The sequence below is a fragment of the Artemia sp. Qi Xiang Cuo genome, chromosome 20, assembly GCF_049724085.1.
Source record: "Artemia sp. Qi Xiang Cuo chromosome 20, ASM4972408v1, whole genome shotgun sequence".
NCBI classification, from domain to species: Eukaryota; Metazoa; Arthropoda; class Branchiopoda; order Anostraca; family Artemiidae; genus Artemia; species Artemia sp. Qi Xiang Cuo.
Genome location: NC_142813.1, coordinates 45,380,361 through 45,452,449, shown reverse-complemented (window position 1 = coordinate 45,452,449; position 72,089 = coordinate 45,380,361).

Here is a 72,089-nt window from a genome sequence, read left to right as displayed (position 1 = left end):
TCTCACAGCCCTTAGGTTAAGGGTTGTAATTTATGCCTTGGGGCATATAAGGTGTTTATAGAAAGCGTTGTCGTAGTAACTCAAAAAGAGCTCATATGATTCGAAATTGAAAGGCCTAGTGCCCTTTTTAATAGTCGAAAGCGATTGGAAGTCTTGACATTTTCAAACAGTTCGTGGTAACGAACTGTAAGTAAGGAGCGACCTAAAAGTTATACCTAAACTTTTAAACGACCTAAAAGACCCCCTAAAAGTTATAGAACCTTAATGAAAATCACACCATCATATTCAGCGTATCAGAGAACCCTACTGTAGAGTTTTCAAGCGCCTATCTACAAAAATGTGGAATTTTATATTTTTTGCCAGAAGAAAGATCACGGATACGTGTTTATTTGTTTTTTTTCCCTCAGGGGTGATCGCATCGACCAAGTAATCCTAAAATATCTTGGGAGGGATCATTGGAATGGAAATTAAAAGTTCTAGTTCCATTTTTAAGTAACCAAAAAAATGGAGGGCAACTAGGCCCCCTCTCACGCTTATTTTTTTCCCAAAGTCACCCGATCAAAATTTTGATATAGCCATTTTGTTCAGCATGGTCGAAAATATGATAAATATGTCTTTTAGGGTGACTCAATCCCCCGAAGTTCCCAGAGGGAGGGATAAAAGTTATGAACTTTACCCAATGTCAACATATAGTATTGGTTATTGGGAAGTATACAGAAGTTTTCAGGAGTTTTTTTTTCTGGTAGTGGGAGGGATGGGTGGGTCGGTGGTTATGTTGGAGGATCTGTTCATGATGGAAGTTTTCATGTGGGAAGGGAAATTGCCATGAAGGGGGCGCCGGACTTGCCAGCATTATTTATTGGTTATTGGGAAGTATACAACCATTTTCAGGAAGGATTTTTTCAGGGGGGGGGGGGGGCTAGAGGAGGGGGTTACTCTGGAGAATATTTCCGTGGAGGATATTTCTTTGGGGTAAGAGACATTTCTATGAAGGGAGCGCCGGATTTCCAAGCATTAGAAATTAAATCGATCATTAGACGATCAGAAATAAAATAAAAAAAACAAGTTTTTTCAACTGAAATGTAAGAAGGAATGTTAGAACTTAAAACGAACATAAATTGGAACGTATGTGAGGGGGTTCTCCCCCAAGTTAATACCTCGCTTTTTACGCTACAGTTTTTTTTAGTGCTTTCAAAAATGCCATCTATTCTAATTAAACGGCCTTTGTGATTCAGGGGTTTGTGAATCAATTTTTTTTTTAACTTTTAACGTAAAGAGCGTGGTATTGACTAAGAGGAGAACCCCTTCATATACGTAATAACATATACGTAATAAAAAAACAATAAAAAAACAAGCGATACGGCTCAATAGTAATCGAAACTTTTAAAAACGGAATTTTGATGTCAATAAATGTATCAAAAGAATGTGTTTATAATGCTGATCCTAAATATATAAATTTTATTAAGTTTAGTATTACTCATCAAAGGCTACAGGCCTGAGAAAATTTCCTCGATTTTTTAAAGAGGGGGGAAACATCCCCTACAAGTGAAAGAATTTTAATGAAAATTAAACCGTCAGAATTCAGCGTATCAGAAAACCCTATTGCAAAGGTTTCAAGCTCATATCTGCAAAAATCTGCAACTTTGTATTTTTTGCCAGAAGAAAAATATACGAATATAGAAGTTAGTTACGTAAGTTAATTTGTAAAGACATCCATTTAGCAAAAGAAAAGTAAAATTTTTATGCAAATAAAAGCTGCATTAACTAAAAAACGATCAGAAATTAAATAAGAAAACAAGTTTTTTAAACTGAAAGTAAGGAGCGACATTAAAACTTAAAACAAACAGAAATTATTCCGTATATGAACGGGGCTGTCCCCTCCTCAACGCCTCTCTCTTTACTATAAAGTTTTACTCTTTATAAAAACTTTATTTTTTAAAACAAAAAAAAAATTTTGCGTAAAGAGCGCGGCGTTGCGGCGGGGACAGCCCCTTTCATATACGGAATAATTTCTGTTCGTTTTAAGTTTTAATGTCCCTCCTTACTTTCAGTTTAAAAAACTTGTTTTTTTTATTTAATTATAGTAAAGACTGATATTGGTACAATGTTTTATTGTATTTTTTTTTAGACCAGGGCACTTTGTATCGAAGGAATTGTCGTAGGAACTTCGAAAAAGGCTCATTCGATTGAAAACAGAAAAAGCTGATGCCGTTTTTAATAGTCGAAAATGATTGAAGGACAACTAATCCCCCTCCCACACCCACCCACCCATTTGCCCATTATATTTAAAAACTACATGTTGCCTTAAGACTAAATCAAAAGGCACTGTGTTAATGGAAATTCTCAAAAAGGCATCTCAGCAGTATCCCAAGAATGACTGAAGGTATTATTTTCAAACTTTCGGGGCTATTTCTGCTCTTAAAACTTAACCAAATCAAAATAGCGTAAGTGTATCCAAGCTATCAAAGAAAGTAAACAGATCTTTTTTTTTGCGAATGGTATCAAGTTTTCCATTTCAGGTCAACTAGAGGAGGTATGAAACTAAATTAAACACTACTATTTGTGTCCAGATTTTTAAAGGGTGTATGTTGTTAAACATTTCTGAAAAATTTTCTCCAGCATTCAAATAGCAGGCCAAACTGTAAAGTCTTAAAAAAACAAAAAGATTTAAAGTACTATTTTATTTTTCCCTGAAAAGACTTTGTCAATATAAAACGAACATAAATTAATAAAAACAACTTTTTCCACAAAATAAGTTTTTCAAAGAAAAGAAAAGAACTCCATTAAACCAAAAATGAGCAAAAATCACATCAAATAATTGACCTAGCGTGAAACTACCAAAAATTATCGATAAATAAATGAAACCAAAACGAACAGAAATCACAATAAATAACCGAGTCAAATTCAAAACGAGCAGAAATTGATATAGGGCTCAAAATCCCTATTCCTTCCCAAGGTCAGAACATAATCTGCACTTTACTGAAAAAAATACAAATGAATGTGCATTGTCAGTTTATCATACATATACTGATATTTAGTAGTCAAAATGTTAATATTATTTAATTTACTAAAGTTATAAAAGTAAAAAACTGTATATTTTTTCAGTAAAGTTCAAATTTTGTTCTGGCCTTGGGAAGGCATAGATTTTGCGCCCAACTTATTTTAATTTCTGCTCGTTTTAAGTTTGACTCGGCTATTTATTGTAATTTCTGTTCGTTTTGGGTTATAAGTGCCATTTATATATAAAGGGCAAACCTGCTTAATTTTATATGAAAAGGAATGGGGGTTGAAGTTAGCTGTATTTGTACGAACTGTTTGGCACCAGAAAAATACGTTTCGAAACAGCACTGAGTAACGTCTTTATCCACACGACGAGTAATTTTGCGGCTTGGCTGATTATCTGTCGATACGGCGGGAATTCGAAATGTCAAGGTTTATATTTTAACTGGCCCCCTTCCAAGTGGGGGCTAGGTGGATCTGATTTTGACATTCAGTCAAGGAAAATGGCAAAAATTTTGATAACAGACAAATCAATACAAAAAAAAAAAAAAAAATCAGCTAAGATACTTGACCTAAAAAGGGATGATAATTATAATCTTCTTCAAGCTTCTTCCCTTTCTAGCCCTTTTTGTGGCAGTTGTGGCAATCCACAGCGTTTCCTTCACTGCCGTTTCCTTCTCGAGTTTTTCTCACCTCATAGCATAGCAACAGTTTACCCGATAAATTTTAGCTAGTTCTCACCAGTCGTCTTCCTGTTCAACAGGCAAAGTAACCGGAGCTGAATGTTCCAAAATGTCAATACAAACATTTCGATCCAGTGTATAGTGAAAAAATAGTTACGAAGACCACACTGCCTTTCCATAACAAACAACAAAAGTACGAAGAACAATAGGGAAATCTTTTTGCAAGACATTGGACATAACTTGAATGAATATTTTGGCCCTATGTCCAAGGGCCGTCCTCAGCGAGACAAAAATATATAAAAGAAAAAAGACTCACAACAACATGCTACCAATAAAACTAAACACCAAAGTTTTTTTCAAAGCAGCATCCTTACTACAGCGAAGTTAAAACAGGTCTGATAAAAATTCAGGTAAAACTAGGTGATTCAATAAGATGATTAAATAAAAAAAAAAAAGTTTTTTAAACTGAAAGTAAGGAGTGACATTAAAACTTAAAACGAACAGAAATTATTCCGTATATGAAAGGGGCTGTCCCCTCCTCAACGCCTCACTCTTTACGCTACAGTTTTTTATTGTTTTAAAAAATAAAGTTGTGAGACAGAGTCAAATACGGAATTTCGAGGGATTCTTTCAGCCCTCCCCCTGGGGGTTTCGAGGGATTAAGTCATCCTAAGAGACATAGTTATAATATTTTCGACCATCCTGAACAAAATAGCTATCTCAAAATTTTGATCGGGTGACTTTGGGAAAAAAATGAGCGTGGGAAGGGGCCTAGTTGCCCTCCATTTTTTTTGGTCACTTAAAAAGGGCACTAGAACTTTTAATTTCCGTTCCAAAGAGCCCTCCTACGATATTCTAGGACTGCTGGGTCAATACGATCACCCCTGGGGAAAAGAAGAAAAAAAAAAAAACAAAACAAAAAAACAAATAAACACGCATCCGTGATCTATCTTCTGGCAAAAAATGGAAAAGTTTACATTTTTGTAGATAGAAGCTTGAAACCTCTACAGTAGAGTTCTCTGAAACGCTGAATATGATGGTGTGATTTTCATTCAGGTTCTATAACTTTTAGGGGGTATTTCCCTCTTTTTCGAAAATCAGCCAAATTTTCTCAGGTGCGTAGCTTTTGATAGGTAAAATTAAACTTGATGAAACTTATATATTTGAAATCAAAATTAAAGTCTGATTCTTTTGATGTACTTATTGGTATCAAAATTCCGTTTTTTAGAGTTTTGGTTACCATTGAGCTGGGTCGCTCCTTACTTACAGTTTATTACCACAAACTGTTTGATAAAAAAAAATTTAAAAACACGTTCTTGCTGCTAATCCAGCTTTTTTGGCAGCTAACCTCAAAGGTGTTTTTGTAACCGGTTCTGTGTTAATGTCTATTGTTTTTTTTAAATATTTTGTAAGATCATTTTTAATAAATTTGTGTATAGAGCATTTGGTGTATATTCCCCCAAGTGCCTATTTAAGGAAATATTATTATTAATCTTAAATCTGATTTCAATTGATTCTCGGACTACCTGTTTTATGCCTAGGTTATCAAACAGTTCGTGTTAACATTTGGGGGGGGGGGGGGGTAAGCAGAGCGGGTCTGCATGCAAATTGTGTTCGGTACAATTATTCTGCATATTAGATAGATACACAAATAAGTGTATTTTAAAGCCAAATATACGGCCATGAACACAGTAAAATAACATAAATGAAAGGCATAAATAACTTAAACTTTGATCAGCCATCAAACAGTTCGAGTTAACGAACTGTAAGTAAGGAGCAACCCAGCTCAATAGTAACCGAAACTCTAAAAAACGGAATTTTGATACCAATAGATACCTCAGAAGAATCAAATTTTTATGCTGATTTCAAATATATAAGTTTCATAAAGTTTAGTCCTACCCATTAAAAGTTTCGTGCCTCAGAAAATTTGCCTTATTTTTCGAAAAAAGGGGGAAACAAACCCTAAAAGCTATAGAACTTTAATGAAAATCGAACCATCAGATTCGGCAGAGAACCCTACTATAGAAGTTTCAAGCTCCTATCTGCAAAAATGTGGAATTTTGTATTTTTTACCAGAAGAAAGATCACGGATGCGTGTTTATTTGTTTTTTGTTTCTTTTTTTACCAGGGGTGATAATATTGATCCAGTAGTCCTAGAATATCGTTAGAGGGTCCATTCGAACGGAAATTAAAAGTTCGACTGCCCTTTTTAAGTGACCTAAAAAGTTGGAGGGCCACTTGGCCCCCTCCCACGCTCATTTTTTCCCGAAGTCACCCAATCAAAATATTGAGATAGCCATTTTGTTCAACATAGTCGAAAATTTAATGAATATTTCTCTTAGGATGACTTAATCCCCCACAGTACCCGGGGAAGGGTTGCAAGTTATAAACTTTGCCCATTATTTACATATAGTAGTAGAAAGACCCCTAGTACTCGTGACGGGCACCACTTCTGCCATCTACAATTTAGTCTAACGCTGACAGGACAAAATTTATTCAAGGATTATCGATCCACGAAGGGGAGAGAATTTCCGAGAACTTGATTTGCATAATCAAGGGGGATTATTGATCTATGAAAGGGGAATTAATTTGTTGTTTCTAAGGGGAGTTATTGATTCACGAAAGATGAATGAGAAATGAAATCACTTGTTTCCTAGGAATTATACGGGACTCTAAAGAGATAAATTAATATTCTATTTTTTTTAATACGGCTTCTTCGATCTTTAGGTCATAGAGATAAATTAATATTCTATCGAAACCATAATAGTGTAGCTAAGAACCTCTATGAGATGAAGAGATTAACGCGGGAAAGGGTTTCCTAGGAATTTCAAATGTGACAGTGCAGGGATGCCAAAACAAAAGGACAACGCAGAAATTACGTTTAGGGATTATTTGGGCGAAACCGTTTTGAGACATTTTAGAAGATGATTTTGGCGAAACAGTTTGAGACTTTTTAGAAGATGATTTAGAAGATGATTTGAGGGTGAAACTCTCTGATCGTTATTATGCATAAGTTCCGTTTGAACAGTGTTGTGAGGTCCCCTACCCGAACAACCCCCCAACCCCAAACCCAAAGGACCCCCTACCCCAACCCTAAAGAGCCCCTCTACCCCAACCCCAAAGGGCCCCCGGCCCCAGAGGACCCCCCGGCCTCCCAAGTGCCCCTGGGGCCCCACATTTTTTTAAAATACTTTTTTTTATCAATTTGTTTGCATGTCTGGGTTGGTTTTTCCAAGTCCAAGAATTTGTCTTTGTTGGTTTGTATATCTAAAGTGTCTGTCTTTCTCTGTTTGTGTGTCTGATTCTATTTGCTTGTTTGTCTGGGATGGTTTTTGCAATTCCAGGTATTTGTCTTTGATGGTTTGAATTTCTAAAGTGTCTGTCTTTCTCTGTTTGTGTGTCTGATTCTATTTGTTTGCATGTCTGGGTTGGTGTTTTCAAGTCCAAGTATCTGTCTTTGTTGGTTTGAATGTCTAAAGTGTCTGTCTTTCTCTGTTTGTGGGTCTGATTCTATTTGTTTGAATGTCTGGGTTGGTGTTTGAAAGTACAACTATTTGACTTTGTTTGTTTGAATGTCTAAAGTGTCTGTCTCTCTGTTTCTGTGTCTGATTCTATTTGTTTACATGTCTGGGTAGGTGTTTGCAAGTCCAAGTATATTTCTTGGTTGGCTTGAATGTCTAAAGTGTCTGTCCTTCTATGTTTATGTGTCTGATTCTATTATTTTGCATGTCTGGGTTAGTGTTTGCAAGTCCAAGTATTTGTCTTTGTTGGTTTGAATGTCTAAAGTGTCTGTCATTCTCTGTTTATGTGTCTGATTCAATTTGTTTGCATATCTGAGTTGATGTTTGCAATTCCAAGAATTTGTCTTTGTTGATTTGAATGTCTAAAGTGTCTGTCTTTCTCTGTTTTTGTGTCTGATTCTATTTGTTTGCATGTCTGAGTTGGTGTTTACAAGTTCAAGTATTTGTCATTTATGGTTTGAATGTCTAAAGTGTCTGTCTTTTTCTGTTTGTGTGTCTGATTCTATTTGTTTGAATGTCTGGGTTGGTGTTTGCAAGTCCAAGTATTTGTCTTTGTTATGTTTAATGTCTAAAGTGTCTGTCTTTCTCTCTTTGTGTGTTTGATTCTATTTGTTTGCATGTCTGGGTTGATGTTTGCAAGTCCAAGTATTTGTCTTTGTTGGTTTAAATGTCTAAAGTGTCCGTCTTTCTCTGTTTGTGTGTCTGATTCTATTTGTTTGCATGTGTGGGTTGGTTTTTGCAAGCCCAAGAATTTGTCTTTGTTGGTTTGAATGTCTAAAGTGTCTGTCTTTCTCTGTTTGTTTGTCTGATTCTGTTTGTTTGCATGTCTGGCTTGGTGTTTGCAAGCCCAAGAATTTGTCTTTGTTGGTTTGAATGTCTAAAGTGTCTGTCTTTCTCTGTTTGTGTGTCTGATTCTATTTGTTTGCATGGGTGGGTTGGTGTTTGCAAGCCCAAGAATTTGTCTTTGTTGGTTTGAATGTCTAAAGTGTCTGTCTTTCTCTGTTTGTGTGTCTGATTCTATTTGTTTGCATGTCTGGGTTGGTGTTTGCAAGTCCAACTATTTGTCTTTGTTGGTTTGAATGTCTAAAGTGTCTTTCTTTATATGTTTGTGTGTCTGAATCTTTTTGTTTGCATTTCTGGGTTGGTGTTTGCAAGTCCAAGTATTTTTCTTTGTTGGTTTGAATGTCAGAAGTGTCTGTCTTTCTCTGTATTTGTGTCTGATTCTATTTGTTTGCATGTCTGGGTTGGTCTTTGCAAGTCCAGGTATTTGTTTTTGTTGGTTTGAAGGTCTAAAGTGTCTGTCTTTTTCTGTTTTTGTGTCTGATTCTATTTCTTTGTATGTCTGGGTTGGTTTTTACAACTCCAAGTATTTATCTTAGTTGTTTTGAATGTCTAAAGTGTCTGTCTTTCTCTGTTTCTTTTTCTGATTCTATTTGTTTGCATGTATGGGTTGGTGTTTGCAAAGTCCAAGTATCTGTCTTTTTTGGTTTGAATTTCTAAAGTGTCTGTTCTTCTCTGTTTGTGTGTCTAATTCTATTTGTTTGCATATCTGAGGTGGTGTTTGCAATTCCAAGAATTTGTCTTTGTTGATTTGAATGTCTAAAGTGTCTGTCTTTGTCTGTTTGTGTGTCTAACTCTATTTGTTTGCATGTCTGAGTTGATGTTTGCAAGTCCAAGTATTTGTCTTTGTTGGTTTGAATGTCTAAAGTGTTTGTCTTTCTCTGTTTGTGTGTCTGATTCTATTTGTTTGCATGTCTGGGTTTGTGTTTGCAAGTACAAGTTTTTGTCTTTGTTTGTTTGAATGTCTAGAGTGTCTGTCTTTCTCTGTTTTTGTGTCTGATTCTATTTGTTTGCACGTCTGGGTTGGTGTTTGCAAGTCCAAGGTTTTGTCTTTGTTGGTTTGAACGTCTAAAGTGGCTGGATTTCTCTGTTTGTGTGTCTGATTCTATTTGTTTTCATGTCTGGGTTGGTGTTTGCAAGTCCATATATTTGTCTTTGTTGATTTAATGTCTAAAGTGTCTGTTTTTTTCTGCTTGTATGTCTGAATGTATTTGTTTGCATGTCTGGGTTGATGTTTGCAAGTCCAAATACTTGTCTTTGTTGTTTTGAATGTCTAAAGTGTCTGTCTATCTCTGTTTGTGTGTCTGATTCTATTTGTTTGCATGTCTGGTTTGGTGTTTGCAAGTCCAAGTATTTGTCTTTGTCGGTTTGAATGTCCAAAGTGTCTTACGTGCACGCACACACGGATACATCAAAGCCATGGGGTTCTCCTACATGCTGAATCTGAAATTGTAATTTTCTTTAACCTTTTAGGGTTAACTTACCCTTTTAGGTTAGGTTAGGTTAGGCTAAATTAGGTTAGGTTAAATTAGGTTATGTGTGCGTACCTAACATTTCTTGGTTAACTTACACTAGGTTAAGTGGCGCGCCAGGAGAACCCCATGGTTTTGATGTTCCCGTGTTTGCGCGCACGTAAGACACTTTATATATTCAAACTGACAAAGAAAAATAATTGGACTTTCAAACACCAATCCAGACATGCAGACAAATAGAATAAGATACACAAACAGAGAGAGACAGATACTTTTGAAATTCAAATCAAAAAAAAAAAATATTTTGACTTGCAAACACCAACCCAGACACGCAAACAAATAGAATCAGACACAAACACAAAGAAATACAGACACTTTAGACATACAAACCAACAGAGACAAATGCTTGGAATTGCAAACTTCGACAAAGACTTTCAAAAAATTTAAATCAGACACAAAAAGAGATAAAGACAGACACACTAAATCAACATTCAAACTAACAGAGACAAAAGCTTGAACTTGCAAACATCATCCCAGACATGCAAGCAAATAGAATCAGACTCGAAAATAGAGAAAGACAGACACTTTAGATATTCAAACCAACAAAGACAAATGCTTAGACTTGCAAACACCAACCCAGACACGAAAACAAATAGAATCAGACGCAAACACAAAGAAAGACAGACACTTTAGACATTCAAATCAACAAAGACAAATGCTTGGACTTTTAAACACCAACCCAGACATGCAAACAAATAGAATCAGACACACAAACAGAGAAAGAAAGACACTTTAGACATTCAAACCAACAGAGACAAATAGTCGGACTTGCAAACACCAACCCAGACATGCAAACAAATATAATCAGACACCCAAACAGAGAAAGACGGACACTTTAGACATTCAAACCAAAAAATACAAATTCTTGAACTTGCAAACACCAACCCAGACATGCAAATAAATAGAATCAGACCCAAAAACAGAGAAAGACAGACACTTTAGACATTCAAACCAACAAAGACAAATAGTTGAACTTGCAAACACCAACTCAGACATTAAAACAAATAGAATCAGACACACAAACAGAGAAAGACAGACACTTTAGATATTCAAACCAACAAAGACAAATACTTGGACTTGTAAACAATGACCCTTACATGTAACCAAATATAATCATACACATAAAAAGAGAAAGACAGACACTTTAAACATTCCAACCAACAAAGACAAATTTTGAGACGTGCAAACACCAAACCCGACATACGAACAAACAGAACCAGACTCACAAACAGTGAAAGACAGACACTTTAGATATTCAAACCAACAAAGAGAATTACTTGGACTTGCAAACACAAACCCAGACATGCAAACAAATAGAATCAGACATGCAAACAGAGAAAGACAGGCACTTTAGATATACAAACAAATAAAGACAAATACTTGGACTTGCAAACACCAACCCAGACATGCAAACAAATAGGATCATGACACACAAACAGAGAAAGACAGACACTTTAGATATAAAAACCAACAAAGAGAATTACTTTGACTTAAAAACACCAGCCCAGACACGCAAAAAAAATAGAATAAGACATGCAAACAGAGAAAGACAGTCAATTTAGATATACAAACAAACAAAGACAATTACTTTGACATGAAAAAACTAAACCCGACATGCAAACAAATAGAATCAGGCACACAAACAGAGAAAGACAGACACTTTAGATATACAAAACCAACAAAGACAAATAGTTGGACTTGCAAACACCAACCCAGACATGCAAACAAATAGAATCAGACATGCAAACAGAGAAAGACAGGCACTTTAGATATACAAACTAATAAAGACAAATACTTGGACTTGCCAATACTAACCCAGACATGCAAACAAATAGAATAAGACATGCAAACAGAGAAAGACATGCACTTTAGATATACAAACAGCCAAAGTAAAATACATGTACTTGCAAACACCAACCGAGACATGCAAACAAATGGAACCAGACATACAAGCAGAGAAAAACAGGCACTTTAGATATTAAACCCAACGAACACAAATACTTGGACTTACGAACACCAGCCCAGACATGCAAACAAATAGAATCAGACATGCGAACAGAGAAAGACATGTACTTTAGATATACAAACCAAAAAAGACAATATTTGGACTTGCAAACACCAACCCAGACATGCAAACAAATAGAATCAGACATGCAAACAGAGAAAGATAGGTACTCTAGATATACACACCATCAAAGACAAATACTTGGACTTGCAAACACCAACCCAAACATGCAAACAAAAATAATCAGACATACAAACAGAGAAAGACAGGCACTTAAGATATACAAACCAACAAAGACAAATACTTGGACTTTCAAACACAATCCCGGACCTGAAATCAAATAGATTTGGACACCCAAACATATAAAGGAATGCACTTTAGACATACAAACCAACATAGACAAGCACTTGGACTAGCAAACAATGACCTAAACAAGCAAACAAATAGACTCAGAAATGCAAACAGAGAAAGACAGGTACTTTAGATATACAAACCACAACAGACAAATTCTTGGAATTGTAAACACCAGCCCTGACGTACAAAAAAATAGAATCAGAGATGCGAACAGAGAAAGACAGGTACTTTAGACATACAATCCAGCAAAGACAAATACTTGGACTTGAAAACACCAACCCAGACATGCAAAGCAATAAAATCAGACATGCGAACATAGAAAGACAGGCACTTTAGTTATACACACCAAAAAAGACAAATACCTGAAATTGTCAACACCAACCCAGAACTGCAAACAAGTATACTAATACTCTTAGAATTCGAAACATATGAACATTATATATACAAAAAAACGACTACAGATAATTTTAAATTATAAAAACCAATCTAAAATAGAACACAATTAGCTTCAGAAATGCCAATAGAGGAAGATAGGTACTCTAGCTATAAAAACCATCAAAGAAAAATACTTGGACTTGCAAACACCAACCCAAACATGCAAAAAAATAGATTCAAAAATGCCAACAGAGAAAAACATGCACTTTAGATATACAAACCAAGAGAGGAAAATACTTGGACTTGCAAACACCAGCCCAGACATGCAAACATATAGATTCAGACATGCATAAAGAGAAGGACTGGCACTTTAGATATACAAACCAACAAAGACAAGTACTTGGACTTGCAAACACCGACCCAGACATGCAAACAAATAGAATCAGACTTGCAAATAGAGAAAGACAGGTGCTTTAGACATACAAACCCACAAAGACAAATACTTGGACTTGCAAACACCAACCCAGACATGCAAACAAATAGAATCAGGCATGCAAAAAGAGAAAGACAGGCACTTTAGATATACAAACCAACAAAGACAAATTCTTTGACTTTTTAAACACCAACCCGGACATGCAAACAAATAGAATAAGACATGCAAACAGAGAAAGGCAGGCACTTTAGATATAAAAACCAACAAAGAAAAATACTTGGACTTGCAAACACCAACCCAGACATACAAAAAAATAGAATCAGATATGCAAACAGAGAAAGACAGGCACTTTAGATATTCAAACCAACAAAGACAAATAATTTGACTTGCTGAACACCAATTTAGACATGCAAACAAATAGAATCAGACATGAAAACATAGAAAGACATCCACTCTAGATATGCAAACCAACATAGACAGATACTTGGACTTTCAAACACCAACCCAGACATGTAAAAAAATAGAATAAGACATGCAAACAGAGAAAGACAGGAACTTTAGATATACAAACTAACAAAGACAAATACTTGGACTTGTCAACACTAACCCAGACATGAAAGTAAGTAGAATCAGACATGCAAACAGAGAAAGACATGCACTTTAGATATACAAACCAACAAAGACAAATACTTGGACTTGCAAACACCTACCCAGACATGCAAACAAATAGAATAAGACATACAAACATAGAAAGATATGCACTTTAGATATACAAATCAACAAAGACATATACTTGTACTTGAAAACATCAACCCAGACATGCAAACAAATAAAATTAGACATACAAACCTAGAAGGAGATTCCATTTAGACATATAAACAATTAAATAAAAATTCTTTGACTTGCAAACACCAGCCCAGAAACGCCACAATATATATTCAACAATGCGCACACAAAAACACTGGCAATTTAGATAAACAAACAAACGCAGGAAATTCCTTGTAATTGCAAACATCAACCCAGACATTCAAACAAATAGAATCAGACATGCATTGGCAGAAAGACTTGCACTTTAGATATACAAACCAACAAAGACAAATACTTGGTTTTGCAAACACTGACCCAGACATGCAAACAAATAGAATCAGACTTGCAAACAGAGAAAGACAGGTGCTTTAGATATACAAACCCTCAAAGACAAATACTTGGACTTGTAAACACCAACCCAGACATGCAAACAAATAGAATCAGAAATGGAAACAGATAAAGACAGACACTTTAGACATACAAACCAGCAAAGACATATACTTGTACTTGCAAACACCAACCAAGACATGCAAACAAAGAGAATCATAAAGGAAAACAGAGAAACACAGGCGCTTTAGATATACAAACAAATACTTTGACTTGCATACACCAACACAGACATTCGAACAAATAGAATCAGACAGGCAAACAGAGAAAGACAGGCACTTTAGACATACAAGCCAGCAAAGACAAATTCTTGGATTTGAAAACACCAACCCAGACATGCAAAAAAAAAAGATAAAACATGCGAACAGAGAAAGACATGCAATTTAGATATACAAACCAACAAGGACAAATACATGGACTTGCAAACACCAACCCAGACATGCAAACAAAGTGAATAAGACATGAAAACATAGAAAGACAGGCACTTTAGATATACAAACCAACAAAGACAAATACTTGGACTTGCAAATACCAACCCAGACATGCAAACAAATAGAATCAGACATGCAAACAGAGAAAGATAGGCCATTTTTATATACAAACCAACAAATACAAGTACTTGGACTTGCAAACACCAGCCCAGACATGCAAACAATTAGAATCAGACATGCAAACAGAGAAAGACAGGCACTTTAGATATACAAACCAACAAAGACAAATACTTGGACTTGTCAACACTAACCCAGACATGAAAATAAGTAGAATCAGACATGCAAACAGAGAAAGACATGCACTTTAGATATACAAACCAACAAAGACAAATACTTGGACTTGAAAAAACCAACCCAGACATTCAAAAAAATAGAATAAGACATGCAAACAGAGAAACACATGCATTTTACATATGAAGACACACACCGAAAAATTATTGGACTTACAAACACCAGCCAGGACACGCAATCAAATAGAATCAGAGCTCTAAACATAGAAATATATGCACTTCGCTGATACAAACCAACAACGCAAGGTATTTGGACTTGCGATCAACAGCCCAGTCTTGCCAACAAATAGAATCAGACATGCAAACAGAGAAAGATAGGCACTCTAGATATACAAACCATCAAAGACAAATACTTGGACTTACAAACACCAACCCAGACATGCAAACAAATAGAATCAGACATACAAACAGAGAAAGACAGGCACTTTAGATATACAAACCAACAAAGACAAATAATTTGACTTGCAAACAACAACCAAGAAATGCAAACAAATAGAATCAGACATGCAAACAGAGAAAGACATTCACTTTAGATATACAAATCAATAAAAAAAATACTTGGACTTTCAAACATCAACCCAGACAAGCAAACAAATATAATCAGACATGCAAACAAATAGAATCAGACCTGCAAACAGAGAAAGACATGCACTTTAGATATACAAACCAAAAAAGACAAATACTTGGACTTGCAAACACCATCCCAGACATGCAAACAAAAAGAATCAGACATGCAAAGAGAGGAAGACAGGCACTTTAGATATGCAACCCAACAAAGACAAACACTTGGACTTGCAAACACCAACTCAGACATGCAAAAAAATAGATTCAGACATGCATTAAGAGAAGGACTTTCACTTTAGATATACAAACCAACAAAGACAAACACTTGGACTTGCAAACACTGACCTGGACATGCAAACAAATAGAATCAGAAATTAAAACAGAGAAAGACAGGTACTTTAGAGATACAAACAATAAGAGACAAATACTTGTACTTGTAAACACCAACCCTGACATGCAAACAAATAGAATCAGACATGAAAACAGAGAAAGACAGGCACTTTAGATATACAAACCAACAAAGACAAATACTTGGACTTGCAAACACCAACCCAGACAGGCAAACAAATAGAATCAGACACGTAAACAGAAAAAGACAGGCACTTTAGATATACAAACCAACAAAGACAAATATTTGTAATTTAAAACACAATCACCTAAAGTAAAAACATTAGAATCATAAATTCTAATAGATAAAGACAGGTAATTTTGATATACAAAACAAAAAAAAAATATTTTTGGACTTGCAAAAACCAACCCAAACATACAAAAAAATAGAATCAGACAAGCAAACAGAGAAAGACAGGCACTTTAGATGTACAAACCAACAAAGACAAATACCTGGACTTGAAAACACCAACCCAGACATACAAACAAATAGAATCAGACATGCAAACATAGAAAGACAGGCACTTTAGATATACAAACCAACAAAGACAAATACTTGGACTTGCAAAACACCAACTCAGACATGCAAACAAATAGAATCAGACATGCAAACAGAGAAAGACAGGCACTTTAGATATACAAACGAACAAAGAAAGATACTTGGACTTGCAAACACCAACCCAGACATGCAAACAAATAGAATCAGACATGCAAACAGAGAAAGGCAGGCACTTAAGATATATAAACCAACAAAGAAATATACTTGGACTTGAAAACACCAACCCAGACATGCAAACAAATAGAATCAGACATGCAAACAGAGAAAGATAGGCACTTTATATATACAAACCAAAAAAGACAAATACATTGACTTGCAAACACCAACCAAGACATGCAAACAAATAGAATCAGACATTCAAACAGAGAAAGACAGGCACTTTAGATATACAAACCAACAAAGACAAATACTTGGACTTATAAAACATCAACCCAGACATGCAAACAAATAGAATCAGACATGCAAACAGAGAAAGACAGGCCCTTTAGATATACAAACCAACAAGGACAAATACTTGGACTTGCAAACACCAACACAGAAATACAAACACATAGAATCAGACATGCAAACAGAGAAAGACATGTACTTTAGATGTACAAACCAACACAGACAAATACTTGGACTTGCAAACAACAACACAGACAAGCAAACAAATAGAATCAGATATGCAAACAGAGAAAGATAGGCCTTTTAGATATACAAACCAACAAAGACAGATACTTGGACTTGCAAACACCAGCCCAGACATGCACACAAATAGAATCATACATCCAAACAGAGAAAGATAGGCACTTTAGATATACAATCCAACAAAGACAAATACTTGTACTTTAAAACACCAGCCCAAAAATGTAAACAAATGGAATCAGACATGCAAACAGAGAAAGACAGGCACTTTAGATATACAAACGAACAATGACAAATTCTTAGACTTGAAAACACCAACCCGGACATGCAAACAGATAGAATCAGACATGCAAACAGAGAAAGACAGGCACTTTAGATATACAAACCAACAAAGACAAATTCTTGGACTTGGAAACACCAACCCAGACATGCAAAGAAATTGATTCAAAAAAGTGTTTTAAAAAATTTGGGGCCCCGGGGGCACTTGAGGGGCCGGGGGGTCTTTGGGGCCTGGGGCCCTTTGGGGTTGGGGTAGAGGGGCCCTTTGGGGTTGGGGTAGGGGGATTCTTTGGAGTTGGGGTAGGGGTGCCCTTTGGGGTTGGGGTAGGGGGATTGTTGGGGTAGGGGACCTCACAACATTGTTCAAACGGAACTTGTGTATTATAACGACCAGAGAGTTTCACCCTCAAATCATCTTCTAAATCCTCTTCTAAAATCATCTTCTAAAAAGTCTCAAACTGTTTCGCCCAAATCATCTTCTAAAATGTCTCAAAACGGTTTCGTCCAAATAATCCCTAAACGAAATTTCTGCGTGTTCCTTTTGTTTTGGCATCCCTGCGCTGTCACATTTAAAATTCCTTAGAAACCCTTTCCTTCGTTAATCTCTTCATCTCATAGATGTTCCTAGCTACACTACTATGGTTTCGATAGAATATTAATTTATCTCTGTGACCTAAAGATCGAAGAAGCCGCATTTAAAAAATAGAATATTAATTTATCTCTTCAGAGTCCCGTATAATTCCTAGGAAACAAGTGATGTCATTTCTATTTCCCCTTTCGTGAATCAATAATTCCCCTTAGAAACAACAAATTAATTCCCCTTTCGTAGATCAACAATTCCCCTTGATTATGCAAATCAAGTTCTCGGAAATTCTCTCCCCTTCGTGGATCGATAATCCTTGAATAAATTTTGTCCCGTCAGCGTTAGACTAAATTGTAGATGGCAGAAGTGGTGCCCGTCACGAGTACAAGGGGCCTTTCTACTTATACTATTGGTTATTGGGAAGTATACAGGTGTTTTCAGGAGGAATTTTTTTCTAGTGGGGGGTCGGAGTAGGGTTACGGGGGAGGATCTTTCCTGGAGGATATTTCCTTGGGGGAAGGAGCATTTCCATGAAGGGTGCGCCAGATTTCCCAGCATTTTTTAAAAACGATCAGAAATTAAATAAAAAACAAGTTTTTTTCAACTGAAAATAAGGAGCAACATTAAAACTTAAAACAAACAGAAATTATTACGCATACGAGAGGGTTCGCCCCCTAGTCAACACCTTGCTCTTTACGCCAAAGTTTTTAGTACTTTCAAAAGAGCTATCTATTCTAATTAACCGGCCTTTGTGATTCAGGGGTTTGTGATTCGAACAAAATTTGAACTTTAGCGCAAAGAGCGAGGTATTGACTAGGGAGTGAAATTCTTAATATACGTAATAAAAACATACGAATATAGAAATTCGTTACGTAAGTTAATTCGTAAGTTACGTCAGAACAAAATTTCGAGAAAGCCAATTAGCCAAAAAAAGGAAAATTAATATGCGAATTTCGTTTTAATTATTCATGTACGGTGAGCCAAAGTCAAAGCTGCATTAATTCAAAAACGTTTAGATATTAACTAAAAAAAACCAGTTTTTTCAACTGAAAGTAAGGAGCGATATTAAAACTTAAAACGAACAGAAATTATTCCGAATATGAAAGGAGCTGTCCCATCCTCGACGCCTCCCTCTTTACGTTGAAGTTTGACTCTGTCTCACAACTATTAAAACAATAAAAAAACTTTAGCGTATAAAGCGAGGCGATGAGGAGGGGACAGCCCCTTTCATATACGGAATAATTTCTGTTCGTTTTAAGTTTTAATGTCGCTCCTTACTTTCAGTTAAAATACTAGTTTTTTTTTTTAGTTAATTACTAATAAGGGCAGATTCATCAAAAAGTATATTGTGGCTAGGATTTTCAAAAATATGGCTGCCAAATGCAGAATCAAATGAAACATTAGAAATACTAGAATTTAGAGCTTTGACTATATCGTCCTTATGCTGTTTTATGCTTTTTTCCAAATTCTGGTGTGTTCGTATCCAGGGGGGGGGGTTTACCCGGTTTGAACCCCCCCCCCTCCCAAAATTTTTGACCGAGTCGAAAATAAGTCGAAAATTAGTAAAACCTAGGTAAAAATCAGTAAAATTAGTCGAAAACTGAGTCAAAAATTACTAAACCTCCCCCCCGAAAAAAAAAATCCTGGATCTGCCCTTGGTTCTACCTACATAGTATTTGCCACGATCACATGGTATTTGATAGACCCCTCTTTGGTGAGTAACTGGGGTTTTATCTTTACCAGAATTTAGAAAATGTATAATTTTTAAATTATTTGTGAATACTACATACAGATTATTCTTTATACAACCTTTTTTGAGATTTGTTGTAATTTTTGGGATTTACAGGAGGTAGATTATGTTTGAGGGCTTCTCAAAAATCTCGAGACAATATTTGTGGGCACCCACCTGCCCAGAGTCTCGGGCAAGTGACCCAAAAATTTTTAAAATTTGTGAAAAATTTCAAATTTTATTCAGAATGTGGGCTAAGCTTAGGCAACGAATAGGTACTATTTGAAAGATAAAGATGGCTTTAAACGATTGTTTGCCTCCTATTTCAAGCAAATTTATGGTCCTATGTCAATTCTAAATTCTTGGTCAACCTTCTTAAGACCATAGACGGGCGTACCTTGTTTGCTTCTCATTAAAGGCAATCTAACGGTCTTGTGTCAATTTTAAATTCTTGGTCGGCATGCCAGCATGCCTTTAGGCAGGCATGCATTTCCAAAAACTAACAAAAAAGTATGTGTCGAATAAGAGAGTCATGCATACTCCTGCCATTTACCCGTGTCCCAGCCATTTAAACATTTGCCTCTCAAATACTTGGACTATCTGTCTTGGCTTTTCTCTGTCTACAATTGGCCATGTCTTGATGCAGCTTATGCAACCTACTGCAAAATACTTATTACCTTAAATTAATGAGCTGGGGACATACGCTGAACGTGTCCTAACCATCGAAGCTGTTAAAGTTTGATGGTCTGCATGATGGTTTGAGGGTAATCCAAGGAGGACAGCAGTTGTTCGTTTGATACTCGGTGAAGGTAAGTGATACCACTGAGTTTTCAGAGCGATTTAGTTTCATAAGCTACCAGTCGGTGCTTGCCATCGGCTTTTTGAGTCCATGTCTCTGCTCCATATGTTGTAACTGGAATCGCTAAGGCACGGAAAAGTCGGATCTTCAGTTTTAAGGGAGGTATTTATTTTTCCAAATAGAGCGCAGTGACTTGAAGCATGCGGAGGCCAGAGCCAGGCGTCGTTTGATGTCTTTTGAGGAGTCGATTGTGGATGTCAGCACACGTCCTAGGTAAATAAATTTGTCGATTTATTTTGATTTCATAGCCCCAAATAGTGACTTTGGTCAGGGGGGGACTAATATTTGCATGCCGTGTTGCTCTCATCACCTTGATCTTGCAGGTGTTTATCTTCATTCCAAAGCAACTTGCTGCTTCGTCGATAGTGTTTGCGCTGGCTTGGATTTCCTCTAATATTTCGTTCAGGTGATTAAAGTCATCAGCATACGCAAGTAGGTCAAAAAGATATCCTCAAAAGACTATTCCCATGTTATCGGAAACAAGTGCCAGCACACTGTTTAGGAATAGACAGAAAAGAGTGAATGAGAGGAGACATCCTTGGAGAACACCTGTAGAGGTAGAAAACTCTTCAGCAAGTCCTTCACTAGTCTGCACCATGCTACTTGCCTTTTCGTACATACTCCTCATAATATCGATACTATTAGAGGGAATTTCGTAGTGAGCCAAGATATGCCAGAGAAAATATCACCTGATTAGCTCCAAGGCTTGCTTAAAGTCGATGAACAGTTGGTATAACTCTTTACCAAATTCCAAATATTGTTCCATGATTTGTTTAATGACACACATTTGGTCAATAGATCTATTCTGACGGATTCCGGCTTGATACTCGGGTATAACATGTCTTGTCATGCTTCCTATGCGGTCTAGGAGTATTTTTGTGAGGATTTTAGCGGGTTGGTAAGTAATTGATATGGGTGTTTAGTTGTCACAATGGCTTTTGGATCGTTTCTTGTGCAGGGGAACTATGAAAGATGTTGACCAGAACTTGGGGTAGTATTTTATTTCCCAAGCAGCTGGTTCTGTTCGATGGTCCAGATCGATGATAACGTCAGATTCTACTTTGAGCAGTTCTATTTCAGCTATAGCCATTTTATAGCCCAAATTATATATTTACCATATATTCTGTCACTTGTTCTTGTGCGCTAAGCTGAAATATACTAACGAAAAATCGGTTTTGTTCTCGAGTTTTACACATTGTAAACTTTTGTGAGTTTCCCATAATACACAATTACCAAAAATCCCTCCCCATACGGAAAATAAAAAATAAAACTCAAAAAATATTCTCAAATTTGGAAAGCCTTCTTTTCCACCGGGGGGGGGGATTTCGGGGGGGGGGGGGTATTTTCCGGGGGAATAAAGTATTTGGACAGATTGAAGTCAGAAAAAAATTCTTTCTAGGTATATGGTCACTATAAATTAGAAAAGAATAGCGAGGTATCTGGAATTTTTTTTTAACTAAAACGAAAAAAAAAGAAAAAAAATTTCCTAGTAAAAAAATCTCAGTAAAATATGTTTGGCACGATTATTCTGCATATTAGATAGATAGAGACATAAGCTTATTTTAAAGCCAAATATAGGGCCATGAACACAGTAAAATTACATAAATGAAAGGCTCAAATAACATAAACTTTGATCAGCGCTCGTCATAAAACACGTAAATGAAACACGACATTAACCTATTAATAGTACTTAATACCTTGAAAAGCGTTCATTACAAAAAATAACATTTAACACTTGGAAAAAACACTTAAACGAAACATTACGTTTAACATATGCTGGGATTTATTTTATTTTTTTTTTAGTTAACTAAATTTCCTGATACCTCGCTATTATTTTGTAATTCCTTAGTGGACCTACACCAAGAAATATTTGTTTTTTAACTTAAAACTGTTCAAATACTTTATTCCCCCCCCCCCTATATGTAAATATATAGCCCAAATTATACATTTCCTATATATTCTGTCCCTTGTCTTTGGGTTGTCTCTTGCTAAGCTGAAAAATACTAACGAAGAAACCGGTTTTGTTCTCAAGTTTTACACAGCATAAACTTGAGTGAGTTGCTCATAATACACAAGCATCAAAACTAATTCCCCCTACGGAGATAAAAATAATCAAAAGTCAAATACAATTCTCAAGTTTGGAAAGCATTCTTTTTCTCGGGGGAGGGCGTATTTTCTGGTGGGGAGGTATTTACCAGGGGTAAAGTATTTGGACATTTTGAAGTCAGAAGAAAAATTTTCTAGGTATATGGCAACTAAAAAATTACAGAAGAATAACGAGATGTCTGGAAATTTTGTTAATTAAAAATAAAATAAAATTAAATTAAAAAAAAGTCCCAGTATACATTAAACGTAATGTTTCATTTAAGTGTTCTTTCCATGTGTTAAGTATTTTTTTTTTTAATTACCGTTTTTCGAAGTATTAAGTACTATTAAAAGGTTAATGTAGTTTTTCAATTAAGTGTTTTATGATGATTGCTGATCAAAGTTTATGTTATTTGTGCCTTTCATGTATGTTATTTTACTATGTTCATGGCCGTATATTTGGCTTTAAAATACTCTTATTTCTCTATTTATCTAATATGCAGAATAATTGTACGAAACATTTTTTGTATGCAGAACCACTATACTTAAACCCCCCCCTCTAATATGCAAATCTATAGCCCAAACTTATTTCTAAAGTAATGGAGAAACTAAGAAAAAAACTGGTGTTTTCTCAAATTTTATACAGCGTAAAAGTAGGAATGGCAGTACCAGAGCAGGACGAAGTTTACATCATTGCCAGATAAGAAAGGTACTATTTAGTGCTTTAAAAGTACCTTTTTCATGGTCAATCAGGGAACTTGGAAATACTGCTGGGAAAATTCACATGCACACTGAATACTAACGGGACAAAGTTATTGATCTATGAAGGGGATAAGATCAGGCTATATTTCCGAGAAACTGATTGCATAATCGACGGGGAATTCTAATGTAACACGAAGGAAATTAAGAAACAATATGGCTTCTCTGGTCTTTAGGTCTCAGAGATAAATATGAATATTCTATCGAAGCCATAATAGTATAACTAGAAACACCTTAGATATATTTTCAGAAATTCAAACGAGATCAAGACAGATTGAATATATTTTACTCGGAAAATGGTTTCATGGGAATTTTAAATGTGACATCGCAAAAGGATGCCGAAACAAAAGGAACACGCAGAAATTACTTTCAGGGGATTATTTGGGCGAAACAATTAGCGAAACAAATTAATCGGCGTTTTAGGGATTTTTTGGGTGAAACAGTTTGAAACAATTTAGAAGATGATTTAGGGTTAAACTCTGTGGTCGTTATAATACACGATTTCCATTTGAACAGTGTTGTAAGGTCCCCTATCCAGACCCCCAAGGCCCCCCAACTTATTTGCCCCCCCCCCCATTTTGCGCGCTTGAGACACAGAAGGACCCCCAAAGGGCACCCGCCCAACTTTTTTACAACCCCCCCTCATTTTTTTAAATACTTTTTTTGCGCGCTTGAGACAAAAAAGGGCCCCCAAAGGGCCACCTCTAAACTTTTTGGCCCCCCCCATTTTTTAAATAATTTGTTTTGCGCACTTGACACACAGAAGGGCCCCTCTCCCCCAAACTTTTTGGGCCCCTCCCCTCATTGGTGTTTTGTCGTGGTTTACCTTGTCACTGTTACATTCTCTTCATGTTTTAAAGTTCAATTTTGGATTTCTTTCGTTGAAATGTAAGAGTTGGAATATTTCAGTAGTGTTTTGTAGTGGTTTCCCTTGTCACTGTTACACTCTCTTGATGTTTCAAGATTCATTTTGAATATTTTTTCGTTGAAATTTAAGAGTTGGAATATTTCAGTAGTGTTTTGTAGTGGTTTACCTTGTCACTGTCACACTCTCTTGATGTTTCAAGGTTCATTTTGAATATTTTTTCGTTGAAATGTAAGAGTTGGAATATTACAGTAGTGTTTTGTCATGGTTTACCTTGTCACTGTTACATTCTGAAGATGTTTCAAAGTTCATTTTGTTTTTTTTCATTGAAATGTAGGAGTTGGAATACTTCAGTAGTGTTTTGTCGTGGTTTACCTTGTAACTGTTACATTCTCTTGATGTTTCAAAGTTCATTTTGGACTCTTTTTCGTTGAAATGTAAGAGTTGAAATATTTCAGTAGTTTTTTGTCGTGGTTTACCTTGTCACTGTTACATTATCTTGATTTTCAAAGTTCATTTTGGATTTTTTTCGTTGAACTGTAAAAGTTGGAATATTTCAGTAGTGTTTTGTCATGATTTACCTTGTCACTGTTACATTCTGAAGATGTTTCAAAGTTCATTTTGGATTTCTTTTTTCATTGAAATGTAGGAGTTGGAATACTTCAGTAGTGGACAACGAAATTAACAACAAGTCAAAACGGAATGTGAAGAACAAAGAAATACCCGGGTAGAAGACCTGCAAAAACGATTCATATAGATTACAAGTTCCAGAAAATTCGTTTAAAGCCTTAAATTTCGAACAAAATTCACATGAATGACGTCATATTTACGAACACATTTCAAGAGGATGAATTACGTAATTTCCCTCTCAGGAGTGATCATATCGTTTTTGTATCTATGACACATGCAACATTACAAAAGGAACATAGCTGAGTAGGAATAACCTACGATGACAGAAGACCAATAGAGGAATGCTTGCGTCAACTAAAATTAAAACGAGTCAAAACAAAAGTGAAGAACAAACAGCATATGCGGTTACAATACATACGACAGTGAGGAACAGAACAAATAAAAGTGAAATTGAAAAACAAAGAAATATGCAGTTAATAGATATGTCACAGGATTTTGAACATTGAACATTTAATTCTTGAACATTGAACATTTAATTTAATTCAGCACTTGAACATTTAATTCTTCAGTGCACAAGTGTAAAAACAGAAATCGACGAATTGAAACAACTGTTAGGTAGTGAAATACAAGAAAATGAGAAACTGGTCACCACAGAAAAGGTTGTAGAATTAAAATTATGCACGGAAACCAATCAAACGAAAAAACACGAAGATTTGGCATACATTTTCACACATTTCAGCTACTTTGTTTGGAAAGCAAAAATGAAAGATATGAACCCAACAGAGGTCGTGAAAAAGGTAAGAGTTCAGTAGGATAGGCTAGTAAATATAAGGATAGGCAAACAGAAAGGAGAAAAGTGAAGGCAAAGGTAAAAGTGAGTTTTTTTTTGTTCTTTTTTTAGAAGAGAGTACAAAAAATGAAAAAGTTTTTTATAATTAGAAATTGAGAAGTTGTTATTTAAAAAAGGAATTAAAAAAATGATGAAAAAAAGAAGTATTAAAAGTAGGATAAAGATAAGTTTTAAAGAGATTTGAGAAGTATTGAAAGTAGGATAATGATACTGTTTTAATGAGGATTGAGCAGCCAAAGGGGAAATGAAATATGAGCAATAAGGTTAAAGGAAATGAAGTAGGAGGATAATGAAAGATTCTACCTATTGGTTTTTATTTGTAAAGGTGGAGTATTTCATTTCTTTCTTACTTTATTTATTTTTTTTTTATATTCTTATTTTGGGGGACGGGGGTAAAAGTGAATTATATACCGGGGGAAATAGAGGTTGATGAAAAAGATCATGAAAGGTGTAATTTAAGGTCAGGATGGAAGGGGTGCCCCAAGGGGGAAGGCCAGCCTGAGATATCGGATGAACCTAAAAGGTATAAGAAAATTGAAATGTAGTATACCTCTATATACCCTGGTATATTTTGGAATGCTCAATTTTTCTATAATATTAATAAATTAAATTTTTTGAAGAAGTTGTTTTATTAAGAAAAGAGTAGGTAACATCAGATAAGTTATGAGATATTTTTAAAGAAAATTTGAAGGTTGCCGAGAGGAGAGGAGGTGTTTTCATTAAAAAAAATGGAAAAGTTTTTATAATGAAGAATTGAGATGTTGTTATTTAAAAAACGAAAAAAAAGATAAAGAAAGAAGTATTAAAAGTAGGATAAAGATAAAGTTTTAAAGAGATTTGAGAAGTATTGAAAGTAGGATAATGAACGTTTTAATCAGGAATCAGCAGCCAAAGAAGAAATAAAAGATGAGTAATGAGGGTAACTGAACTGAAGTATGAGGCTAAAGATTCTACCTATTGGTTTTTATTTGTAAAGGTGGAGTATTTCATTTCTTTCTTACTTTGTTCTTTTATATTCTTATTTTGGGGGACGGGGGTAAAGGTGAATTATATTCCGGGGAAAATAGAGGTTGATGAAAAAGATTATGAAAAGTGTAATTTAAGGTCACGATGGAAGGGGTGCCCTAAGGGGGAAGAGCCTGTGATATCGGATGAACCTAAAAGGTATAAGAAAATTGAAACGTAGTATACCTCTATTTTTATGCCCTGGTATATTTTAGAATGCTCAATCTTTATACAATTTTAATAAATTGAATTTTTTGAAACAGTTATTATAATTAAGAAAAGAGTAGGTGACATTAGATAATTAATTAGATATTTTTAAAGAAAACTTAAAGGTCACCGAGAGGAGAGGAGGTGGGATTAAAAAAAAAAAAAAAGAAGCACATAAAGAAAGAATTACTTGTGGAAGGCATTCAAACCCTCAAACTCTCATCATCATCTTAAAAGCTATAAAAAATATAGAAATTTATTGAATCCCTTCATTCGCAAAGCCAAGTATATTTATAACCCCCAGATGTTCCCTAAATTCAGCAAGAATATGAGAAAAACCTGGCAACTTATAAACAAAGTTCTTCATCCCAATTCCAAAAGAAATAACTTAACAAATAAATTAATGTCTAAGGGGATAAAGATAAATAATAGTAAGATTATAATGAATTTAAAAAAACATAGATATGCCACAGCGAGAACAAAGAAATATGTGGTTAGAAGATAGGCAGCAGCGAGAATTACAAGCAAAAGCGAGAATCATAACGCGTCAATTTTAAAATTACAAGTCACTGGGACGCTTCAACGTTATATATATATTCCCTTGTGGAGCCCTCCATTTTCCGGAGGAAAGAGAAGTAAACAAAGGCAATTTATTTTGAGGTTGCTACGCCAAGAAGAGATTGAATACATACAATATTTAATGATAATCAATATATACAAGCCTGCCGCATGCCAAGCGCCAGGGCCTGGCCTTCAAAACGGCTACACAGTTTTTTCTTAAAACTAGTATATTGACATTTTTGGTCACAAAGAGATGGTGGCTGTAACCTATGGTGACGCTATGACATCAAGAAGAGGTTCATATTGTCTGTGGTTAGAAAACAAGCGACAACGAGAATTAATATATGCAAGCCTGCCGCATAGCCGTGCCCATCCTTGAAATTGGCTACATGCCTATTTTTTCTTCAAACTTGCAAATTAACATTTATTGTCACAAACGATTTAAATAAGTCACAACTTTAAGAAAGCATTTATATTTTTCCTAGGGTGGTTGTATCGAACCTATGATGACACCATAGCATCAAGAAGATGATGCGGTTAGACGAAAAGCGACAATGAGAGTCAATATATACAAACCTGCCACGTAGCCGCGCCTGGGTCCGACGGATACGCCACCTGGCTTCCGATACTGTATATTACTATCCTTATAAACGAGCAATAATTGTATATTTATGTATGTATGTATGTATTTTTCAAAACGGTTCCATATTATTTCGGGAAAATTGGCATCCTGGTATATTCTGGCCTTAAAAAACGATTTAGATAGGTCGGATGTTTAAGGAAATTCGTTAAGAGCCTTAATTTTGAAAAAATATATTTATGTGAGTGAAATCATTTATTTATAAATCAGTATTGCAATGATGTTGTCACACTTGTCAAACTTATGAGGAAAAATTGAAGACTTTAAGGTATTGAGAAGTACATTAAATTGCATAAAAGAGCAGAAAACTAGTAACTACAAAAATATTTGTTTATATTCTTATAAGAAATTACAATTTTCAAAACCTTATAAAAGAAAACCAAAAGTTTGAAACTTGGTAGAAATCGTAATTAGAAATCGAATTTGCTGAAATAATCAAATATTTTTGAATAGATTCAGTATGAAAATACATGAAATTTCCTAAAGAAAACAAAACTGATATACTGATAATGATTGTGTTTTGGATTTTGACATGGACAAGGTCATCAATGCCTACCGTACATTTGAAAGTCAAAACATCGACTAGATAAATCGTTGGAAGAAAAGAAGTGTTTGTCCCACCGCCTGAACAATTAAAAGAAACAAAGGTTCCGTGATATGTCTTTCATAATGACAAAAGACAAGCCAAGGCAAAAGAAGAAGTTTTTGTCCCACCCCCTGAACAATTAAAAAACAAAGGTAGTAGTCAATGCCTTCCATACCTTTGAGAATCAAAAACCTGGACCAAATTAATCGTTGGAAGGAGAACGTTTTGTCCCACCACCTTAACGATTAAAAGAAACAAAGATTCGGCGACATGTCTTTCATAATAACAAAAGACAAGCCGGGGCAAAAGTTAAGGGACCAATAAAAAAAAATATAATTTTACAAAGGCCCAACTTCTAATTTAAGGTCCATTTGGACGTCATGACATAAAGAGAATGCTCAAATTGTCTTGGTTTAGAAGACAAGCGACAGTAAGAATCTATATATAGAAGCCTGCCGCGTGCCGAGTGCCGGTGCCCGGTGGCGTCACACTCATGAGGAAAAACTGAAGATTTTTATGTATGGAGAAGTAAATTAAATTGCTTAAAGAGCAAAAAATTGGTAATTGCAAAAATACTTGTATACATTTTGACAAGGGATTAAACAATTTCAAAACCTTAAAATCGAAAAAAAGCTTGAAGCTTAGTAGAAATCATTGTTAGAAATCACACTTACTGTAATAATCGTACATTTATGAATAGATTCTGTATACAAAGATATTAAATTGCCCAAACAGCAAAAAACTGGTAATTGCAAAATTTTTGATATGTGTTATAACAAGGCAATACGCAATTTTCAAATCTCTTAAAAAAAAAACTAGAAGTTTAACGCTTAGGAGAAATCGCTGTTAGAAATTGAACTTTCCTGAATAATGAAATATCTTTGGATAGATTTCAGTATGAAAAGATATTTAATTGAGCGAAGAGAACTAAAACAAACAAAATATTTGTATATATTTTAAGAATGGATGACAACAATTCAGAAACCTTAAAAAAGAAAACCAAAAGTTTGAAGATTAGTAGAGATCGTTGTTAGAAACTGGACTTGCTTTAATAATCAAATATCTTTGAAAAGACACAGTATTGAAAGAAATTTAATTGCGTAAAGAGAAAAAAACTGGTAATTGCAAAAATATTTGTATATATTTTAACAAGGGATTACAACAATTTACAAATTTTAAAAAAGAAAACCAAAAGTTTGAAGCATAGTAGATATCGTTGTTAGAAATCAGACTTGCTTTAATAATCAAACATCTTTGAAAAGATGCAGTATGAAAAGACAACAAATTGTCTGTGGTTAGAAGACAAGCGACAATCAGAATCCATATATATAGAATCTATTTATAGAGGCAAACCACGTGCCTTTAACTTATATGCAACAAAATTCTCCAGTCCTCCAACGACAGCACGAAAAAGCTCTAGGAAAGTGATAAAATTACCATACCTTTCAAACCACTGTGAGCCGCATAACCAAAGAAGCTGTTGCTTTTTCTTAATGCAGAAGAAAGGAACTGAACATTGGTACATTGATATATAAAACTTAATACTGTATTATTTACACACAGAACTTTCAAGAAAAAAAGGAGAAAAGCAATGTGACTTCTTGATAAAACACTGTTATTTTAATTGTATGGTTACTTTCATGCACTAAACTATTTCACAAAAATAGCAAACGCAAAAATATTTTTATAAGTTTAACAATGAAAAAAAAATTAATATTCATTCCTGGTACTTGACACGTAAGATAGCGAACTAGTCTCTCTGATACAAAATGGTAAGAGTAAGTAAAGGTATAAATGGATTTGTTTTTGGCTTAGAAAATTCTCACAATGAAAATGATGCGGCTATAAAAGAAGAGAGCAAAACAATTTTAAACAGTAAGGATGAAGACGAACTTTATGCACTATCATTAGGCGATGAAAGTACCTACGATGAATCTGTATCCACTGGAGGGTATAATAGTAATGACTCTTCAGTTCCAGAGAGCGACAATGAGGGCCAAGAGCTTCCAACTGGAATGATTCAGAATCGAATAGCAAAACACTGCGGGCAACACAGAAAAAAACCTTTGTTTGGGTATAAAAATCATCACTACGATAGTGAAGAGTCTACAAAAGAAGAGAGCGATACAAACCTTAACAGTCAGGATGAAGACGAACCTAATACACGAGTATCAGGGGATGAAAGTGCTGAAGAAGGATCTGTTACCGTTGGAGGGTATAGTAGTAATGATTCTTCGGTTTCAGAGAGTGACGATGAGAACCAACAGCTTTCAGTTGAAACAAATAATAATCAAATAGCAGAAGATTATGTAAAGACCTGTAACTGGATCCTCTCTTACTATAAATGGGACTTAAAGTCTTGGTCATGACAATATCCTTACAAAAAAGCATATATCTCTGATCTTAAAGGATTTTCTAGTGCTAAAATCACCTATGAGTACTCTGAGCCACTTAGTCCGTTACAACAGCTTATAAGTGTACTACCATCTTCGAGCCAAGAGCTTCTACCTTTACCTCTTCGCCATCTCATATCAGAATGTCCTGATTTTGATTCACCTGATTCAATCATTCGATTTAAAAATAAAGTCAATGAAGAGTTAAGTAACTCCAAAGACCTTACAGATGAAGAAAGGCAAAGAAACATTACTGATTGTTTGTACGTTTACGAGTTTGGAAAAGAGGTTCAGAAGTTAAGTAGCAATACACTTAAACACAAAGTATCAGAGACAGAATTTTCAAAAACTCGAAATCCTGGCGAAAATCCCTTAAGAAATTTGAAGGACTTCTATACTTTGTCGAAAACCAATGACAAGCAGCCGCTAATCTTAAGATTAAAGACTTTATCAGAAGATAAAAGAAATATAAGAGGACTTAGCCAATAAGTTAATTGGGAAAGAGGTGTATTGTGGGTCACCTTATCCATTTCTTAGCAAATGTGTTGGCATAGCAGACGCTGCTACTCGTCTAGGCTTTAGAGAAAAAAAAATCAAAAAGTAAAGAAGCAGTTTAAAGATGAGGCGTCTTCGGTCCAAAGAAAATATAAATTGAGGGATAATATTGAAACTGGTCCAATATGGGGCTTACTTTATGTAAGACCTTCGGCAGGAAAGATATACTTTGTAAAAAGAAATCTGGATATCAAAGTAGTGAATAAGTGGAAAGAAAGGGTGATTCCTCATACAATTGAAAACACATTGCTCAAAGAAGATATCAAAGTTCATGATGAAATGAATGATGTTGCAAACGTGAATGAGTTATATCCGATTGGGTCTCGGGTATTTGTTATGAAAAATACATCATATGGATTTCCCGCAGTAATCAAAGAACATTCAAAAGACAAAGACAGAAGATTTAGCATCGTCCGGTATGATTATCGCCTTCTATCCGACTTCAAAGTAGATGAACACAGACGACTATTAGCAAATGATAAGTGTGTGAGTCATTCTGTAAACGAACAAGGAGAATCTGTAAAAGAAGGACATGTATATGAAAAAATGCATCCCATGTATTTTCACAAGTGGACAATCCACAGTGGCACGGCTTTACCAGACGACTCCGTCATATTTAAAAAAAATGACAGAGTCGTACATATTCATGAGGATCACCGAGTGCCATTTTGTGCTTTAGGAAAAATTAAAGTGGATCCAAAAATTTATCCGAAGCAAGAAAAATCAGATGTTATTCTGAAAGTAAAATTTGACAGAGTTTTTGACAACCAAGGGACGATCAAGAGACTTGAGCCAGCGATGGAGTGTAAAGTTCACGCTTACTCTTTGATAAATCAAGATCATGTGAATCATATGAAATGCATAAAACATAGATAAGAGAAATTTTTAGGCGATACAATGAGTTGAATATCTATAAAAATGACAGATAATCTTGGCCCAGAAAACAAAGACAGGTCCAGGAAATCCCAAGCGAAAAAACCTGCACATGAAAAAGAAAGAGTGAATAACATCAAAAGGAATAGGAACGATAGGTATGTTACTCTGAGATATTAAGAATATCTCAGAGTTCATATCTCAGAAAGAGATATTATAAGAATATCTCAGAACCCAAACCTAAAACGAAAAACTTAGAACCCTTAAACAACCTTCTCTTGTCTATTGAAGAAAAATGGGCAAAATACTACGGATTTTTAAGCTACTAAGAAATAACAGAAGAATTCTTAATCTCATCCAGGTTGCAGCGGTAGCTAGCAACCTAGTAAGAAATCATCACCTGAAGGAAGCTTAAACGGGCATTAACTTGGCATCTTTTTTCATGGCGTTCTCTTGGCATATTTTATACTAATGAAAAATATTGTTTTCATTAAACCCGTTTTGTGCGAATCAGTTCAAAAGGTAGAATTGTTGCTAAGACACAGCAAATACTTTTGCTTTTTATATAATTAATCAAAAAACTTATTGCATAAAATAAGTTTTCAAAAAAAAGTAAAGAACTCCATTAAACTAAAAATGAACAAAAACACAATCAAATAATTTATCAAGCATACAACTACTACAAATCAGTATTAATAATAAATGAAACCCACAACAAACAGAAATTAAAATAAGTCAAACTCAAAACGGGAAGAAATTAAGCTGAGTAGGGTTTTAAACTCTATGCTTTCTAAAAGCTAAAATATAATTTGTACTTTACTGAAGAAATTCAAATGAATTTACTGAATATTGAGTTTGATTTATTGAGTTTTGATTTTTTTTTAGTTTGATTTACTTTAATTTCTGTTTGTTCTGGGTTTCATTTATTTATTAATACTTATTTGTGGTAGTTGTATGCTTGGTAGATTATATGATTCTATTTTTGTTTATTTTTGGTTTAATGGAATTCTTTACTTTTTTTGAAAAACTTATTTTGTGCTAAAAGTTCTTCTGACTAATTTCTGTTCGTTTTATATTGACATAGTCTTTTTCAGGGAGAAAGACTGAGCCTCTTCTGAACTTAAACAACCATCCCTTCCATAAAAACCTTTAATACCCCCTGGGCATAACTTACAACCCTTGCCCCTAATCTCCGGGGTTTGTTTCAACCCAAAAAGCCTTGTTATATGATATATAGACTATTTTGAATAGAATGGCTATCTCAATATTTCTGGTAGACGCATTTCGGGACAATATGACGTGTGTGTAGGGGGGAGAGGGTAGCTGTCCTCTGATTACTTTGACTCTTAAAAAGGGCACTAGAGCGTCTAATTACCAATCCAATGATCCACCTTTGAAGTTTATATGACCACACTTTCTATAAAAACCCTATATGTCCTCAGGGTAAAACTTACAACCCTTGCCCTGAGGGCTGAGGTGATTTGTTATCCTCAAAGACATAATTTCCAGACCTTTTTGATAGGCTTAACAAAATGACCTATATCGAAATTTTGATTGGAAGTGTTTGAGGAAATGATAGGCGTGGAGGGAGACATTTGCCCTCTGGTCACTTTCGACTAATAAAAAAGGCACTAGTACTTTCAATTTCCCATCAAATGAGCCCTTTTTGAAGCTTCTACGACAAAAATTTTCTATAGAAACGATAAATACCCTAAGGGCATAACTTACAACCCTTGTCCTGAGGGCTAAGATTTCCTCATTGCCATAAAGGCAATAAGGTTTCGATGTTTTATTGTTTTTTTAGTTGTGCAATAAGATCAGTGAAAACAGGACCACCAGCTAGAAGGTTTTGCACAGCCAGTCCCGTCTGCCCACCCCTTTGCACTAAACCCGACCCCCTCCTCCCATTTCTTGCGCAAATGGGAGGATAGCTCTACATACTGCTTGTTAATGGTTACCTCTTTTATAAAGCTATTTTAGTTTTTTTTTTAAATTAATGTTTTCTGTTACTAAGTCTTAGACAATAGAAAACCAAAGGTCATAAAGACCATAAGACTTTAATGTTTTATTGGGTCTTTTTCTAAAAACTCCTCATTTTGTTGTGCACAGCCAGCCCCGTCTGTCCACCCCTTAGCATTAAACCTGACCCCCTATTATCCTCCCATTTGCAGCGCAAATAGGAGGATAGGTTTATATACTGCAACGATTATATAATTCTTTCAAGATACTAAAAGAATTTCTTCTGTTTGTAGATTTTGCCTCCATATAAAAGGAATTCCTTATGGCCATAAAGGCAATAAGGTTTCGATGTTAAATTGTTTTTAGTTTCGCAATAAGATCAGTAAAAACAGGGTCACCAACTGGAAGGTTTTGCACAGCCAAAACTATCGGGCCTTCTTCTAAGAAGTCCTCATCAGAGGCAACGCTGTAGCGTTGCCTATAGTAAAGGCCATACGGCTCCAGTGTTTTATTATTATTTTTTTTCCCAGTGGCACTTCATATGGAAGGGGTCGTCGTAAAAGCTTCACAGGGGGCTCATTCGATTGGAAATCGAGAGTTCTAGTGCTCTTTTTAATAGTCGAAAATGATTGGAGAGCAACTAGCCCCCCACACCCATCATTCCCCCAAACATATCCAATCAAATTTTGAGATAACCATTTTGTTCAGCGTAGTTGATTTCCAGATAGAAAATATATTTTTGATGAGGATACTCCCCCACAACCCTCAGGGCAAGGGTTTTAAGTTATTACCTGGGGGCATATAAGGTGTTTATAGAAGGTGTTGTTGTAGAAACTTCAAAACAGGTTCATTCGATTGGAAGTTAAAGGGCTAGTGCCCTTTTTAATAGTAGAAAATGATTGAAGGGCAACTAGCCCCCCCCCAAGCCCATCATTCCCCCAAACACATCCAATCAAAATTTTCAGATAGCCATTTTGTTCAGCGTACTTGATTTCTAGATAGAAAATATATTTTGAGGAGAATACTCCCCCACAACCCTCAGGGCAAGGGTTATAAGTCTATGTACTGGGGGCATATAAGGTTTTGTAGAAGGCGTTGTCGTAGAAACTTCAAAACAGGCTCATTCGATTGGAAACTAAAGGGCTAGTGCCCTTTTTAATAGTCGAAAGTGATTGCAGTGCCACTAGCCCCCCCCCCCCGCCGACGCCCATCACTTCCCCAAACACATCCAATCAAAATTTTGAGATAGCCATTTTGTTCAGCGTATTTGATTTCCAGATAGAAAATATATTTTTGAGGAGGACACTCCCACACAACCCTCAGGGCAAGGGTTTTAAGTTATGCCCTGGGGGCATATAAGGTTTTTATAGAAAGCGTTGCCGTAGAAACTTCGAAACAGGCTCATTCGACTGGAAATTAAAGGGCTAGTGCCCTTTTTAATAGTCAAAAGTGATTGGAGTGTAACTAGGCCCCCTCCCCCCCCCCGCCGATTATTTCCCCAAACACATCCAATCAAAATTTTGTTCAGCGTAGTTGATTTCCAGATAGAAAATAAGTTATTGAGTAGGACACTACCCCACAACCCTCGGGGCAAGGGTTTTAAGTTGTGCCCTGGGGGCGTAAAAGGCTTTTATAGAAGGCGTTGTCGTAGAAACTTTATAACAGGCTCATTCAATTGGAAATTAAAGCGCTAGTGCCCTTTTTAATAGTCAAAAGTGATTGGAGTGTAACTAGCCCCCCCCCCGACACCCATCATTTCCCCAAACACATCCAATCAAAATTTTGAGATAGCTATTTTGTTCAGCGTCGTTGATTTCCAGATAGACAATATATTTTTGAGGAGGACACTCCCCCACAACCCTCAGGACAAGGGTTTTAAGTTATGCCCTGGGGTATATAAGGTTTTATAGAAGGCGGTGTCGTAGAAACTTCAAAAAAGGCTCATTCGAGTGGAAATTCTAAGGGCTAGTGCCCTTTTTACTAGTCGAAAGTGATTATAGGGCAACTTACCCCCGTCTCACGCCCACCTTTTCCCCAAACACATGCAATCAAAATTTTGAGATATCCATTTTATTAAACGTAGTTTTAAGTTCTAGAAATTAGGTCTTTGAGGATAACAACTCCCCCGCAGTCATCAGGGAAAAAGTTGTAATTCAAGGATTCTCCGAATCCTTTCCATCATTTCTTATGGAAGGGATACTTGTATAGACTTTGGAGAGGTCTCATTTGACTGAAAATTGAAAGCTCTTGTTCACTTTTTAAGAGTCAAAAGAGATTGGAGGGTGACGAGCCCCCCTCCTCCTCCACGCCCTAAATGCATCAGATAAAAATTTGATATAGACATTTTGTTAAAATAGTTCAAAGTTCTGATAACAAAAAACTCCGGTGTCGACACAGCCCACCAGGGCCCGGGGGTAGGCGTTGTAGGTAATGCCCTGGGGTATAACTTATTAAAGGGGGTTTATAACTTATGGGAAGGGGTTTTGTATGGGAAGAACACATAGGAAATCTATTATAATTATCTAATTATAAGGTTAAAATACATACTCTGAGATAGATGTAAAATTGCTTTTGCACACAAAATCCTATTAAGGTCAATTCCTAGCAGTCGTGATCCCTTTGTGTCAGCAAGTGAAATGGTCTAAACCCCCTTATTGGATCTATTTTTTAATCCATTTATTGTTGTCAATCGCTGTCCACAAGTTATGCAAGCTGTCCTATTGTTCATATATAAGATTTTTATCTTTCCGAAAAAAACTTTCGGAAAAATAAGTTTTTCAAAGAAAAGTAAAGGCCATTTTAAACTTAAGCTCAGGAGATACAAATACCTGTTAAAATTCAAACTCAAAACGACCAAAAATTACTATTAAAAAATAAATGAAACCCATAACGGACAGAAATTCAATAAACAATCATAGCAAAAAACATAAAAAAAGTAATAAAATAAATTAATAAATATATATTACAGCGATTAATGATTATATTGAATATGAAAATCAAGCTTAAAAAGAAAAAAAATATTTTCATATTGAAGAATAAATGAAACTTAAAACGAACAGAAATTAAATAACAATCAATAAGAACAAACATACAATATATATTAATGTAAACGAATAAATAAATCTTAAAACTAGTGAAACTTAAATTGAGTATGCAAATCAAGTTTGAATCGAATAAAGATAACTACAAGCAAGAGTTTAGGTATCGCCTCACTGCAAAATCCTAGAACCTACTACGTCATTGGCGCTTTACTGAAAACGAATTATTTTACAAATGTTTTATTTTGTACTTAAAATTGAAAATAAATATTAAAATTACGGTAAAATTTTGAACTGATGAGCTTTTAGCAATTAATATCATTATGCATCAAATATTCAGTTTAATTTTTAGTTCTTTTCAAGATTAGTCAAGACAAATATAGTTTCACTACAAACAAAATTTTGATACTGCCCCCCTTCTTTAACTGTAAAAACCTAAAGCATTCTGCGTCATTGGTGCTTCACTGAAAACGAATTACTCGTATATTACAAATTTATTATTTTCTATTTCTTACAGCATTGAAAATAAAAATAAAAATTACAGTGAAAAAAAATCTTAAACTCATGGATCTTTCAACAATTAATATCATTATATATCTAATATTCAATTTGATTTTGTTTATACTTTCCAAGACTGTTCAATACTCATAGTTTTGCCTTTTTTTTTAACTCTGCCATTTTTTCTAACTAATCGTGTTGGTTTGTTATGAAAACATTCTCTGGCTTCTAGGCATTTCTATTTGAGCGGAAAACTGCACTTTAAACTTTGTGGAACATGCATTTTATTACATGAAACTCAAAAATATGATAAAATGTTAAGTGTTGGAATGTTCCACCCCTCGCAAGCAAGTGCCACCGGTATTTTTGAATCCGTATGGTCAATCTAGGGGTGGAGGGTAGGTTAATTCTCATAGCAGCCCCATTCCGTCGTGGTATGATTCAGATTTTCCAAACCTGGCGTCCGGTCTATCATATAATCTACCAAGCATACAACTACCCCAAATCAGTATCAATAAATAAATGAAACCCAAAACGAACAAATATTAAAATAAATATTAGAGTAAAACTCAAAACGAGCATATATTAATATGAGTAGGGTTCAAAACCCCTATGCTTTCTAAAAGCCAGAATATAATTTGTACTTTACTGAAAAAAAAAATTCAAATGAGTTTACTGAAAAAAAATGTGCATTGTCAATTTAATATACATATGCTGATATTTATTCCCTAAAATCTTAATTAATGAAAGAATTGTTAGGACAAAATCTGAACTCATATGTGTAATTATTTCTGTTCATTTTAAGTTTTAATGTTGCTCTTTAAATAACGCCAGGTATCCTGGCGTTATTTAAAGAACGATCAGAAACAAAAAAAAACAAGTTTTTCCAACTGAAAGTAAGGAGCAATATTAAAACATAAAATGAACAGAAATTATTACACATACGAGGGGAGCTGCCCCCTCTTCAACATCTCGCTCTTTGCGGTAAAATTTATATTTTGTCCTAATTCTTTAAAAACGATTCCTAAAACACAAAGGCCGTTTAATTAGAACAACTAATAACGTGTAAGAAAGTGAAAGAAAGTGAAAGTGTAATAAAGTGTAAGAAAAAACTCTAGCTTCAAGAGCGAGATATCGAGGAGGGGGAACCCCCACCCTTCAGGTATGTAATTATTTCTGTTTGTTTTAAGTTTTAATGTTGCTCCTTACTTTCAGTTGAAGAAACATGTTTTGTTTCCTGTATTTAAGGTAGCTTAGAGACAAACAACTTTACAAAGGCAATGGAAAAAGTAAAAGAAAATGGAAAAAGTCAATTAAAGATAAAAGTATTTAAAAATGAAAAAAGTAAGTAGCTACGTAAAAGACACAAAACAATAGCCTACTTACAAAAACTAAGATATAAGCTCCTAGCATTAAGTTCTGTTGAGCAATGCCGAAGCGTTAGACGGATATTTTTTTAACAATATCGACAGTTTTGAACTTGGTTATTAAACACCAAAATATTTAATGTCCTTAGACTCAGTGTTTATAAAAAGTAACGCATTATCAAAGTAATTTGTTCAATAAAAACATTAAAACTAAGATTAAGAAAATCAAATACAAATTTTTAATTCAATAGTTTTAATTCAAATTCAAATTCAAATTAATTTATTTAGCATAAAAAATACAAAAAAATTTACAGCGGCCATCTACAAAAACCCGAAGGTTTGTTTACGATGGCTGCAAATCCATTATTATAAAGCTCTACATCCGCATAAAAACTATCTCTTTACGGGGAAAAATCAGCACTTGAACTAGGTCAACATAAAGAACATCACCTACTCTAAAAGGATTACACTCTAGAAATCGCAAGTGAGAAATATCACATATCATCCTTAAAACATCCACTCAAAAAAAAAAAAAAAAAAAAAAAAAAAAAAAAAAAAAAAGAGATATATCTAACTATATCAACTATGACAAAATAAATAAGTGTCAGCTAGGCTATAGAGCCGACTCCGTGCGCTTTGGCTGGGTAATTTTGGGAAAATGCGACCATTATCTGTCCAAACAATTTTCATACCAAACACTGATCAAATTCAAAATTCTAATCATTCAGATTATAACCCAAAAGGTAACGCTTCAATCTACTCTTGAGCTGGCTTACATTATCAACTTGTCTAATAGAATCCGGGAGGGAATTCCACACCCCCGGTCCCGCAAAACGAGGCAGGAACGCAGTACGTTGAGTATTCCAGAGCTCCGATGCAAGGTCATTCGCATTTCTAGTCTCATAACAGTGATAAGATGAGTTAGCTTTAAAAATTTCCCAAAATACCTCCGGTGAACACTTATTCAAACATTGATAAATAAAAATTGCTAACTGGTAATCCTGTAACTGATAAATATTTAAAATTTTCAAACTTGTAAAGCAATTCAACGTGCTATTTTCAAACTGGATATAATTACCTAAAATATGAACTATTTTATTGTATAAAATTTGGACCTTTCTAAAACTTGAAATAAAACTACTAGTCCATAGAATGCAACCATACGATAAATAACGGCTAACAATAGAATGATAAAGTAAAATAAAACAATTGACGGTAGTTGATTTTTCAGTCTTCTTATCACACCCAACCCTCTTGAAATCTTAACTGCCACAAGATCACAATGTGATTTCCAATTTAAATTAAAATCAAGACTAAAGCCCAAATATTTAACACTATTTACATGCTTTAAAAATTCACCGTTAAAAACAATTTTATTATCTAAAACACATGAAACTCCATTTCTACAAAATGTCACGAAATTTGTTTTTGAAATATTCACTACCAAATAACTAGAATTTGTAAAACTTATCAATTCAGCGAGGGCCTTATTTGTCTTCTCAATTAACTGGTTCAGACAAGTAGCTGTAATCGTAAACACTGTGTCATCAGCAAAAGACGTTATAAGTGCATCTGATATAGAAAAACGCATGGTATCAACGTAAATTAGATAAAGAAGTGGGCCAAGCACTGAACCCTGAGGCACACCAGAATTAACGATAAAAGTTTTTGAAATAGAATTTTTAATAGAGACTCGAATAATACGCTGGTTAAGATGAAAACCATTTCAGAATTACCCCTTGGATCCCTAAACGGCTTAGCCTATTTAATAAGATTTTATGAACCACCGTGTCAAAAGCCATTCTAAAGTCTATAAATACTGAAAGTACCAGTACACTTATTTTGAGAGCACTATTGGTTAAATCTGTTAGGTGCTGGACTGCATGTTTTGGAGAGTGGTTTTTACTGAATCCAAACTGGGTATCACTAAGAAAACAGTAAGTAGTAAGATGGTTATAAAGTCGTCGATGCATCACTTTTTCATACAGCTTAGCAAAAAGGGGCAATATTGAAATCGGCCTCCAATTAGACGGATCAGTTTTTGAACCCCCTTTGTGAAGCGGAATAATTTTAGCCTCTTTCAGACGAGTAGGAAATTCACCTTTCTTCAAAGAAAGGTTAATCAAATAAACAATACAAGGCAAAAAATATACCATAACATACTTGAACGCTTTCAGATTAATTCCATCATTCCCTGGAGAATTTGATTTTACCAATCCTATTATCTGTTTTAATTCTTCAACGTTCGTTTTATCTGCAGACATTTCCAATCCAACTCCCCTTTCATCACTAAACGTCTCATTAATTTCATTATTTTCATCGTATGGATTCTCACTTATTGATTCACCAATCTTAGAAAAATATTCACCAAAGAAATTAGCCACCTCTTCATTTCCATCAACAAATTTACCATCAAAGATCAGACTAGCAGGAATCTCGGTCTCTTTCTTCTTATTTACGATTTCATTTATAATATTCCAAGTCGTTTTCGTATTACCTTTGTTTTCCTAAAATTTCTCTCCATAATATTCGCGGATGCATGACCGCCTTAGCCGATTTACTTTATTACGGATTTGTTTAAATTCAGTTAGATCTTGACTATGGTTACTATTTATGTAACTCAAATACAATGTATTTCTCCTTCTAATTAAGTCGAGTAGCTCCATAGTTACCCAAGGTTTCTGGAGATCCTTTTTCCTCACCTTTATGCTCTTTACTGGGCAAGTTCTCTCAAATATTGGCTGCAATATGTCCATGAACTTATCGAACGCCGCAGAAGCACTTTCAGATTCTTCATAAACTGGTTTCCATGACACGATACTTAGTTCCTCTCTAAACTTCTGTAGGTTCTCTTTTTTTAGTAGCCTTCTTTTAACCTTTGTCCTGTTCTGCTTTATCGCATATTGATATGAAGTCACTGCTACTTTAGGAAAGTGATCAGAAACCTCATTTACTATAACGTCAGCATAACAGCTATGTAATACCCGGGATTGCACGAAAATATTGTCAATAAGTGTAGCTGACTGTCCTGTTACACGAGTCGGAATCCCAACTAATGGATAAAAAGCATAACTGGAGAAAAGGTTTAAAAAATCCAAATTATCATTGTATAAACTTAAAAGATCAAAATTAAAATCCCCCATGCAAATGCACTCCAGATTACTCAATTCTACTGCATCCATTAAACTACTAAAACCATTTTCAAACTCCTTCCAAACTGTACTCGGCAGCTTATAAACCTCAGTAATCAATATATCTTTTCCACCAACTTCCAGCTCAAGAGTAAGAGATTCCACCTTACCTTCTATCCAAACTGATAGGTCTTCCCTTATTTTAGCCACAAAATGATCCTTAACCAAAAACGCCAAACCTCCACGTCCCATTCTCTCACTATTCCTTACAATAAGCCTGTATCCTGAAAAATTATATAACGACAGAACATGCTCAGAAGTTAAAAAAGTTTCACAAAGGCCAATTACATCAAATTTACTATTCACAATATCAATTAACTGGAGAATTTCATAATACGGTGAAGTTACATGGTAATTCCAATGAAACAGGCAAAGCGACCTTGCCTTTACCTCTAATTCTCACGAAATCACATCCACATAACAACTATCCCTCTGCGGGGAAAAATCAGCATTTATACTTTCTAGAAGTAAATCATCATAAAGAACATCTCCTACTCTAAAAGGATTACTCTCTAGAAATCACAAGTTAGAAATATCACCCATTATCCTTACAAAATCCACTCAAAAAAAAAAAAAAAAAAGAAAAAAAAAAAAAAAAAAAAAGAGCAACAAAAGAAAAGAAAAGCAACGAAACAGAGGTGAAAAAAAAGGACACTTCTAACTAAATCAACTATGAAAAATTCAGTAAGTATCAGCTAGGCTATAGAGCCGACGCGGTGCGCTTTGGCTGGATAATTTCGCAAAAATGCGACCTTTGTCTGTCCAAACATTTTTCACACCGAACTTGTCCCGTGCACTATTTAATATCGCCTTTCTACGTTTTGTAAGAAATTCAATAACATGAATCCCGGATCCAGCTAATTTTGATTTAGTTTTAAACACTTTGTACGCAAGTTCTTTTGATACCAACTTCACTAAAACTGGGGCCACAGGATCTGGATTTCTGCGGGCTAAATTTCGAGAATTTTCTGTAGAGTTGAGTATGAAACGCCGAGTCGACACAAAATGCTCCCTAGTAATAGTCGAAACTCCCATAGTTGATTTAACAAGGTTTAGGACAGTCATATCAAGATCTGAGCCAGGTGTCTGTCTTATTCCTGAGAATATCAGACAGTCTTGCATAGCTTCCTGTTCAAAATCATCAAGCTTGTTCTCCATTGTAAAAATACGATTTTCTAGTGCTTCAATTTGACTCTTTAGTCCTTTAAGTAAGTTTTCAATGCACTCAAACCTCGGATTTAAATCTAGCACTATAGCGTCATACATTTCTGTAGTGATAATTTGACTATTTATTTGTACAGCACCAGAAGACCCAGTTCCAATGTTTTGCGCTATTTTTTCTGCAACACGTTTTTCTATATCTGCCACTAGCTTAGTCTTAGTTATCGTAATTTCTTCCTGGGTCGCACCTAACTGTTGAAAAAGTCCAGAAATAGACGAACTAGAAGAATTTTCAGACATCCCTGTTCTTGCAAACTCTTTGTATATATTGGGGAAAGTCGCTACTTCTGTGAATGCTTGTCCTACCCTTTTAGTTTTTGATCTCTTTGCTTCATTAATATTTTCTGCATAAGAAACTAAGCAATCTTCACTAACTGTCTGCTTATCATGAGTACCGTAGCAGAATACTAGATAACTCAGTCCATTTCTAGTGGAATTTCTTCCAAGTATTCTAACTGGCCAAAGGGGGTAGTTAATAAACTTTGCTAAGGCAAGATCTCCGATAGTAAACATCTCTTGTTTAGTTAAACAGTCTATCAAGAAGCACATCGGTAAAAAAAAGAGATATACCGGTCTTAATTGTGAACTTTTATAACTGCTGAAGGTCCCTGTATTAATTAAGTTCTTGCTAGTGAAATAATAAGTCCAAAAACAGGTGTTTACACTCTGAAGACTGACAATGGAAATTTAATGTCCCGAGGGAATTTGAAATAGCCAGCAAAACGATAATCCGCTTATGAAAATAAATCCAAAATGAAAGTTCACAGGGAAATTTCACAGCTTGAGCATGGTTATATCCGAAAAATTTTTGATGTTAACACCACGAAGTCTAAATCAATATCATCAAATTTTTAATGCCAAAAAACAGTATATTTGACACCTTTATACTTCATAGCTGAAAAATATTAAATCTTTTTCACTTTGACAAATAAATAAATACAATCACTCTTATAAACAAAAAAAAAAATTAACAATAAAACACGAAAATGTGTCCGTTCAGGGGGAAAATATAGAAATTCTTAGCATTCCGTTCAGGGGAGACATTTCTGATTATAGTGACTTTATATATCAGCTCATGGGTACTCTTGCAATGCAAGCAAAAATTGACGGCATATTCTTACCGAAATTGCCCCTTATTAAGTTGTTTTCCTTGTGTTTTCTATAATTTTACTAATTTTCTTGTGTTCTAATAACTGCACTAATTACTAATAAACAAATACATATTTAAGATCACCATAAAAAGCTGATTCTTTGACTGAATGTTATCAATAGTTAGGCTCTTATACTTTCGTTATTGACAAGGATCGTTATTTACTTACCATTCATTGCTATGAAGAATTTTTTTTTTGTTTTTTTTTTGCTCTAACCAAATCATATAGAAAAAATGTTTGTTGAAAACTGGTTAGGGGTTACTCGGTCACAAATCAGAACTTATGTTTTCCTTATTATGGGTCAAAATCTATTGGCAGACAGCCAGCAATTGGGCAACAAACATTTGTTCCACACACAAACACACACACACACACACACACACACACACACACACACACACACACACACACACACACACACACACACACACACACACACACACACACAAACATACATACATACATGCACACACACACATACAAACACATATACAAACACATACAAAAAAAAACACACACACAAACCAACCACACAAAAAACCAACCACACACCCACCCACCCCCCAACCCCCCCGCACAACACACACACCCACACCCACCCCCCCCCCCAAACACCCACCCACCCCCCCCCCCCCCCACCTCCACGCCCTTTTTCTCCAAACGCATTCGATAAAAAATTTGATATATTCGTTTTGTTAAAAATAGTTTAACTATGAAATAACACAAACTCTAGGGTTGGAACAATCCCCAGAGCCCAGGGGCAGGTGTCATAAGCTATGCCCTGGGGGCATGTAAGGTTCTTATGGAAGAAGAGGTCGTATAAACTTCATAGGCGGCTCCTTTGATTGGAAATTGGAAGTTCTTGCTCTTTTATCAGAGGCTACAGCGTTGCCTATAGTAAAGGACATACGGCTCCAATGTTTTATTATTATTATTTATTTTTTAAAAACGCAAACAGATCGGAGGGTAGATCGGAGGGTAGCTAGCCCCCCCCCCACCTAAACGCCCTTTTTCTCCAAACGCATTCGATAAAAAATTTGATATATTCGTTTTGTTAAAAATAGTTTAACTATGAAATAACACAAACTTTAGGGTTGGAACAATCCCCAGAGCCCAGGGGCAGGTGTCGTAAGCTTTGCCCTGGGGGCATGTAAGGTTCTTATGGAAGAAGAGGTCGTATAAACTTCATAGGCGGCTCCTTTGATTGGAAATTGGAAGTTCTTGCTCCTTTATCAGAGGCAACGCTGTAGTGTTGCCTATAGTAAAGGCCATACGGCTCCAATGTTTTATTATTATTATTTATATTTTTCCCCAGAGGCACTTCACATGGAAGGGGATGTCGTAGAAACTTCAAAGGGGGATCATTCGATTGGAAATCAAGAGTTCTAGTGCCCTTTTTAATAGTAAAAAATAATTGGAGGGCAACTAGCCCCCCCCCCCCCCGCACACACAGCATTTCCCCAAACACATCCAATCAAAATTTTGAGATAGCCATTTTGTTCAGCATAGTTGATTTCCAGATAGAAAATATATTTTTGTGGAGGACACTCCCCCACAACCCTCAGGGCAAGGGTTTTAAGTTATGCCCTGGGGGCATATAAGGTTTTTATAGAAGGCGTTGTCGTCGAAACTTCAAAAAAGGTTCATTCGATTGGAAATTCAAAAAGCTCGTGCCCTTTTTAATAGTCGAAAGTGATTGGAGGGCAACTAGCCCCCCCCGCCCATCATTCCCCCAAACACATCCACTCAAACTTTAGAGATAGCCATTTTGTTCAGCGTAGTTGATTTCCTGAGAGAAAATATGTTGTTGAGGAGGCCACTCCCCCACCACCCTAAGGGCAAGGGTTTTAAGGTATGCCCTGGGGGCATATAAGGTTTTTATAGAAGGCGTTGTCGTAGAAACTTCAAAACAGGCTCATTCCATTGGAAATCGAGAGTTCTAGTGCCCTTTTTAATAGTAAAAAATGATTGGAGGGCAACTAGCCCCCCCTCACGCCCATCATTCCCCAAAACACATCCAATCAAAATTTTCAGATAGCCATTTTGTTCAGCGTAGTGGATTTCCAGATAGAAAACACATTTTTGAGAAGGATACTCCCTCACAGTCCTCGGAGCAAGGGATTTGACATATGACCTGGGGCATATAATGTGTTTATAGAAAGTGCTATCGTAGAAACTTCAAAACAGGCTCATTCAATTTGAAATTAAAGACCTCGTGCGCTTTGAAACCGTCAACAATGATTGGAGTGTAACCAGCCCCCCCTCCCCCCCCCCGCGCCCATCATTTCCCCAGACACATCCAATCAAAATTTTGAGATAGCCATTTTGTTCAGCGTAGTTGATTTCCAAATAGAAAATATATTTTTGAGGAGGACATTCCCCCACAACCCTCAGGGCAAGGGTTTTAAGTTATGCCCTAGGGGCATATAAGGTTTTATAGAAGGCGGTGTCGTAGAATCTTCAAAACAGGCTCATTCGATTGGAAATTAAAGGGCTAGTGCCCTTTTTAATAGTCAAAAATGACTGGAGGGCAATTCGCCCCCCCCACGCCCATCATCTCCCCAAACACATCCAATCAAAATTTTCAGATAGTCATTTTGTTCAGCGTAGTTGATTTCCAGATAGAAAATATATTTTTGAGGAGGACACTCCCCCACAACCCTCAGGGCACGGGTTTTAAGTTATGCCCTGGGGGCATATAAGGTTTTTATAGAAGATGTTGTCGTAGAAACTTCAAAACAGGCTCAATCGATTGGAAATTAAAGGGCTAGTTCCCTCTTTAATAGTCGAAAGTGATTGGAGGGCAACTAGCCACCCACGGCCATCATTTCCCAAAACACATCCAAACAAACTTTTCAGACAGCCATTTTGTTCTGCTTAGTTGATTTCCACATAGAAAATATGTTTTTGAGGAGGACACTCCCCCAGAAACTTCAGGGCAAGGGTTTTAAGATATGCCCTAGGGGCGTATAAGGTTTTTATAGAAGGCGTTGTCGTAGAAACTTCAAAACAGGCTCATTCGATTGGAAATTAAAGGGCTAGTGCCGTTTTTAATAGTCGAAAGTGATTGGAGTGCAACCAGCCCCCCCCCCACGGCCATCATTTCCCCAAACATTTCCCCAATCAAAATTTGCAGATAGCCATTTTGTTCAGCTTAGTTGATTTCCAGATATAACATATGTTTTTGAGGAAGACACTCCCCCAGAAACCTCAGGGCAAGGGTTTTAAGATATGCCCAGGGGGCATATAAGGTTTTTATAGAAGTCGTTGTCGTAGAAACTTAAAAAAGGGCTCATTCGATTGGAAATTCGAAGGGATAGTGCTCTTTTTGATAGTCGAAAGTGATTGGAGGGCAACTAGCCCCCCCCCCGTCAACCATCATTCCCCCAAACATATCCAATCAAAATTTTGAGATAGCCATTTTGTTCAGCGTAGTTGATTTTCAGATAGAAAACATGTTTTTGAGGAGGACGATCCCCCACAACCCTCAGGGCAAGGGTTTTAAGTTATGCCTTGGGGGCATATAACGTTTTTATAGAAGGTGTTGTCATAGAAACTTCAAAAAGGCTCATTCGATTGGAAATTCAAAGGGATATTGCCCTTTTTAATAGTCAAAAGTGGTTGGAGGGTCACTAACCCCCCCCCCCCCAACGCCCATCATTCCCCCAAACACATCCAATCAAAATTTTGAGATATCCATTTTGTTCAGCGTAGTTTATTTCCAGATAGAAAATATGTTTTTGAGGAGGACAATCCCCCACAACCCTTAGGGCAAGGGTTTTAAGTTATTCCCTGGGGGCATATAAGGTTTTTATAGAACGTGGTGTCGTAGAAACTTCAAAAAAGGCTCATTCGATTGGAAATTCTGAGGGCTAGTGCCCTTTGTAATAGTCTAAAGTGATTTGAGGGCAACTAACCCCCCTCTCACGCCCACCTTTTCCCCAAACAAATCCAATCAAAATTTTAAGACAGCCTTTTATTAAACGTAGTTTTAAGTTCTGGAAATTAGGCCTTTGAGGATTTACAACTCCCCCAAATCCCTCAGGGCAAGAGTTGTAATTTAAGGATTTTCCGAATCCTTCATATTATTTCTTATGGAAGGGATGCTCGTATAAACTTTAGAGAGGGCTCATTTATTGAAAATTGAAAGTTCTTGTTCACTTTTTAAGAGTCAAAAGAGATTGAAGGGCAACTAGCCTCTCTCCCTCGTCCACGCCCTAAATGCATCAGATAAAAATTTTAAGATAGATATTTTGTTAAAATAGTTCAAAGTTCTGATAAAAGAAAACTCCAGTGTCAACACAGCCCACCCGGGGTCCAGAGGGTAGGCGTTGTAGGTTATGCCCTGGGGCATAACTTACTAATGGGGGTTTATAACTTAAGGGAAGGGGTTTTTTATGGGAATAACACATAGGAAATCTATTATAATTATCCAATTATAAGGTTAAAATACATACTCTGTGATAGATGCAAAATTGCTTTGGCACACAAATTCCTGTTTAGGTCAATTCCAAACAGTCGTGATCCCTTTGTGTCAGCAAGTGAAATGGTCTAAGCCCCCTATTGGAGCTATTTTTTCAATCCATTCATTGTTTTCAATCGCTGTCCACAAGTTACGCAAGCTGTTTATTGTTCATATATAAGGTTTTTATCAAAGAGGTAATCGTATAGACTTTGAAAAAGCCTCATTCGATTTAAATTGAAAGTTCTAGATCCGTTTTCTAGAGTCAAGAATAATCGGACAGTAAGCACCCCCCCCCCATGCCATAAAAACTTAAAACTTTTTGCAATCGAAAACTAAAAAAATTAATTAAAAAAAAATCCCGAAAAAGAAGTTTTTCAAAGAAAAATAAAGATCATATTAAACTTAAGATAAGGAGATACAAATACCTGTTAAATTCAAACTCAAAACGACCAGAAATTACTATTAAAGAATAGATGAAACCCAAAACGAACAGAAATTAAATAAACAATCATAGCAAAAAACATACAACAAATAATAATATAAATGAATAAATAGATCTTAAAGCGAGTAATGCTTAGATTCAATGTGAAAATCAAGCTTAAAACGAAAACAAATATTTTGCTATTAAAGTATAAATGAAACTTAAAACGAACAGAAATTAAATAACAATCAATGAGAACAAAAACACAATATATATTAATGTAAATGAATAAATAAATTTTAAAACGAGTGAAACTTAAATTGAATATGCAAATCAAGTTTGAATCGAATAAAAATAACTACAAACAAGAGTTTGGGTATCGCCTCACTGCAGAAGCCTAAAACCTACTGCGTCATTGGCGCTTTACTGAAAACAATTCTTTGAAATATTTTCACTTTTGTAACTTTAAGAAATCAAAAATTAATTAAGATTTTAGGGAATCAATATCAGCATATGTATATTAAATTGCAAGTGGTGGAACACACCAAAACTTGACGTTTTATTATATTTTGGTGTTTCATACAAGAAAAGGCATGTTCCACAAAGTTGGAGTTGCAGTTATACGCTCAAAAAGAAATACCTAGAAGCCAAAGAATTTTTTCACTACAAAGTAACACAAATAGTTACAAAAAATGGCAGAGTTAAAAAAAAATGGCAAAACTATATTAGTCTCGAACAGTCACGGAAAGTATAAACGAAATCAAATTGGATATTAAATATATAATGATATTAATTGTTGAAAGATCCATAAGTTCAAGATTTTTTTTCACTGTAATTTTTATTTTTATTTTCAATGCTGTAAGAACTGGAAAATAATAAATTTGTAATATACAAGTAATTCGTTTTCAGTGAAGCACCAATGACGCAGAAGGCTTTAGGTTTTTACTGTTAAAGAAGGGGGCAGTATCCAAATTTTGCTTGTAGTGAAACTATATTTGTCTTGACCAATCTTGAAAAGAACTAATATATTAAACTGAATATTTGATGCATAATGATATTAATTGCTAAAAGCTCTTCAGTTCAAAATTTTACTATAATTTTAATATTTATTTTCAATATTAAGTACAAAAGAAAACATTTGTAATATAATTCGTTTTCAGTAAAGCGCCAATGACGCAGTAGGTTTTAGGCTTCTGGAGTGAGACAATACCCAAGATCTTTGTAGTTATTTTTATTCGATTCAAACTTGATTTGCATATTCAATTTAAGTTTCACTCGTTTTAAGATTTATTTATTCATTTACATTAATATATATTGTGTGTTTGTTCGCATTGATTTTATTTAATTTCTGTTCGTTTTAAGTTTCATTTATACTTTAATAGCAAAATATTTGTTTTCGTTTTAAGCTTGATTTTCATATTCAATCTAAGCATTACTCGCTTTAAGATCTATTTATTCATTTATATTATAACTTGTTGAATGTTTTTTGCTATGATTGTTCATTTAATTTCTGTTCGTTTTGGGTTTCATTTATTCTTTAATAGTAATTTCTGGTCGTTTTGGGTTTGAATTTAACAGGTATTTTTATATACTGAGCTTAAGTTTAAAATGGTCTTTACTTTTCTTTGAAAAACTCATTTTTCGGAAAGTTTTTTTTTAATTAATTTAGAGTCAAAAGTGATCGGAGGGTATATCCCATCCCCCCCAAAATCAGAAAGTTCAATAATCAGATAACAAAAACCTCTGGGTTGACACAACCCCCAAAAGCCGGGGCAAGTGTTGTAAGTTATGGCCTAGGGCGTATATTGTTTTTATGCCATGGTTTTTACAATAGCCTAAAGATCAGATAAGCCCGACACTCACTATTACTAAAAACACTTATTAATGATGTTTTATCCGGAATTTATGGAAGCTATCCCCTGTCCCCCATACCCCAATCCTCCTGCCCTTTCCCCTAAAGAAATTAAATCATTAATCATGAAAGCTGACCTCTGGTTCTTCCTCCATGGCTCGACCTCCAGCGCAAAAAACAATAACAAAAACTTATTAGCGATATCTTATTCCTGAACCCCTGGCCTTACCTCCCCTCCACAATAAACCTTATTAATGATTTATTATTCGAAAATTCATGGAAGATGACCAGTGGTCCTCCCTCCATGGCCCGACTCCCCCCTCCAAAGAAACTTATCAACGATATTTTATTCCAAAAATAATGGTAGCTGACTCCTGACCCTCTCTCCGTGGCTTGACCCCCCCCCCCCCTCACCTTAAAAAATTATTGACGTATATTATTCAAAAATTATAGGAACTCCTCCCTGGTCCTCCATAGTCCGACCCCCTCCCCCCCCTCAAAAAAATATATATTAGCGATATATTATTCCAACACTTATTGGAGCGGACCCCCGACCCTCCTTGGTCCGATCCTCCTCCCTCCTCAAAAAAAAATATCAATAATAAATCATGGGAGCTAATCCCTGGTCCTCCTTCTATGGCCCAACGCCGCCTAAAAACCAAACTTAATAGCGATATTTTATTAAAAAAACAATTAAGAGCTGACCCATAGCCCTCACTCAATGTCCCAACCCCTCCCCCCACACAAAATTTATTAGCTCTAGACCTATTTTATTTCAATAATATGACCCCCAGCCCTGTATCAAAATAGGAAATTTTTAAAACTTTAAACAATGGCAATCGAAAACGAACAGAAATTAATTAAAAACCTTCCCGAAAAAGAATTTTTTCTAAACAAAGTAAAGGCCATATTAAACTTAAAATCAGAAGAAATAGAAATGTATAACAACTGAAACTTAAAACGACCAGAAATTACTATTAAAAAATAAATGAAACCCAAAACGAACAAAAATTCAATAAACAATTATAGCAAAAAAACATTAATTAGAATATGCAAATAAAGCTTAAAATAAACAAAAATGTTTTGCTATTGAAATATCAATGAAACCCAAAACGAACAAAAAATAAATAAACAATAATAGCAAACAAACATACAATAAGTACCAATATAATGAATAAATAAATCTTAAAATGAGTGAAACTTAAATTGAATATCCAAATCAAGCTTGAAGCGAATAAAATCACTAAAAGCAAGATCTTGGGTATTATCTCCTTCTCTCCTAGTAAAAGTCTAAGACCTACTGCATCATTGGCGCTTTACTGAAAACAAATTGTTTACAAATATTTTCTTTTGCACTTATTACAACAATGAAAATAAACATGAAAATTACAGTAAAACTAAATTCTTAACTGATGAGCTTTTATTAATTAATATCATTATATATAAAATATTGAGTTTAATTTTACTACATTTTTCCGAGGCTGTTCAGTTCCACTACAAGCTCAAGTTTGGGTACTGCTCCCTTCCCTAACTATAAAAGTCTAAGGCCTACTGCGTTATTGGTGCTTCACTGAAAACACAAATATTTTCTTTTCCAGTTATTACAGCAATGAAAATGGAAATAAAATTACAGTGAAATAAAATCTTGAACTGATGGTTCTTCTAATGACACAGTAAGTTTTAGACTTTTACAGTGAGAGAAGGAGGCAATACCCAAACTCTAGTTTGTAGTGATTTTTGTTCTTTTCAGGCTGGTTTTGCATATTCAATTTAAGTTTCACTCGTTTTAAGATTTATTTATTCATTTTTATTAGTACCTATTGCATGTTTGTTTACTATAATTGTTTATTTAATTTCTGTTTGTTTTGGGTTTCATTTATGCTTCAATAGAAAAATATATTTATTCGTTTTAAGCTGAATTTGCATATTCAAATTAAGATTTAATCGTTTTAAGATTTATTTATTCATTTATATTAGTATCGGTTGTTTGTTTTTTTGCTGAGATTGTTCATTTAATTTCTGTTAATTTTGGGTTTCATTTATTCTTTAATAATAATTTCTGGTCGTTTTGAATTTGAGTTATTGTAGGTCTATATTTCTTCTGATCTTAAGTTTAATATGGCCTTTACTTTTCTTTGTAAAACTTCGTTTTCGGAAAGTTTTTTTTAATTAATCAAAACAAAAGAGGTCATTATCGCTGTTACTCATTCAAAGGATGTTTCTCTTATTCTGTAAGGTATTCCAATTGATTTTCTACCATATGCTGCAATCTGTAGCTTTTTTTCCGGAATATGACCTCGTTCTTTCTCCCTTTAGTATGACCTTGTTCTTCTATTTTACAACTTTTACATCATTGTTGGCTGTGAACTACAATTTTAACGTCATTAATTATCTTATATATGAAAATGCATAAAAAAAATTGATTTAGGGGTCTCGGATAAGGTGATTCCAATTAAAAAAATATTAAATATTTAAATAAAAAATATAAAATATTAAATAAAAAATATTAAATAAAAAAAACAAGTTTTTTTTTAACTGAAAGTAAGGAACGATGTTAAAACTTAAAACGAACAGAAATTATTCCATATATGAAAGGGGCTGTCCCCTCCTCAAGGCCTTGCTCTTTACGCTAAAGTTTTTTATTTAAAAAAAATAGAGTTGTGAGATAGTCAAGTTTTAGCGTAAAGCGCGAGGCATTGAGGAGGGGACAGCCCCTTTCATATACGGAATAATTTCTGTTCGTTTTAAGTTTTAACGTCGCTCTTTACTTTCAGTTAAAAAAACTTGTTTTTATTTAATTTTTGAACGTTTTTGAATTAATGCAGGTTTTGATTTTGGCTCACCGTACATGAATAATTAAAACAAAATTTGCATATTAATTTTACTTTTATTTGGTTAAATGGCTTTCTCGAAAGTTGTTTAATTTAATTTACGCAACGAACTTCTATATTCAAAGATTTTTAATACATATATTAGGAGGTTCGCCCCCTAGTCAATACCTTGCTCTTTAAGCTAAAGTTCGAGTTTTGTTCCAACTCTTTAAAAATGACCCCTTAATCACAAAGGCCGTTAGTTACAATAAATAGCTCTTATGAAAGTACTAAAAAATCTTTGGCTTAAAGAGTGAGGTATTGACTAGGGGGTGAACCTTATCACATACGTAATATTTTATGTTCGTTTTAAGTTTTGATGTTGCTCCTTACTTTCAGTTGAAAAACTTGTTTTTTTTTTTAATTTCTGATCTCTTTCTTTAATAATACTGGGAAATCCTTCACCCCCTTCATAGCAATGTCCCTTACCCCATGGAAACTTCCTTCGTGGAAATATCCTCCCAAATAAACCCCGACCCGCCCCCCACCTACCAGAAAAAATCCCCCCTGAAAACGTCTGTATGCTTCCCAATAACGAATACTATATGTTAACATTGGGCAAAGTTCATAAATTTCAGCCTTCCTCCCGGGGACTTCGGGGGATTAAATCATCATAAAAGACATAGTTATCATATTTTCAACCATTTTGAACAAAATGGCTATCTCAAAATTTTGATCGGGTGACTTTGGGAAAAAAATGAGCGTGGGAGGGCGCCTAGTTGCCCTCGATTTTTTTGGTCATTTAAAAAGGGCACTAGAAATTTTAATTTCCGTTCCGATGAGCCCTCCTGCGATATTCTAGGAACACTGGGTCGATACGATCACGCCTGGGGAAAAAACAAAAAAAAAAACAAAAAAACAAATAAACACCCATCCGTGATCTTTTTTCTGGCAAAAAATGCAAAATACCCCATTTTTGTAAATATGTGCTTGAAACATCTAGAGTAAGGTTTTCTGATACGCTAAATATGATGGTGTAATTTTCATTAAGGTTCTGTAACTTTTAGGGGGTCTTTCCTCCTTTTTTCTAAAATCAGCCAAATTTTCTCAGGCGTGTAACTTGATGGGTAAGACTAAACTTTATGAAACTTATATATTTGAAATCAGCATTAAAATCTGATTCTTTTGATGTATCTATTGGCATCAAAATTCCAATTTTTAGAGTTTCGGTTACCATTGAGCCGGGTCGCTCCTAACTTACAGTTCGTTACCACGAACTGTTTGATCTTCATCAGATGCTTTTGTCCTGTAAAACTCCATATTTTAGAATCAACTGAGTGATTCATTCCAGAGGATTACATATCAAAACTTTAAAGTATATCAAACACAATGATTATTTGTGTCTAATATGTTTTTTGGTAGAGCAACCAAAAGGGTATGGGAGGCAGACTGGTATCCCTTCGATCACTTTAGTTATTAAAAATGGAAGAAGAGTTCTTGGAGAGGCCTCTCTTTTTTGCCTCACCTGAATTGGTCAAGATGTGTTCTGGTCATCTAAAAGCCTAACTCTTCAATTACCTCTTTCGTTATATTAAATTACTTAAAAAAAACAGTCAATTTTCTTGCATCGGGCTCACTTCCTCAAGAAACGTAACTAAGACACTAGCCCAAATATCGCAAAAAAATTAATAATATTCGTTAAGTTGTTTACACTCATTCAAAGGATATTAGTCTTATTCTGCAAGGTATTCCAATTGATCTTCTTTCATATGCTGCAATCTGTAGTTTTTTTCCTGGAAAATGACCTCGTTCTTTCTCCCCTTAGTATGACCTTGTTCTTGCATATTATACCTTCTATGTCATTTGTGGCTGTTAACTACGATTATTGTGTCATTAATTATCTTCCATATTTAAATGCAGTTTTTCTTTTTTTAGAAAAATTTATTTGGGGGTCCCGGACAAGGTGATTCCAATGGTGTACCTTATTAGGGGTTTCATGCTATATATTTTTTTTAATACTACTGTCCGTAGATGGTCCTCTTCTATGGTGCATCTACAACAACAACCCCGATCATTACCTTTAAATATCTTCCTTAGATGGTTTTTAGCTATAAAACTCCATAGAATTAAAAAAAACATAATATAAATACAGCATTTAAATCAGGACAAACTATAAGCTCTTTGTTAAATAAAGGGAAAGACAAGGTACCGAGAAATTTACAAAGGGGAGTATACAGAATTCCATGCTCTTGTGGTAAATTTTATGTGGGAAGAATACAACAGATTTTAGAAAATAGGCTACAGCAACACAAGAATGCCATGCAAAATAAAACACCGGAAACGTTTGAGTCAGCTCTTGCAGAACATGTTTACAATTTTCCTCATCACAGTATTTTATTTGATCAAACAAAAATAGTAGATACGTCTGTAGGACTTATACAAAGCTTCAGGGAAATTATAGAAATAAAAAAGATAATATATGGGGGTATTAGTATCGATAGAGATGAAGGGGAATTTAGGATCAATTCAATTTATAATAGTTAAATTTAAAAGCAGGTAAGATTTTCAACCAGTACTGATTTTAATAATAGTTCCGAAACGAAAGATGACCTTTCGAACAAAGGTCAGACTGGGTTAAATGCTGGGAAAAGTAAACGAACTGCAGCTAAGCTTGCAAGCAAACGAATCCGTTCAATTTATAATTCAAACATTGGGTGATGAGCTTGTGATGTCTAATTAGGGGTTATCGGCCGGGGGTTAGCTGACCTTTATTGTTTCGGTTAAAGTATAAATATATTCTTCATTTTTTGATAGATTTCCATTTATATACTGTGAGGAGGCGTGTTTCAATCAATATTATTTGAAAAAAAACTACGTTTTCTAAAGAGTTAAAGAGGCTGAGTCACAAGTTCGAACCTTAAAACGTACAGAGAAACTGAAATTAAGGAGCGACATTAAAACTTAAAACGAACAGAAATTATTTCGTATATGAAAGGGGCTGTGCCCTCCTCAACGCCTCGCTCTTTACGCTAAAGTTTTTATTGTTTAAAAAAAAGAGTTGTGAGAAAATCAAACTTTAAGGTAAAGAGCGAGGCGTTGAGGAGGGCATAGCCCCTTTCATATACGGAATAATTTCTGTTCGTTTTAAGTTTTAATGTCGCTCCTTAATTTCAGTTTAAAATTTTTTTTTATTTAAAGGCTACGAAAGCGGGGGTTTGGGGGGCGGCAGCCCCCCAACTGTACCTTCTAACCCCTGTACGTTTTAAGGTCCGAACTTGTGAGTCAGCCTCTTTAACTCTTTAGAAAACATAGTTTTTTTTCAAATAATTTCTGCACGTTTTCGTACAGTTTATTACTTATTATTGCTTGACTAACTGTTAGATGATTGTGTATTATTCTTTTCTTTCTTGACAGGGTGTTTTAAGGGTCGACCTTGTAACTCAGCCTCTTTAACTCTTTAGAAAACGTATTTTTTTTCAAATAATTTAAAAAAGAAACTGAGTTTCTTTTTTAAACTTTAAATTCAGTATATAAAAAGTTTCCTCTGACGGGGAATCGAACCCGGGTCTTCCGCCTGACAGTCAGGCGTATCGACCGCTGCACTAAAGAGACACAATTTTAATTATATTTTTAGTATGTGGAATCTGTTTTTGACGCAAACAAATCCCCACAAAACTTGATATTTGGTTTTTGGAAAACAGGGAAGGAGTGATCAGATTGAGCTGAAATTTCGAGGATAAGCTTCCAGGCCCCAGAAAAGCTTATCCTTTAAATTTCAGCCCGATCAGACAACGTTAAAGGGGGGCTGTGGTGAGAAAAATTAACATGGGATCTTATAGGAAAACGAGGTTTTTCGTAAATGTAAATTCGGGGGATAATTTTTTAGGTCTGAAAATATCAAAAGGTCCTAAAAGGTCGAATTCTGCTTCGAATGAGTCCTCATTCACCCGGATCAGCTGCCAACTGTGGCGTGTAGGCGTGGCTAACAAGAAAAAAAAATGAACTTTAAGCGGCTATATTTGGTTTTTGGAAAACAGGAAGGAGTGATCGGATTGAGCTGAAATTTCGAGGATAAGCTCTCGTGCCCTAGAAAGTCCTAACCTCTAAATTTCAGCCCAATCGAACAAGGTTAAAGGGGAGCTGTGGTCGGAGAGTCGAAACTTCCGGCCCACTTTTACCCATGAAGATAAAGTTGGAGGGGGGTGAAGTTTTGCACGTTTCTTAGTTTGAGCTTGGGCTACAAAATGCGATTTCCGCTGTCTTGCGACCGCTAGGACCGGAAATCGCTTAACATTGTGGTGGGTCGCCTCTTTATAGAGGCACAAGTGTGCCTCCTTGATAGACATTCGGTTTTGTTTATACGCCAGTGAATGAAAGTGTTTATTTAATATGTGAGTTTTGTTTCCTATTTATTTATAGTTTTTCTTTTGCTTGTTTAGTAAGGTTCTTAAAAAGAACATTTTTTGTTTAATTTTCTTCTTTCTTTTTTTTCCGTTGAGAAAAGCTCCCTGACGTGGGGCCGAAATATTCGGAGTATTTTTGTTTAATTAAGTATTTATTTTATTGTATTCACTGCTTTATCAAACAGTTCGTGGTAACGAACTGTAAGTAAGGAGCGACCCGGCTCAATGGTAACCGAAACTCTAAAAAGCGGAATTTTGATACCAATACATACATAAAAAGAATCAGATTTTAATTCTGATTTCAAATATATAAGTTTCATCAATTTCAATTTTACCTATCAAAAGTTACGCGCCTGAGAAAATTTGGCTTATTTTCGAAAAAAGGAGGAAAGACCCCCTAAAAAATATAGAACCTTAATGAAAATCACACCATCATATTCAGCGTATCAGAGAACCCTACTGTAGAGGTTTCAAACTCCTATCTAAAAAAATGTGAAATTTTAAATTTTTTGCCACAATAAAGATAACGGTTGCGTTTTTTTTTTTTTTTTTTTTTATTTGTTTGTTTTTTTGTTGTTTTTTTTCTTTTCCCCAGGGGTGATCATATCAAACCAGTCGACATAGAATATCGTGAGAGGGCTCAACAGAACGGAAATTAAAATTTCTAATGCCATTTTTAAGTGACCAAAATATTGAGAGCCAGAAGGACCCCTCCCACGCTCATTTTTTCCCAAAGTCACCCGATCCAAACTTTGAGAGAGCCATTTTGTTCAGCATGTTCGAAAATATGATAACTATGTCTTTTAGGATGACTTAATCCCTTGAATCCCCCAGGAGGAGGGCTGAAAGTTATGAACTTTACCCAATGTTAACATATAGTATTGGTTATTTGGACCCGGCTGAATGGTAAACGAAACTCTAGAAAACGGTATTTTGATACAGATAGATACATCAAAAGAATTGGATTTTAATGCTGATTTCAAATAAATAAGTTTCATCGATTTTAATCCTACCCATCAAAAGTTACGCGCCAGAGAAAATTTCGCTGATTTTCGAGAAAAGGGGGAAAGACCCCCTAAAAGTTATGGAACCTTAATGAAAATCACACAATCATATTCCACGTATCAGAGAACACTACTGTAGAAGTGTAAAGCTCTTATCTACAAAAATGTGGAATTTTGCATTTCTTGCCAGAAGAAAGATCACGGGTGCGTGTTTATTATTTTTTTTTTCCCCAGGGGTGATCGTATCGACCCAGTGGTCCTAGGATGTCTTGGGAGGGCTCATTGGAATGGAAGTTAAAAGTTCTACTGCCCTTTTTTAGTGACCAAAAAAAAATGGAGGGCAACTAAGCCCCCTCCCACGCTCATTGTTTTCCCAAAGTCACCTGATCAAAATTTTGAGATATCCATTTTGTTCAGCATATTCGAAAATATTATAAGTATATCTTTTAGGAGGACTTAATCCCCCGAAGTTCCCAGGAGGAGAGCTGAAAGTTATGAACTTTACCCAATGTTAACATATAGTATTGGTTATTGGGAAGTATACAGTACAGACGTTTTCAGGGAAGATTTTTCCTGGTAGTGAGGAGGGGGGGGGGTCGGGCAGGGACTTACGCAGGGAGGGAGGCCTTTGGGCCCGGGCCCCCCCAAAATCTCACTATCGCTAATTTGCATATTAATTTTACTTTTGTTTGGTTTAATGGCTTTCTCGAAAATTAATTTTATTTACGAACGTTTTTATTAGTAATAAATATACGTAACTGACGAATTAACTTACGCAACGAACTTCTATATTCAAAGCTTTTTAATACGTATATTAGGGGGTTCACCCCCTAGTCAATGCCTTGCTCTTTAAGCTAAAGTTCGAGTTTTGTTCCAACTCTTTAAAAATGACCCCTTAATCACAAAGGCCGTTAATTAGAATAAATAGCTCTTATGAAAGTACTAAAAAATCTTTGGCTTAAAGAGTGAGATATTGACTAGGGGGTGAACCTTATCACATACGTAATATTTTCTGTTCGTTTTAAGTTTTGATGTTGCTCCTTACCTTTGAATGAAAAACTTGTTTTTTTTATTTAATTTCTGATCCCTTTCTTTAATAATGCTGGGAAATCCTTCACCCCCTTCATAGCAATGTCCCTTCCCCCATGGAAACTTCCATCATGGAAATATCCTCCCAAATTACCCTCGATCCGCCCCTCACCTACCAGAAAAAATCCCCCCGGAAAACGTCTGTATATTTCCCAATAACGAATACTATATGTTAACATTGGGCAAAGTTCATAAATTTCAGCCCTCCTCCCGGGGACGTCGGGGGATTAAGTCATCATAAAAGACATAGTTATCATATTTTCAACCATGTTGAACAAAATAGCTATCTCAAAATTTTGATCGGGTGACTTTGGGAAAAAAGTGAGCGTGGGAGGGGGCCTAGTTGCCCTCCATTTTTTTGATCATTTAAAAAGGGCACTAGAACTTTTAATTTCCGTTCCGATGAGCCCTCCCGCGATATTCTAGGAGCACTGGGTCGATCACGCCTGGGAAAAAAACAACAAAAAACAAAAAACAAAAAAACAAATAAACACCCATCCGTGATCTTTCTTCTGGCAAAAAATGCAAAATTCCCCATTTTTGTGAATAGGTGCTTGAAACATCTACAGTAGGGTTCACTGATACGCTGAATATGATGGTAGAATTTTCATTATGGTTCTGTATGTTTTAGGGGGTCTTTCCTCCTTTTTTCTAAAATCAGCCAAATTTTCTCAGGCGTGTAACTTGATGGGTAAGACTAAACTTATATATTTGAAATCAGCATTAAAATCTGATTCTTTTGATGTATCTATTGGTATCAAGATTCCGTTTTTTAGAGTTTCGGTTACCACTGAGCCGGATCGCTCCTAACTTACAGTTCGATACCACGAACTGTTTGATCTTCATCAGATGCTTTTGTCCTGTAAAACTCCATATTTTAGAATCAACTGAGTGATTCATTCCAGGAGGATTACATATCAAAACTTTAAAGTATATCAAACACAATGATTATTTGTGTCTAATATGTTTTTTTGGTAGAGCAACCAAAAGGGTATGGGAGGCAGACTGGTATCCCTTCGATCACTTTAGTTATTAAAAATGGAAGAACAGTTCTTGGAGAGGCCTCTCTTTTTTGCCTCACCTGAATTGGTCAAGATGTGTTCTGGTCATCTAAAAGCCTAACTCTTCAATTACCTCTTTCGTTATATGAAATTACTTTTAAAAAAAACCAGTTAATTTTCTTGCAGCGGATCCACTTCCTCAAGAAACGTAACTAAGACACTAGCCTCAATATCGCAAAAAAATTAATAAAATTAGTTAAGTTGTTTACACTCATTCAAAGAATATTAGTCTTATTCTGCAAGGTATTCCATTTGATTTTCTTTCATATGCTGCAATCTGTAGCTTTTTTCCCGGAATATGACCTCGTTCTTTCTCCCCTTAGTATGACCTTGTTCTTGTATATTATACCTTCTATGTCATTTGTAGCTGTTAACTACGATTATTGCGTCATTAATTAACTTCCATATGTAAATGCAGTTCTTCTTTTTTTAGAAAAATAGATTTGGGGGTCCCGGATAAGGTGATTCCAATGGTGTACCATATTTGGGGTTTCATGCTATATATTTTTTAATACTACTGTCCGTAGATGGTCCTCTTCTATGGCGCATCTACAATAACAACCCCGATCATTACCTTTAAATATCTTCCTTAGATGGTTTTTAGCTATAAAACTCCATATTTTAGAATCATCTGAGTGATTCATCACTGGAGACTTACTTATCTAAACTTTAAAATATATCAAACAGAATGATTATATCAAATGTTGGTTTAATATGTTTGGTGGTAGGACAACTAAAAGTGTATGGGAGGTGGACTGGTATCCTTCCAATCTCTATAGTTTACAAAAATGAATATTTTTTAGAGAGGCCTTTCTTATTTGCCTCGCCTGAAATGGTCAACATGTGTTCTGGTCTACTAGCAGCCTAACTCTTCCATTAGCTCTTTCATTATAAAAAATTACTTTCAAAAAACCAGTCAATTTCCTTGCATTGGATTCCATTCTGCAAGAGACATCAGTAAAACACTATTCCCAATGTTGCATAAAGATTAATTCAGTTTGCTAAATTGTTTACATATTTTATGAAATATGCCACCAAAATTAGCTTACGAAACTTTATTAGTTTACTGATTACAAATTACGGCATAATATTAAAATATATATATCCAATTCAAAATTTCTCAAGCATATATTTCATGATTAGTTATTATTTCACACTATTCAAAATACAATAAGTGAATTATGACTAATTTCTAGGTATATAATATCATAAAACCTACAAATGTTTATCTATTATCGAACGAACAGCACATTGGCTAAAGAACTCTCTCCCTGAGATGGAAGATTGAAGTTGAATCACTCAATAGTAACGAAATAACGATAAAGATAGTAACAGTATCTAGACATTAACGTAGTAATTTACGAGTAACGATATAAATAACAATATTAACGATAAAATTCATTTGTAAATTTGAGCAATTTACACGGTTTTGAGATTACCTTTTTCATATCCAGTCACTATTTTGTAAGTGTTTTTAAAATTCATTTACATTTGTTTTTTATTGACATTTGTCGCATCATCAACAATTAAAAATGCAATTTTTCGTAAAAATCCATTTTATTCTAAAAATTACTTCTGCTTACAAAAGTGACTAGATGTAGCAATGTCCTTTAAAATGAGCCATTAACTCTCGTGACACATCAGTGTCAAAAAGTGATTTTCCTTGTTTTTCAAGGCCGGGGACTGTAGTTCTTCAGTATTCAGTTTTTGATCATGCTGATCCAATAGTACAGTTTTTGTTTCGATCAGAAGCCAATATTAAGGGATTTAGTTTTTTTTTCAAAACCACCATAGTTTTCTTTTCATTATTTTACATTATCAGATTGCAATTTTGTCTCAATAATCAGTTTTTTTTTTCAAAACGAATTTTTTAACTTTTGGTTACTTTGGGCTGCTGTTTACCTTCTACTAGGTTACAGCTAGAGCCACAACCATGATAGTGTTTTTGTTGGAAAAGAAATGAATATTTTAAATATTTTCTGTTTTGTTCTACCAGAATCTATAGTTTGGCTTACTATCGTAATGTTCGAGAAATTTTATACACAAATTAAAATAATATAGATACTTTAGAAAATTTGGACACTCATACCTGTGGCTCACTCGTCACTCTTCTTTCTGGGACTGTGGTCCAGAAAGTGATAAGGAACAATTTGAAACACAGGCAGAGAGCTAAAGGGAACAAAATCAGTGATATAATGTAGAAAATCCAAACAAACACAACTCAGAATGCTGGGGTTTTGGACCAGGCTTCTATCGTGTTAAGATATGTAAAGGACAAAGAAATACACAAACAGGTTCTTGCTGCCGTACCTGCCCAATTTTCCAGTGGCAAGGGTTTGAGCAAACCTCTACAAGGGAAAATCAAAGAACATTGACTTAAGTACGAAAATATAGCTGGGGAATCGTTTGACAGCACTTATAACATGAGGGGCAAATTTAATGGACTTCTTTCCCGTACTAAAAACCAAATTCCAAATATCTGGCGTCTATATCTGGTGCTACAATCACGTTCTAAACCGTTGCGTCGTTGATTTTTGAATTGAAACAAGGGCGAGGAATCTCTTCGGCACCATGAACAGAATTTTATGTTTCTTTGCTGTGTCGCAGAAACAAATAGGCCTGTGGCAACAACAAGTAGAGAACAAAAAAGAAGGACAGTCGAAGTTGAAAATATATTTCAGAAAATCAATGAAACTTGTTGGTGGGTAAAATAGAAGTCATTTGTTTGGATGTTTTCTAGTGACGATTGCCTGTACTTAAGTGCAGACCACACTCTGTCCTCAGTGAAAAAGTGCAGTTCTTTCGACTCAAAAACTGCATATGAAACCGAGTCACTGCTGAGTAAGCTTACGGAGTACAAAACAATTCTAATCACTCGCTTGTTTCTTGCTGTATTTTATTCATTTACCCTTTTTCCAGGTATCTCCGGACAAAAGAATTGGAATTTTTGACGGCTGGGAACATGATTGATACAGCAAGAAAGGATTTAGAGAGCATTTCCTTCGAAAGTGTCAAAGAAAATACTTCCAAGTTCGTTTCAAAGATGGGCCTAGGACTTTCTAGATACCACTTCAATGGACCTTAAAATTAGCTCAGAACTACCGGCTTGTCTTGTTGCCAAGAAGAAGTGCATGCTGGGAGAAAGAGTAAAAGATTTTTGACATGAAGATCCGGAACAGAGATTTCGAGTTGAAATGTTCAGGTTAGTAATTGACCAAATAACAACAAGCCTGAAAGAAGGCATCAGATAGCTAATTTCTGACGTATCTTTCTTGCAGCCCACCACATCCAACCTCGTGCGTCGACGTTAAATGCCAGAGTCAGCCCTTTGAAACGCTAAAGAGATGGCAAAGGTTTCTCGTGAGGAGCTGAGGTCACAGCTGAAAAGCTTTGCCTCAATTTATGACAAAATTATTTTGACGGGTCGTAAAAATATCCGAGATAGGCCCAGTGCAGAATATAAGGATGGACTTAAACTTGGAGCTGAATGTGGAGAGGCTGAGGTGCTAGATTCTACTTTCTGCATTTCGTGCAACAACTGCATAATTTGTGCGGGCTGAAATTTTTATCATAGGCAGCGTAATAGCGTTACCTAAGTTAAAGCAATGTGGGCACAATGTATTAATTGTTTATTTATTTATTTTTTTGGTTGTTTAGACCAGGGCATTTAATACCGAAGGAATTGTCGTAGAAAATTCGAAAAGGGCTCATTTGACTGGAAATTGAAAGTGCTAGTGGTCTTTTCAATTTTAAAAAGTAATTGGATGACAACTAAATCCCCTCCCACGCCCAGCATTTCCCCAAACAGATTCAACCAAAACTTTGAGATAGCAAATTTATTTAACGCAGTTGAAAGATCCGGAAATTATGTTTTTAAGGATGACACCCCCTAGAGCCTTCAGGGCAAGAGCTGTAAGTTATGCCGTGGGGGCATATAAGTTTTATATAGAAAGAGTGATCGTATAAACTTCAGAAGGGGCTCATTGGATTGCTAATCAGAAGTTTCAGTGCCATGTTTGAGATTCAGAGTGATCGAAGGGTGGATACCCCCGCTCACCTCGTATTTTCTCGAAATGTGTCTGATAGAAATTTTGAGATGACCATTTGTTGTCGTAGAAACATAAAAAAAGGCACATTTGATTCGAAATTGAAAGGGCTAGTGCCATTTTAATAGTCGAAAGAGATTGGAGGGTGACTAACCCCCCTCCCACGCCCACCATTTGTAGCGATAAAAATTTTTATGGGACTGTGCTTAATTGTGGTCATAAAGATTGACCGCGTCAAATGTAATACTATGCTTTAAGGCCGTGAACTTACACCTTATAAGTTCTTCGATAGCACCACTAATAGCGCTGAGGACTGTGCCATATGTAATATTATGAGTTAAAAGTGGTGTACCGATCGCGCCAGTTCTTCCGGGTGATTTTTCTCAGGCTACCTAATAGGCTATGCAAGCTATAAAAATAATGAGAAAGTTGATTTTATGATCGCGCCACAGCAATAGGGAGTAAAGTAAATTTATGACCGCGCCACCCTCAATCATTGAGAGAAATTAAAATATATAATTATATAAATATAACCTCTTTTCCTTGGGTTATCTCGAAATCAATTACCTCTAATGTTATGTAGAGATCAGATCCCTGGGAAAGTACCTTGGAGACATACGAACTAATTACCTGTCGTGCGACTAAATACAGACATATAAAATAAAATAAACACAAATAGAAAAACAATAGATTTATTGTGACTTACATTTAGGTGTACAACAGGGCTCACTTCAATTGACGGCAAATAATAACCAAGTCTCTACAATGACTGCATAATAATTTGAATCGCAATGCCTGAATTCCAATATAATTCTGCTGATAATAATGAGAGCACGGAAAACACTTTTCTTCACTATATATACTAAGTCCTGATCATGTGCCGTGAGAGCTACCCTACGATTGGCCCAAGTCCTGAGGCGGGCCAAACTCCTTGTCCAATAATTTCTTTTAAATGTTCCTGATGATTCAAACGTTCACACACTTCTTATAACTTAGACTTCCTGCGAAACATTCTATTTAGTAGTTTTTTTTATTACCAATCTTCTCGGCGAAATTCTAAACTGAATAGCGCCCTTTTTTGTCTGAGGCTAAAATGCAATTCTTCTTTTTGCTGATTAAGAAATTTTCTTTTTTTGAAACTAGATATAAACTTAATTAGAGGAAGTAGGAATTATCTTTAGAAAGAACGAACTTTATTTTTGTATTTTAAGTATATTATATTTTATTCACGGTACACATTTCCCTAAACACATCCAATAATTTTGAGTTAGCTATTTTGTACAACGTATTTCAAAAACCCCGAAATTATGTTTTTGAGGATGACAACTCCCCTAAAGCATGACAGCTCCCTCTTAGGGCAAGGGTTATAAGTTATGCCCTGGGGCATATAAGGTTTATATAGAAAGCGTGATCGTATAAACTTCGGAGGGGGATCATTGGGTTGCTAATCAGAAGTTTTATTGCCTTTTTAGAGATTCACGAGTGATGGGAGGGTGAATACCCTCCACTTCGTATTTTCCCAATGTGCATCTGATGGAAATTTTGAGATGGCCATTTGTTGTCGTAGAAACTTTAAAAAGGGTTCTATCAACTGGAAATTAAAAGGGCTAGTGCCCTTTTTAATAGTCGAAAGTTTTTGGAGGGCAACCAACACCCCTCCCAATCCCACCATTTCCCCAAACACATCCAGTCTAAACTTTGAGATAGTCATTTTGTTCAACGTAATTGAAAGGTCCAAAAATTATATCTTTGAGGATGAACGTGAAACTGATTAATTCAATTCAGTTTGAAGACGTCTTAGAGGACGTGAAAAGAGATTCAAAGACTTTAACATCACTTTTGTCAGTGCAGTAGATTTATCCTCTTTTAGTCCAGTTATTTTGTTTTGTATCTAATCAAAATAGATATTTTGTGTTCTAATAGAAAGTCGAAAAACTCTCAGTGGTGTTAAACATCCTTCAGAAGAGGACGACTACCCTGAATATTCTTTGACCCAGATTCCATAATGCAATACCAGAGCTGAAATTTTTATCATAGGCACTATAATAGCACTATCTAAGTTAAGAGCGATTTGGGCACAATGTATTAATTGTTTTTTTTTTTTTTTTTTTTTTTTTTTTTTTTTAGACCAGGGCACTTCGTACTAAAGAAGTTGTCGTAAAAACTTCGAAAACGGTTCATTTGATTAGAAATTGAAAGGGCTAGTGCTCTTTTCAATAGTCGAAAGTGATTGGATGACAACTAAATCCCCTCCTACGCCCACCATTTTCCCAAACACATTCAACCAAAACTTTGAGCTAGCCATTCTGTTCAACGTAGTTGAAAGATCCGGAAATTATGTTTTTGAGGACGACACCCCTCCTAGAGCCCTCAGGGCAAGAGCTGTAAGTTATGCCATGGTGGCATATAAGTTTTATATAGAAAGAGTGATAGGATAAACTTCAGAAGGGGCTCATTGGATTGCTAATCAAAAGTTTAGCGCCATTTTTGATATTCAGAGTGATCAAAGGGGGATACCCCCGCATTCCTTGTATTTTCCCAAAACATGTCTGATAGAAATTTTGAGATGACCATTTATTGTCGTAGAAACTTCAAAAAAGGATCGTTCGATTGGGAATTGAAGGGGATAGTGCCCCTTATAAAAGTCAAATGTGATTGAAGGAGAACTAACCCCCCTCATACGCCCACCATTTTCCCAAACACATCAAATCAAAATTTCGAGATAGCTATTTTGTTCAACGTAATAAAAAGATCCGGAAATTATGTCTTTGTGGATGACAACCCCCCGCCACCCTCGGGGCAAGGGTTGAAAATTGTGCCCTGTGGGTAGGCTATATAAGTTTTTTTTTATAGAAAGGGTGGTCGTATAAACTTCGGAGGGGCTCACTGGATTGGAATCAGAAGTTCTACTGTTCTAGTACCCTTTTTAAGAATCAAAGTGACCGGATGGCTGATACCCCCCCCCCCCCGACACCTTGTATTTTCCCAAAATACATTTGATAGAAATTTGAGATTGTCATTTGTTGTCGTAGAAACATCAAAAAAGGCTCATTTGATTGGAAATTGAAAGGGAATTTTTTAATAGCCAAAAGTGATTGGAGGGCATCAAGCCCCCCCCCCTGCCCCCCAATTCCCAAAACATGTCCAATCAAAATTTTGAGATAGCCATTTTGTTCAGGGTAGTTGAAAGGTCTGGAAATAATGTCTTTGAGCATGACGCCCCCCGCAGAGCCCTCACCGCAAGGGTTATAAGTTATGCCCCGAGAACATATAAGGTCTTATGGAAAGGGTGGTCTTATAAACTCCAGAGGGGGCTCATTTGATTAAACATTAGACATTCTAGTTCGCTTTTTAAGAGCTGAAGTTATCGGGGCAGCCAACCCCCCCCCCCCCTCTACGTTTTATTTTCCACAAATGCATCCGATAGAAATTTTGAGATAGCAGTTTGTTCAAAAATAGTCCAAAGATCATATAATTAACCCTTTGGGGTGGGCAGAGTCCCCCAGAGTCTTAGGGTAGTAGAGAGGGAGGTACCAGTCGTGACACCCACCCCTGCTGCCATCTACAATTTAGTTTAATGCTGACAGTACCCCAAATATGGGCATAGAGTCCCTAGGGAGAAAACGTGGTTAATGGGGTCAATGACCTAAATTTCCAAGGGTGTTGTTGTTTTGGGCAAGTGCACGCTCTCAGCGAATGTCAAGGTCAATTTATTTGTTGTTGTTGTTGTTGTTGCAAGTGCACGCTCTCGGTAAATATCATGGTGTCCAGAAATAGGAAACAGTATTTGTTGTTGTTGTTGTTTTGGGCACGCTCTCAGCGAATGTCATGGTGTCCAGAAATAGGAAACAGCATTTGTTGGTGTTATTGTTTTGGGCAAGTGAACGCTCTCGGCAACTGTCAAGGTGTCCAGACATAGGAAACAGCATTTGTTGTTGTTGTTTCTTTGGGCAAGTGAACGCTCTCAGCGAATGTTTTGAGTTTCCAGAAATAGTAAACAGTATTTGATGTTGTTGTTTTTTTGGGCAAGCGCACGCTCTCAGAGAATGTCAAGGTGTCCAGAAATTGGAAACACTATACAAAATTCGGTTATCAAAAGAATGTATCTCGTATCAGTACATCAAATATGGGCATAGCCTCCCTAGGGAGAACACGTGGTTAATGGGGTCAATGACCTAAATTTCCCAGGTCTATTTATTTGTTGTTTTGGCCAAGTGCAGGTTCGAGGCGAATGACAAGGTGTCCAGAAATAGGAAACAGTATTTGATGTTGTTGTTTGTTTGGGCAAGTGCATGTTCGAGGTAAATGTCAAGGTTAGGTTAGGTTAGAAATTGATTACATAATCGGTGGGGGAATTTTATTGATCCGATAACGGGAAACAGGATCACGTGTTTTCTTCTCAGCCAATCAGAGGCTTGCTTGCATATCAATTCACCCTTGAGATTTCGTATATAACGAACATACATTGTGGTAAAAGTTTGAATAAGACAATTTTAGGATATCGAGTGTCCTTACTAAAAAAAAAATACTGCATTAAAAAAAATAAAATAAATTTGTCATACGAACTAAATTATTTCATCAGATACAACGACACTATGGAACGATCCCTTTGAAATTCTGCTAATAACATCGATGCTCAGGGTAAAAGTTTGAATCAAATACTTTTAGGATATCGAGTGTCCTTACTAAAAACTAGTTTTGTGTAAGAAAAATATGGAAAATACAATTCTTTGGTTCAAATCTGAAACTTTAAATACCTTGTTCTTTATGTTAGACTTTGACTTTTCATCCCAATTCAATTAAAAAATAAGCATTTTCAACTAGAAATAAGGAGCATCGTTAAAAACTAAGACGAATGGAAATTGTCCCGTATATGAAGTTAGCTACCCCCTCCGAAATACCTTGTTCTTTATGTTAGACTTTGAATTTTAATCCCAATTAAATTAAAAAATATAAAACCTTGAGAATATTAAGCATTTTAGAATAAAAACAAAAATCTTTAATCATAAAGAAATTTCAACGAACATCCGGTTTCAGAATTCCTATCAAGTCGAACAAAAACAAAACAAAAACAACTATAACAAAAAAAACCATAATTTTAAACAGTTTTTGGGAAACAAAGTGAAAGTAAAGTGTAACTCGCCCCGAAAGTAACCGTAACTCTAAAAACAGAATTTTAATAATTATAGATACATGAAAATAATTGGCTTTGTATACTGATTCCAAATACATAAATTTCCTTAGGTTTAATGTTATCCGTCAAAAGCTAAAACCTTGAGAATATTAAGCCTTTTAGAAGAAAAAAAAATCTTTAGTCATCATAAAATTTCAACGACCATCCGGTTTCAGAATTCCTATCAAGTCGAACAAAAATAAAAAATGAAGATCGATATATTATTGAATTTTAATATTAAATATACGCTTCAAAAATTATGCTCATGTTAGGTTAATATATTTCACTTCCTTGACGAAAATAATATCTTGATTAATATCTTCGGTAAAAGTTATGACTCGCTCCATCTCGATGGGTACACTGTTGGTCTTCTTTTCTTCTTGAATTGCCCAACAACAATCCTCTCTGACTCTAATGGGTCCAATCGTGATTTTAAGCCACGTCGAATAGCAGGGATATCGGCCAAGGTGACAATAAGCAGTTCTTTATTCTTAAATTAAGGAATATGAATAAGTCAATGAATTCAAAGATTCCATATTTGCAAAAAAAAACAATTCACAAATCGTATGTTAAATAATTGGAATCTCAAGCACTTTTTTTTAATTAACGATTTTAATAACAACTTTAATCTATATTTTCAACATGTCTTGAAACAGACAAAGATATGTGTTACTAATCACGGTGTTAACACGAGTGTCCCAAGTCTGAAATTTTCGTTTTTAATGGGCACCAAGTAAAGAAAAACCATACGGAATCAGGCAATCGAGTCTCTCAAACCCCATACAGCTCTTTTAACAGATACAAAAACTGCTTATTAAAAACAAAAACTTAGTTTTTAATGAGCACTAAGTAAAGAAATACCACATGGAATCAGGCAACTGAGTCTCTCAAACCCCTTAAATCCCTTTTTTAAATACACAAGAAATACTTATTTAACAAAAAAATTTCGTTTTAGTGGGTACCAAGTAAATAAAAAATACACGGAATCAGGCAACCGAGTCTCTCAAACCCCGTAAAGCTCTTTTA